Consider the following 70,761-nt stretch of genomic DNA (forward strand, 5'->3'; position numbering starts at 1 on the left):
GTGGCAGACGAGCATCTTACCACTGCGCCACTCGGGCACAATTCAAAGCTTAAGTGCTCTGGAACTGTGCCGTGGTGATCTGTGGACATCCTGTGGGTCACTTAAGTGCTCTGGAACTATGCCGGGGAGGTCACATATGTAAGCTGAAAATGTGCGGCGGGCCACTCAAGTGATTTGGATGTTCCGTGGGTCATTTGAATGACCTGAAAATCTGCAGCGGGCCATCTGAGTGGTCTGGAGTTGTGCCGAGACCCAATTCAGTGATTTGAAACTGTGCCGTGGATCACTTAAATGACATGAAAATGCTCAGTGAGCCACTGGAGTGAGCTTGAAATGAGCCCCGGGCCATCTAAATGTTCCGAAAGTGTGCCGTGAGTCGCTTGAGTGCGCTTTAAGTGTACCGCAACTCACTCAAGGGATCTTTTTCAAGGGATCAACTTTACCGCACACCAACTCTAGTCATATATCGCCACTTAAATGATCTGTAAATGTGCTGTGAGTCGCTGACGTGCTCTGGAACTGTGCCGCAGGTCACTTAAGTGATCTGGGAATGCACCGCGGTCATTTAAGTGATATGGAACTGTGCTGCTAGCCACTGAAATGATCTGAAACTGTGTCGCGTCACTTACATCATTTAAAATGTGCTCAAGTGATCTGAGAACGAACCGCGGAGACTTGAGTAATATAGAATCGTAGCGCGAGCCACTTGAGTGATCTGGAACTGTGCCGTGGGCCACTTAAATGGTCTGAAAATGTGTCGCGGGAAGCCTGAGTTACCTGGAACTGTGCCGAGGGTTACTTAAATGATATAAAAATGTGCCGCGGGCCACGAGTGAAATGTAAACGGTCAGCGAGCCACTTGAGTGATCTGTAGCTATGCTGCGGAACCACTTAAATGATATGAAAATATACCGCGGGAAACCTGAGTGACCTGGAAAACTGTGCCGCGGGTGACTTAAATGATACGAAAATGTACCGCGGGCCACGAGTGAAATGCGAATGGGCAGCGAGCAACTTGAATGATATCGAATTTACTACAGATCGGAATACGTACCGTTTCCTATCACTGCCCCGAGTAAAATGTGATCGATTGCAGCCACCGGAATCACCTCGGAGTCCACGATGATCAACGCGATCAATGGCGATGACCCCAGGTGTTTTGTAGGATCACTTATGGCCGGCCTTATTGGTTTATCGGAGGAACCCTTTGAGAGATTCTTGACTCTTTCTTCTTATTGTTATTACTAGTACTTTCAACCCCTCTCCCTCCCCCCCCCCCCGACCCAAGCGTGAGTACGATCACGTGACTTTGAAAACTTCAGCACGTACTTTTCCCAGGCTCCGTCGAAATCCCCTGGAAATCCTAACCTTTCGATCAAATCCGATTGGAAGAAACAAGTAGAGGGGGAAAAAAATCGATCATTTTTTTTCGGATCAAGTTTTATCATCGATTTCCTTATATTTTCCGGAATATCCTTTTTTTTTTTTAATTGCTTTTCTGTGTTACGTTTTTGTGATTATCCGTGATTTCTGATAAATACGCCGCATCCGGGAAAAAAAGTTTCTGCAGCTCCGTGTGTGTGTGTTAAGCGTCGTTACGTAATTTTGATTTACGGAAAATTTACCGACGGGGAAAATCACCGCTGCGAAATTCACCAACGACAGTTCGTCACCAGTCAGTGAGTGACCGATTGATTGAGATTGTGAGTGGTTGTGTGAGCGAGTGATTGAGATAGTGAATGGATGTATGAGAGTAATTGCGAGATAGTGAGTGAATGTGAAAGAGTGAATGTGAAAGAGTGATTGTGAGACAGTGAGTGGATGTGCGTGAGATAGTGATTGTGAGACAGTGAGTGGATGTGCGTGAGATAGTGATTGAAATAGTGAGTGGATGTGTGTGAGGTAGTTATTGAAATAGTGAGTGGATGTGTGTGAGATAGTGATTGAAATAGTGAGTGGATGTGCGTGAGATAGTGATTGAAATAGTGAGTGGATGTGTGAGCGAGTGATTGAGCCAGTAAGAGTGAATATGCGAGTGAACGAGTGACCGAAAGAGTTGGTGAATGAGCTAGTGAATAAGAAAGGGTGGACGGGTAAGTGGCTGGGTGATTGATTGAGCAAGTGAATGAATGTGTGAGTGAGCGAGCGATTGAGCTAAAAAGTGACCGTGGGAGTAACCGACTGAGGGCCGTATTCACCGACATGGTTTAAACCTGTAGTTACAATTTTTGGATGAGAGATCAACATAGATTGGTTAAAACCCTGAATTTAACCAATCCATGTTTGATCTCTTATCCAAAAATTGTGACTATAGTTCAAACCATGTCGGTGAATACGGCCCTGAGCGAACGACTGAACGAGTCAGTAACCATATGAGTAACGAAGTGAGTGGGAGAGTGACAGTGTATGAGTGAATAACCGTGTAATAGTGACCGAGTAAGCAACAGAATGAGTGAGTATCAGAATTAGTGACAGTTATTGGGTGAGTGACAGAGTATGAATGACCGAGTGAGTGGGTGAGTGACAGAGTGTGAATGACCGAGTGAGTGGATGAGTCACAGACTATGAATGACCGAGTGAGTGGGTGAGTGACAGAGGGTGAATGACTGAGTGGGTGAATGACTGAGTAGGTGAGTGACAGAGTATGAATGAACGAGTGAGTGTGTGTGTGTGTGGGTGGGTGGGTTACCGAGTGGCCGCATGAATGACTCACTTTTTCTCTGGCTCGTTCTCCTGCAGAGGTTCCAAATTGAAAAAAAAATACTAAGCGGGCTGAGTAGTTGGGGGGGGGGGGAGTTGCTGGTCGTACCTTATATACGGGACTCAAGTGCGTACGCAGGAGAGAGAAGGTGGATTGCATTGTTTTTTCAGAAATTATTGGGGGGGGGGGGCTCAGCCCTCTAACAAAATATATTGGGGAGGCTCAAGGGCCTCAGCCCTTAGATTTCGGTGTCTTTTGCTCATTCACTCACTCAATATGTCGATGAACTTTTTGTCGGCGAATTGTCATGTCGGTGAGAGTCGCCCCCGTGGCAATGGATTTTCTTTTCGGTGAATTGGGTGACGGTGGAATTTTGTTGGTGATGAATTTTCCGCACACTCATAATTTTCGTTCAAGAACTAAAATAAGCACCAAATCTGTGTGTGTGTGTTCTCAATAAAAATCTACAATTGTAGCCCGATCGTCGCAAAATTTTGCATATATACCAAACAGGACCCGACTTGAACGATAGGCTCCTTCGTGTGAGTTAGGCAAATGCCCAAAATGGACAAATTTTGGCGTTGGCCCAAAAAAAATGCCCGGCCCCTTGCCGGGCAACAATGGTTCCTGGTCTCAACAATCACTTTCGGAATGTTTACTCTGGTTACTGTGGTTCCCTAGCAATGCGTTTCAGACATGCATATGCCTTTACAATGGCTTGCCACTTCTTTAATCCTGTCAGTATTATGTATAATAATTTATTCCTTTACAATGGTTTGTCACTTTTAAAATCCTCTCACAGCAATTGAAGAAATCCCGGGCATCGCCGGGAATATTGTAACTAGTTTTAAATAAAACTCAATTTTGCGCACGTTTTATTATCTTTAGTTTCCTAGGAAAATTTTATGATATTACTGAATTTCTGCTCCCGGCATTTCGCAAATTCATGCCACTCTTCTTGGTATTTCTTAAAATTTTTCCCCCCCTTTTGCCACCTGTCCCAAATTTCTCTTCCCCTCATTGTGCCTTTTTTTTTTTTTTTTTAGAAATTTCTGCTCCCTGCCATTTGTGCTCCTGTCTCCTTGCCCTCCCCTAAATTTCTGCCTCCGATATCTATTTTTTTACCTGGCCTGCCATTTTTGAAATTTCTGTCTTCCTAACCCTTTTTTTCCTGAATTTCTATCCCGTATTCCATGCCCTTTTTTTGAATTTCTGCCCTCTGTCCTTTTTCGAATCCTTTCTTGCTCCTTTTTGTGAATATCTCTTCTAGAAAATGTTTGAAACATTATATACATATACATAGTACGGTATTATATTACGTGAGAAACATCACTGAACCTTCCGCCACCTATCAAATAAAATATAATAATTCTTCGATTGAAATTGATAACTAAATTTTTAACTAATGCTTTAAATGAAAAAAAATATATAAAATATAATATTATGCGATATTTTATAAGCACTAATATTAGTTTAGTTATTATGTATGCTTCAAAATTTTAGCAGTTGTTATTTGTATACGGTAAAACACTCAATGCAGTATCATCCTTTCTATTTTTTTTTCCCATTTTTCCATTTTATTTGCTTACATGCAATTTATCAATAGTAAATCCTCATTAATTTCTGATATGTATTATGCATTTTATACTATTTTTATGTATTTTATTATTGTATTTTAATACATAAATTCTCTCATTCAATTGTATATTCTCACTTTACTTTCATACTCTGTATCTTCTCATTATTGAATTTTGTATATACACATATATTTAACAATTGAACTTGACCTGCATATGATGTACATTTGAAAAAGGTGTAAAAAAAAAAAGAGCGAGAAGACTCTTTTTGAACTTTGGATTGTTTTGCTTACATAAAATTTGTCAATAGTAAATCCCCATTAATTTCTGATGCACTGAGTTGAAACAGAACTTTGTTACCTGTATTGCATTTTTGATGTTATTGCTGGGGCTTTTTGCTTCACGACTCCCATGTGATGTTTTTTCCCCCATTCCACTTGGAATAGATGTTGCTAGCTGCAGATTGTGTGACCTGCTTCTGTGGTGGCATTTGCCTGCTTATAGCCAGATCATGACTTTTAACCGATTTGACCAGTTCTTTTTACATACACTACACATTCATGCAAACACATATCTATCTACAAACATGGACACATTTTCTTCTTCACAGGCCTTCTTGGCCAGTTTTTATGCCGGCAGTTGGCCCTCGCGGGCTGGGAATCGGCTCAAAGTTCAATTCTGGTCTGGTCTGGTATCATCCTTTTCAAGGAAATCACTTTACTTTTAAAACAAGTACCTCGTATTGGTTCTTTGTGAGTACTGATGTTAATTTATCGCAAACAAACAACAATTGTTAAAGTTTTGAAACACAAACTCGATGATTTTACTAATATTATTGCTTATAAAATACTAAATAATGCCACTCATTTAATGCGCCAATCAAAAATCAACCATTCATTTCAATCGCACAATTTTAAGTTTTATTTTGGCAGCAAAAATTGCAGTTCCAAGATGCTTCTCTCTCATATGTAATACTATACTGTACTGCAGTGGTTCTAACCTTTCTTAGCCCATGCCCCCCAGACGATATTTTTTTTCTCGTGGTCCCCCGTCTTACCCAGGGCCCTAATCATTCTGGATACAAATATTATTGTTCATAAAATATTAACTAATATCACATCATCAGGACCCGATTTACCCATATGAAGACCCTAAGCACTCAAGTGATTTCTGTGCCACCCCCCCCCCCCGCCTTTATTTTTAATCTTAACGCATGGCCCCGGGGCCTCATGACAATTAGATCTGCGTGTGTTTAAAATTTTCGACAATAAGTACGTAAATTGGTAAGCTGGTTTTTTTGTGTGTGTGGGGGGGGGGGATTGAGAAAAATCATCTCACTTAAGGCCTGTGATGCCACGGCTCGGGAGCCGAGTGCCGAGGAGGCCTCATGAAAATTTGATCTGTTAAAATTTTGGTATGCAGGTATTTATTGCCAAGTATGGGGAGGGCTTCAGAAAGATCTGTTTTACCCGAGGGTCTATGATGCTGTTGAAACGGCTCCGGTCTCACTTTGTGGAAATAGAGCGAATTCTCAATCCAAAAACTGAGCATTATAAACGCGGATTCTTGTTCGCAATTAACTTAGTTTCTCTGCTTTTGTGTCGCCATCAGGGGAGCAACTAGAAACGAATATTTATTCCCTGTTACTTGTGGGGGGGGGAAGGGAAATCACTACCCTCAAAATGATTTTTAACAAAAAAAAGAGTAAACTAAGCACCTTTCTTGGTCCAGTACCCGGGACACTAGACAACCCCCCCCCCCCATGAACTGCCTTAGTTGCAGCCCTGGTCAATCGATAAAAATCTTCAACTGCACAATCAATTGCACTGAAAACTTTAGGATTTTCTACCGGATAGTCGATGCTGGGGAAAAATTAGATTAACCCTTACAGCGGCAATCCCGAGATATCTCGTCTAACTTGATCCATTTTATTTAGGCAATCCCGAAATATCTCGGGTTTTCGAAACACTACCATTTTGGCATCGACGAGCCCAGATACCTTTGTAAAGTTTTTTTTTTCTGATAACATGTGTGGTGTAGTTGTAGTAGGTAGGGCCTCCAAAAAATGGCTCGGGGATCCATGATGTTCTTAAGTCAGCCACCTCGTTGGGCAATTTGCCTGTTGTGGCGTTGTATTTGTAATTGAAGGAGACTTTTATATAAATCACTAGCTATAATACCCGGCGCTGCCCGGGATTTCTTCAATGAGGCTTTTTGGATCACGTTGAGGGACATGCAAACCGTGTCTAAGTTAATCAATATGGCGACTTCATGAAATAAAGAACTCTAGATTTAAAGAAACATAGTTACAAATATTTTTTTTCTTCCTTTTTTAAGGAGCGGTAGGTATTTCGATCCCCCTCCCGAACTTCAAGTTATCTATTTCTGCCTATTTCGGGCTTCCAAAAATGCTTAATTAAAGCTGTGGAATTTCTTCGATGTACTTTACGGACCCATAATTGATTTTTAAACAATCTAAACTATATCCATTTATGCAGTTAGTTGAATATCAAAAGACAATACAGAGAACTTAATTTCCATGCTTGAGAAGATATAAAGAAAATTATTGATGTGACAGAAAACACCACAAAATTTTCGCATTTCTACAGTAAAATCGGCAATTTTAACACTGATTTCTATGAGGATCACCCTTTTCCTGACCCTCAAAGAGATGCTGATGATGATTATGACGTCATTCAAAAAACTTCATTACTGGGAGTATTGAAAATGTGGCAAACCATTATAAAAAGGCATAAATATTATGCATATACTGACAGCCTTGAAGAAATGACAAACCATTGTAAAGACATATACACGTCTTAAACGCATTGCTAGGGAACCACGGTAACCAAAGTAAACGTTCCGAAAGTGATTGTTGAGGCCCGAAAACCATTGTTACCCGACAGTGTTTTGCCCATTTGGGGCATTTGCCCTGCTCTGACGAAATTTTAAAGTGGCCTATCGTTCAAGTCGGATCCCATTTGGTATATATGCAAAATTTGGCGACGATCGATCTAAAATTGTAGATTTGTATAGAGAACATACACACACTCACAGCCAGACAGACGGAAAATCAATTTTATATATACTGGTATAGATTGATTTTCTGTCTGTCTGTGTGTCTATGTGTGTGTATGTTCTCTATACAAATCTACAATTTTAGATCGATCGTCGCCAAATTTTGCATATATACCAAATGGGATCCAACTTGAACGATAGGCTACTTTAAAATTTCGTCAGAGCAGGGCAAATGCCCCAAATGGGCAAAAACTGTCGCGCAACAATGGTTTTTGGGCCTCAACAATCACTTTCGGAACGTTTACTTTGGTTACCGTGGTTCCCTAGCAATGCGTTTAAGACGTGTATATGTCTTTACAATGGTTTGTCATTTCTTCAAGGCTGTCAGTATATGCATAATATTTATGCCTTTTTATAATGGTTTGCCACATTTTCAATACTCCCAGTAATGAAGTTTTTTGAATGACGTCATAATCATCATCAGCATCGTTTGAGGGTCAGGAAAAGGGTGATCCTCATAGAAATCAGTGCTAAAATTGACGATTTTAATGTAGAAATGCGGAAATTTGGTGGGGTTTTCTGTCACATCAATAATTTTAAAAATTGTATTGAATTCTCGATTTTTGAAATATTGAGTTCGCTTAGACGAATCCCAGGAGACTAAATATGAAGTAATTAGCCGGACCTACTTTTGAGTTGGATATCCATGTAATAACATTGGTTTCAGCCGGGTATTTATATCTTCTCAAGCATGAAAATTAATGTCTCCGTATTGTCTTTTAATATTGAACTGCATAAATTCATATAGTTTAGGTTGCATTAAAATTAATTATGGGCCCGTAAAAAGTACATCGAAAAAATTCCACAGCTTTAATTAAGCATTTTTTAAAGCAGAAACAGGCAGAGATGGATAACTTGAAGTTCAAAGGGGGGAATCGAAATACTTAGCACCCTTTAAAAAAATATATATATATATATTTCTTTTTACGTTTCTTTAAATCTAGATTTGTTTCTTTCATGAGTCGCGCAGGAAGTCGCCATATTGGTTAACTTAGACACGGTTTGTATGTCCCTCAAAGAAAGGGAGATATCACGTGATCCAAAAAAGCCTCATTGAAGAAAACCCGGGCAGCGCCGGGTATTATAGCTAGTTATATATATAGATTTACTCAACACAACATGGTGCCATAGGAGTTGCTGAAGCTAGGTTTCATGGAAAGTCTCCGATGTGCATTTTCTGCAACAAAGATAGAGGCACCACCAACATCTTATATATCAATGCGAATATTGAGAAAGCCAGAGAAGAAACTTCACAAACACTCACATTCCAATTACGACCCTGATTAAAAACCAAAAAACAAGAACCCTTTTCTTTTTCTGGTATAATGGACTTGGCAGTGCAAAGGTACTTAGGAACAGAGTGAAATGTTCCCGAGAGAAACAAATATATTGAAAAGTAGTAATTAATAAATATTTATGAAAGTATATATATATACACCCAAATGAAGATATATGTAAATATTATCAGTATACATGCATATAGCAATATGAATATAACAATGTGCATATTGCAAGTGTTGTGTGAATAGTGACAAGTAACAATGCTAAAGTTTTGTACATTTTTATTTTAATATTTGAATATATTCATGTTATTACAGGAATTTTATTTATTCATGACATATTTGAAGAAATTTATATTATTTCGAACTGGTTTGCGTCAGTATGTTCCAGTAGATAATATGTGAATGGATCATATATTCAACATTTGGGAGACTGATAAAACGCATGTATATATTAATGTATATTTATTAAAGCAGTAATGACATCTTAGTGTAATAATCTCCGGAGCATCAAATTCCTGCTCGCGTGATGTTAATGGTGCTGCCCGAGGTATAATGTAAGCTGTAGTAGTAATCTTTTGTTCTGTTATTTTAATTGTAATGCGATGTAAATTGTTTTGTGAGGGTGAATTGCTAACCTCGGGGGACCAATGGTGCTCCCGGGGATAGAATGTATATATATATATATACATATTTTAAAATATGTAATTTTTGTTTTAAATTGAGAAAATAAATGCTCCCTCCGGGGAACCCCCGTATGGCGAATCACATTCGCCGGGTCGGGTAAGTAACTCATATATTCTTGAAAATAGGTGTTAGCTTCTAAAAGGTTTAGTGATTTCCACTGTGTGACAGTTGTAATGCGGATGAGGAAAATTTTAAAAACCACTCAAAGGGGCCGTTCAAGTATTACGTCATCATCGGGTTGGGGGGGGGGTTTCCGATTAGCTGACTTTTGATGACAAGGGGGGAGGGGGGTTTGGATAATGCTTACGTCATCAACCACCCTTTATGAAGAAAAATATAAAATATAAGTTAGGATTCAGAAGGGCAGAGCTGATGACGAAATTTTGCTGATAAGGGAGGGGGGTCTAAAATGGCTAAAAATTTGCTTACGTAATACTTGAACGGCCCCAAAGGGTTAAAAATGTGCTATTTGATCGTTTTTTGTGGTGCCCCCTTTTCTCCTTATGCCCTAAGCACATGTTTATTTTGCTTAATTGTTAAACGCGGCCCTGCACATCATATTCTTTTTTTTTCCTGCGGCTCATTAATCAAGAACCGGTTGCTAATTTCAATCGCAGAATTATAACAGCTCTATTTGAAAGGTGGCGCGGAAAGTGCTCCAGTTCATTGATGTTTCTCGCATGGGGCCGTTCAATTATTACGTAAGCAAATTTTTTGCCATTTTTGACCCGCCCCCCCCCCCTTGTCAGCAAATTTTCGTCGTCAGCTCTACCCCCTCTGAATCCTAACTCATATGTTCATAAAGGGTGGCTGGAGACTGGAGTCTGCAGAAACCGCGAGACACCCAGGCTCTGTCGCAAGAAGCAACGTAAGCACTTCGCCTCCCCCCCGGGGGGGGGGGAACAGGGCATCTCCGGTAAAACCAAAATTTATTGATACGTCAAAGATTACATATAGTGCAAAGAAATAAAAAATTATGTAAATCAAAGAATCAAATTAATCAAGTTAAAGTAAAGTGCAACGGGCACGGATAATAAATAATCATGGAAAGTTGTATAAAAATCGTATCGCAAAAGGCGCAATCAGAAATTTGATTGATCAAGGATTGTATCAAATGACAAGAAGGGCAGAGCACCTCATTGCACTCCGGCAGTTCAATACAGTCAGTCTAATTTCTCCGAGACGTCATTAATTAGGTTTGGGATTCATCCTGCTGCATAAAGGGTGGCTGATGACGTAGGTATTATCCAAACCCCCCTCCCCCCTTTTCATCAAAAGTCAGCAAATCGGAACCCCCCCCCCATATCGACGATGACGTAATACTTGAACGGCCCCCATGCAATATAGGGTGATTCTAAATTCATGGGATAAACTTCAAGAGGTGATATAATGTAATCCAAACAAGCATATTTAATCATAGAATGTGCGTCGAATCATAACAGCAAAGACGGTAGAGGGCGTTTTTAGAGAACGCACAGCAGCACTTCTCCAAAAAAACAAATACGTACTATCATATTTTCCCGACGGATTTGCTGAGATATGGGCATTATCAACCCCCACATTGGATTGGAGTTTGTTGTTTTTTATTGGTGCAAGGACCATCAAGGTTATGCTGCGCAAAACAATGATCAATAGAATTAATAATAATAATATCAATAGAATAATATAGAATTAGCGTTACCCAAATTACACCATAAGAGGGCTTACCACATTTCAATACCCTGCACCCTGCTCACGAGCATTGGCGTACGCGAGATCGAATATCGGGTTTGAGGAAGCACAAGGTCCCAGAGAAATTTTGAGCTCCTAACTTCAAAAAGCGTTTCAAATTAACAGTAATCAGAAATCGATGAAGGTAAACAGTATTAAAGGTATTTTTTTTCGATATGAAAACATATTTTTTAATTTTTGATCGACTTGGGGAGAGAGGGCGCTTTCCCCCCCCCCCCCCCAAGTTGTCGCCTGCGCACTACGCCTCTGTTCCCACAAACGTATAAACTTAATTTTCTGCCAAAAATTTCGTAGCAACGTATAAATAAAAAGGTAAGAGAAACTAATCTTGATGTCTGCTACGCGTCTACAGGCAACAAACATAACGCGGAGAATCAAGATTTTAAAAACTAGGAAATGAGGGAAACGATTCTTGGATTATTATTTTTTTTTTTTTCAAAATAAATAAATTTTGTCTTTGGATTCAGAACAAACATCAGTTTACTAATTTTCGTGTTTTCTCATAAAAGCACATTTATACAAATACGGGGTGATTATAAAAAAACTACCCCGACATATGGGCCCCTAACTATCATTCCATTCACAGAAACTGAATGAAATTTTGGCATAAGGTAGTTTGAGGTATGCGCTCAAGAATGATATGCAAAACAACAGTGTCACTCTAACAGTTACGGTTACAGTGAGAAAATTTCGAAAATATCAAATGACAACACCAAGTTTTTTGTATTGGAATGCGATCTCCATACTGAAAAACACTAAATAGCGTTGGAATGGCACCTGTGGCACGAAAATGTCCGGCGCTAGGCAAGGAAAAAGTAAAAAGGACTTTGCCGTGCACCAGAGCATTAATGTTCGTTTCATTCGTCACACCGTTTCTTCGGCTGAGATCCGATTAGTCCTCCACAAGGTCATGTGGAAAATTTGTGAAACACAATAAAATGCTTTATTTTATGCTGCTTCTCTGTCCTTATTGGTTGTCCTCACTTTCAGCCTATCTATCGCCGGTGATTTTCATGCTACAGTTGCCGTTCGAACGCTATTTAGGGTTTTTCACAATGGAGATCACATTCCAATACAAAAAACTTGGTGTCGCCATTTGATATTTTCGAAATTTTCTCACTGTAACCGTAACTGTTAGAGTGACAATGTTGTTTTCCATATCATTCTTGAGCGCATACTTCAAAATACCTTATGCCAAAATTTCATTCAGTTTCTGTGAATGGTACGATAGTTAGGGGCCCATATGACGGGATAGTTTTTTTATAATCACCCTGTACAACGCCACAACAGGCAAAATGCCCAACGAGGTAGCTGATAAAAAGATGCCCATAAAAATATGGATGTCATATGTTTCAAAAATATAGCAACCCAATTAAATATGCAATTAACAAAAATTATAAACAATATATACACGTGATAAAATATTATACAACGCCCATAAAGAATACTTATGGTTGTCTTATTCTAAGTCTATTCGATTTACCCCAACATGTTTATCGTATTTCTTCTTAAACGTGTCAATTGTGTTACAATTTACTACCTCCGGGGTAAGCTATTCCATTTATTGACAACCCTATTAGAGAAAAATTCCCCGCGACACCATAACCTTGCATTGTCCCTCACCAATCGATACTGGTGTCCCCTTGTAAAAGCAGTCGATTGGAGGTGTACTAAAAGTTCATGGTCCATCCTATCCATCCCATTGAAAATTTTGAACACTTCGATCTTATCTCCTCGACACCTGCGTTCCTCCAATGTAAACATATTCAAAAAAACTGTGACCACTTGGTTGAGTAAGATTTTTGCTTCAAACCATTTTTAGTAAATTTTATGTAAAATTTTAATGCCTTATATGATATTTGTATACATGCTAAATAGCTCAGTCAACCTTTTAAAGGGCAGACGTTTTTCCACAACCCGGTAGGAAAAAAAAATGTAAACAGGTGGCGGCCAACTGTAACACTATGGGCCCACCCCATCTCCTTATTACAGTTATTATATTGATTTGATGTATTTACTCTCATCAGGGCGTTTTTATTTTCTTCAGGGAAATTAACATCTTAATCATCAACGCTACTCACCCGCAACCCTTAACGGGGGGGGGGGGATAGTCGTGACCAACACGTTGGGAACCACTGTATCAAGGTAATAGAGGTGAAGAAAGGAAATTCCTCTTCATATAGCCGTATCTTAAAGGGCCCAAAATATTATCCGCCTCAGGCAGCAGAATTTCTAGGACTGGCCCTGGTTAAAGGGTTAATCAATTATAGCTAATTACAGTTTTTCGCGACAAACAAATACTTTAAAGCGCTTATTTACTCTGATGATACTAACAATGCAGATTTAGAAAAGACGCCAAAAAGGAAAAAAAAAATAGCGTAAATTTGGTGGCACGTGATGACAATGTTGCCTCTCGATACAATGATAATCCCGCTACAACGATATTTTTTCGTGGCCCGCATACTATCGTTGCATCGAGGTTTCAAATTTGTCTTCGGTATAACGCTTATGTATTTCTTCTTTATTATATGAAAAGAAAAAAGAAAATGAAGTAGCGTTAGTTATTATTTTCTTGATTTCATCAAGACTTCCAGACAATGATGTGCAGGGCTACAACTGGGTGGGGGGGGGGGGGAAGCAGATGGGTCTTGTGCCCCGGGCGCTGGAATTTCATTCTCAAACCTTACCTTCAACATTACAAGGGGGTGGCGCAAAAATGCGCACTTGCTCCGGGTGACCAAGCATCTGGTTTGCGGCCCTGATGATGTGTGAATTCTGATTCCTATTTCCGCCTAAAATGCGAGGATTCGTAGTCAAAATATAAGAGGTTAATCCACTCATCAACTTCATTGGGCAACGCGCTCATGAGTCATCATCATCATGATGACAGATGAAAAGGAAGTAAATAAAATATTGTATATTCACGTTTCATGATAAAGGGGAAGAAGGTGTTATAAAACAAAAAATTGAATAAAAAATCATGGGGAGAAAAAGGTGGGGGAAGTTGTTGAGCGCCGATAACAACGACGTCTATGAGGCAAAGACACAGCATAGAAAAGAAAAAAAAAAAGAGGCATGCCAACAAGGCACACACACACACACACACAGCTCAGATTCCTTTTTATCGATCGGACGCCGTCGCTCTCTCTCTCACATTGAACATGATGACGTCATGCGCCATGTGGCCATATTTACAATCATGGCAGCCGTGCGATGAGCACAATGGTCATTAGGTAAGAGAAGCAAATTTTTCTTCTTCTTTCTACATCCAATCTAACTTCGTTCTTTTGTGTGTGTTTGTTTATAACATTTGTGTTTCTTTTCTTTTACTGAAATTGACACGGCTTGATCATTTCCAACAACCCCCGATCCGGAAATCGGTAGATTCTCCGATGACCAAGCCAGAGTGTGGAGTCCTAAAGAAAAGGCGCATTCACTCACTCACTCACCACTGTGTGAATATACCGAGATAAAGAGTATTGCTTGCTTCGCGTCCGGTCCAAATGCGATAATACACATTCCGCTCAACAGTAGACGGGCTGTCTGTCCCGTTGTGTGAGCTGGCGCTGCCCGCTTTCCTCCTGTTTTTTTCCTATTCCTCCCCGCCCCCCCCCCTCCTCCTTCCATCGCTGATTTCGTGCGAGTGTGTTGTGCGAGGTGGTTGGTGCTGCTGCTGCTGCTGGCTTTGGCTTCTTTCTTGTGTTGTTCAGAGCGTGTTGCTACCCTGCTAGTTCCTCCGGTCGAGTTTTATGGTAATATGAAAAATGCCTCTGAGGCGTGCCACGCTGTCTTTTATTATTTTTTTTGTTTTTCTCTCTCTTGTGATAGAAGTTAAAAGAAAAAAAACTTGCTACGCCACTTTTTATTATTATTATTTACTGTATATTTGTAATCCATCTCGATTCTCGTCTGCTTCTCGCACCGTAAAAAAAAAAAAAACCTGCTGGGAATCAACGTAAACAGGAAGTTTTTTCGCCCCCCCCCCTTCCCGCAGTAAGAATCTGAACGTTACAAAAATTGTAAACATTCCGTGCGGAGACGTTCACGCGTAACTTATTAATGTTTTTCTTTAGATTTAATATGGTATAGCGTGACGATGTTATAATTGAATTACCTCTGTAAGGATTATCGGTGTTATAATTATTGTTATATAATCCGTGTTTACTCTTTGAGGGGAAATCGCATCTTTTTTTTTCTCTCTCTCTCTCGGGGGAAATAGCAGTGTGTTTCCGCCGCCCCGTTGCTATGCAAGTTCGTGGTCCCTTGTAGAAGGGACGCTACCGATCTCTGTTTGATAATGAGGTAACAATGCTGAGTGTTGTGTAATTGTATACACACCCCGATGTGTGTGTGTGTGTGTGTGTATGCCATTTTCGTCTTATTAATTATTAACCGTTATGTTTTCCTTTTATTACTGAGAGCGCGCTGCTTTCGAAAGGTTATTCAACGCGTGGGTGATACTGCTATCGTTTATGATGATGGAATATTATACTTTGACCATAATACTTGAATTTTATATTTTGAATTACGGGATGATCTAACTGATTTGCATAATTATTAAAAAAAAATATTTACCGAATAATTTTGATGCTTTAAAAAAAAAAAAGAAATTATGTTTGTTTTTTACATTTTATGTGTGAAAGACCTGTGTTTACTGTTTCAAAATGCATTCAAGATCTTTCTTTTCAAAATGCATTCAAGCTCTTTCTTTTCAAAATGCATTCAAGATCTTTCTATTTTTTTTTTCAAAATGTATTATCTTTTTTCCTCAAGATCTTTCTTTTCAAAATGTATTCAAGATAATTTTTTTTTCCAAATAGATTCAACATATTTCTTTCTTTTTATATAAGAAGACATTCAAAATCTATTCAAGGTGTTTCTTTCTTTTGTTCTAAAATGCATTCAAGATTTTGCTGTTTTAGGTATTTTTTTATTTTGTTTCAAAAAATTTATTGAAGATTTTCCTTTGTTTCCAAAATGCATTCAAGATTTTGCTGTTTTAGGTATTTTTTTATTTTGTTTCAAAAAATTTATTGAAGATTTTCCTTTGTTTCCAAAATGTATTCAAGATCTTTTTCAAAATTTATTGAGAGCCTTTCTTTTTCAAAATGTATTCAAGATCGTTCTTTTTTTCCAAATGTATTCAACATATTTCTTCTTTTTTTAAGATGCATTCAAGTTCAACATATTTATTTCTTTATTTAAAAAGAAATATGTTGTCAAGATCTTTCTTTCCAAAATGTATTTAATGTAATTCTTTCTTTTGTTTCAAAATGTATTCAATGTAATTCTTTCTTTGTTTCAAAATGTATTCAATGTAATTCTTTCTTTTGTTTCAAAATGTATTCAAGATCTTGCCATTTTCTCTTCCAAATTCGTTCAAGATTTTTCTAATTTGTTTCAGAAATTTTTTGAAGATCTTTGACTGGGCATGTATTTTTTTTTTTAACCAACATGCCTGACACTGGCATACAAAATATTTATTGGAGCATGCATTATTGTGACTTACATGCCTTTGATATGCCTATAGATCACTATGAATGTGAATCATAATTACAGCAATCCAAAATGAAACAATAATGAAGGAAGAAAAGAAACTTTCTAAACGGGAACCAGAAAGGACTAAAAAAAATTAGAAGCATGCTGAATATAAGAAGAACACACGCTGCCCGTGAAAAATGTAATTGTCATTAATAAAGAGTTTCGTGATTTGTCCCAATATGATTATCAGTGATAGCTTGTGCTGAAAAATTATGGGGGCTCCATAACGAATATTCATTCTGAGATATTGGTAGTGAATTTTCAAAAATAGGATTATTTTTGTAATTATTTAATCAATTTCTTTATTTTTATTTATTAATCAGATAATTTGTACTTAAATTATATTGACATTGCATATGCATCCAAAGAAAAATTCTCGCTCCACAAAACTGAACGCATGAAACAAACCTTTTCAAACGCAGAGGAAGAATGGTACTGCAAAACATGATGTTATTATACAATGTGACCACATGTTTCTTCAATCTCAGAACATGCAAAACACAGTATTTGTAGTACATATTAAGCTAGCGATAATTAGGTTAAAATGGTAATGAAATGTCCCACTTGCATCAGTATCATTATTAAATTCATAGACAAAACCTGTTTGCTACAGCAAAAACTACAATACTGCTTTATTCCAATTTACATACAGTCAATTTGCGATAAGTCTAACTTTTCACTCGGCTGCAGAACTTTTTCCGTATTTTAGTGTTAAAATTTTCCCTTGAAGTTCTCCTTTAAGTAAAAGTTTTTGGAAATGTGTGAGAGAAATTAAAAAAATAGCATCTAGTGGTAGAATTCAGCATTTCCCAATAGAATTTAGCATTTTGCATTATAAATTAGCATTTGGCATTAGAGTTTTACGGATTAACTTGTTTACTGGCAAAACATTAATGGCTTTCTCATGAAAGGAAGAACAAAATACAAATACAAAAGTCACAACAGACAAAATAGAGAAGAACAGTCACAAATCAATGTATTTTTTGACCGTTTATGATTTTGTATATATGTTACTGCCTAAACTTGAAATTGACCAGTTTACGAATTGATGAATTTTGTTGTAAATTGAACCGCCCAGAGTCTGAATTACGGGCTACAGAAAACCAGTTTGCAAAGTAGCCAGAGATACCTGGCCAAAGTCTGGAAACAAAAGACATGATTCAGGGTCATTGCCAGGTTGGCATATTTTTTTGTGATAATTATGTCCATGTTAGTTATGGCAACCCATAAAACCGCAGTAACGATGCTGTACAATATATATATTTTTTTATCTGTATTTTTATTACTTTCATAGTTTTTTCTCTCAAATTTCTTTTTTTTCCCACTCATCATGCGGAGCTAATCCAATGCAGCAGTATATATAGCCATGTATCACACGTTGGCTATGGAAAAAAATCATATTTGGCACCTATTAGACTGTCTTACTAAAAGACTGATATCTTCTAAAGCAGACATGCACCTTGTACATATTCCTCTGCAGAACTTCTAACGAATTGGTACATGTTGGAATGTGTGTATTATAGTGAATCTTCCATGAAGTTTGTTTCTGTATAATGTTTGTTATGTGTACTGCCATCAAATTTTCTAACTATACATGAAGTATACCGTTGTAGGCCTGTTGCTCTCTGCATTTCATTTCATTCCGTGCACCGCCCAGGCTCTATCGACCATTGTAAATTTTAGCCATTGCCTGGATGAGGGGGCTGGGCGATGTCGGGTGCAGTTGTTGCTCTCTGCAGTAAGACTTCTTTAACGGGGAGTCTTACGTCTATCTGTGCATCGAACTATGGACAGTGATCTCTGGCCACTTCGCAAATTGACCGGCCAAAGCCCAAATCATTTTTTAAAATCTGACTTTGGAATTGGCCATACTTCAGGCGTGGCACTAATATATACTGCGTATACACTTTATTTCTATTTCATTTCATTTATACGGGTATCGTGTACGCATCTGTTTCCATAATACAACATGTTTGTCTAGTTTATTTCTAAATATTCTCAATCAATAATTAAATATGATTGAATTAAAATATTTAATTTTTTCGAATTTCCTCATCTCCAGTAGTTTGACATATTTTACTCATACGATATTCATAAATAGCACTGTTATTTAAATAAAACTTTTTTTTTCCCCATTCTGGAATCAGAATTTCGGATATGTTGAACGAACGATAACTCAAACGTTTTTTGCTGTCTGCTGCACATTCGACTTATCGAGATTTGACAGTATTTATTCAATATCTAATATAGATCAATATAAGTCTTCTGTCCAAACAAATAGATTTGAACAGGTGGTTGAGGAAGACCAGGGCCATGCTGGGAAATATGCTTGCATGTATTGGGAACCTAAAGTAGGTTCTGTTTCTGTGTAATGCTTGTTATAGTGCTGCCATCAATTTTTCTAACTATGAGTGAAGTGTAACGATTGGGTAATTGCTCAAAATCGACGGAAATTCAGAAGTAAAGATATGTTATGGGCGACAGTAATACAGTAACTCAGTTGAAAATGACATCTATAGCTATAACGTCAATAATTGGCAATCCGGGTTGATTCCCACAGAGGATAATGTTAATGAACTTAGTTTATAATGTTGATGATAACGTAACGACCCCTGATGTAGCAACACATTTTCCGATTTATGGTTACAGTTTTTTTTTTCTATTAATTTTTTTAAACTCATTTTTAATTTTAAAAAAAACTCCGGCGATAATTTCCAACTTTTATATACATTAATTTGATGAATACTGCAGAACCTCCCATAACGGACACTTCTTGTTAGCAGACACCTCCCATTAGCAGCCACTTTTCTGAACTGTGTTAACAGGCTTCAATGTATTTTCCTACCTATTAACGGGCACTTTCCCTTAACAGACAAAACTTTTGGTACCAAGGGTGTCCATTATCGAGAGGTTCTACTATGCGTGTATTGAAGACAGTTATATTTCTCAAATATAATGCATGTTTGTTTCAATTTTCTAGGGTAAAGTCTACTTACCATTCAATTGGATGCTTGCCCAACCTGTTCAATTTACACAACAAAAATGTGAACAGTATGACAGAAGAAAAAGTGCTGCCCGGGACCCTTGTGCCGCCTATCCCGGTAGAATCCATGTTGTACTATTATGGCAACATCTCCCGGGAGACAGCTGAGTGGATATTATGGGATCGTGGATGCCAGGATGGCATGTATCTGCTGCGCGAGAGCAACGCAGATTTCGTCCTTTCGCTTTGCTTTCAAAAGAGGTGAGTACGAAATCTCTCTTGTTATTGTTAATTAATACTCATCAAAAATTTGTTAATCATTAAGGGAAATGACCATGTGGAAGTATTGTCGGTCGAATCCAATTGCTGTATTAATGTTGAATGTTGTCTTGATGTTTGGTATCCATTATCAAAATCATATTAGACCTATGAGTTTCTACTACTACTAAACCACACATGCGCCTCGTCCACATTCCTCTGCGGAACTTCTAACGAATTGGTACATACTGGAAAGAGCGTGTATGCATTGTGAATCTAACGTGAAGTTTATTTTTGTGTAATGCTTGATATATGCAGTGCTACCATCAATTTTTTTAAATATGAGTGAAGTGATTGAATAATTATATCGTTGTAGGCCCGTTACTCTCTGGGGTGACACTTTTTAAGGAGTGATCAGCTCGCATTTGCTGCAAAAATTATGCTTGAATTGCTGCAAAATTAATGTTAACCCAATCTACTCAATGTCACAGGTTTTCACAGTACAGTAGAACCTACCATAACGAACACTCCTCGTGATTGGACACCTCCTTTAACCCTTAACTGCTGTAGTGGTGTCATTTCGTACCCTACACACATTGCTCATCTCGCCGCCCCTTGATAAAGAACTGCATCTTGTCCATCCTGTCATCCGTACCTTTCAAGCTGGTTGTTTACATGTTTGACAAATTTATGATGTTCTGTTTTTTCCTTTCTTTGTATCTTTTGCAACCTTCCGTTTACATACCCAGATTACTTTTAGTGTTTCCCAACATTGATTCAAATGGAAACAAGTTTTCCTTCCACTTAAATCATTTATTAACAATACGTTAAAATGTTTTTAGAATTAACAAAACAACAAATAAATCTTTCTTTAAAGTGTTAACATTAGAAAATATCACAGAATGTTATTGAAACGTTTTCACCGAGTCGGTCCGACAGGGTACCCTTCAAACCGTCTCGATCAGAGTACTCAAATTCTACAATAGAAGAACAGTCCAAGAATTTTGGTCACCTCCCAATGGCACAAGTTCAGCAAGAATCTGCGCTAGCAAGTCCAGAAAAGATGCAAGGACGCAAACAATGTTCTTAAGTCCATCAGCAATGCTCCATCCTTGATGAGAAGGCATCCCCTTGTATTTTCACATGTGGAACGATTGAAGAGACAACGAACAGGAGGAGAAGCTGTGCTACTCCGATAGCGTTGCAGCAAGAAACTGGATCATCAACTCGTGACAACAGAAGGAGAGCAACCCGTTGCATGGAGCGAAGCCAGACGATATGCCTCAGCAATCAACTAAGAAGATGCATTCGAATGCGGGAACCAAATGGTGTCGATACTCATCAATCTGCAGGTATATATATGGAGAAACTCTTCGTCACCCACAACGAATCAGAACTAAGAATTAATGGTACTGAAATTAACATAAACCTTTTAACAAACAATATCTCATTTGCATATTTATATACTGTTATGTAACTTTGACATCTAGAAATTGGCAACAGTCAGAATGTAAACATGACGGCCGATCGACGACATACGATTTTGTGGATAGATCCCCGGAAATAAAATAAAGGTAAGACAAAATCTACAAAAATAGGAGAATAAGGACTATTTCCGTGGGGACCTAATGGTAATGTTACACTTTCTTTCTTTCAAACCGAGCACAAATCAGGTCTGTCACCATGGGAAATTTCTTCCTTGTGAGTTTTGCCGATAGTGTAAGTGTGTGTACCTAACAGTCTGAGTGAATCCAGTATTGTGTCTGATTTATCAGTGCTGCCATCTATATTTCAGAAGTGAAATGAGTGAAGAGTAATGATTAAATATTTACACCATTTATAGATCTGTTGCTCTCTGTGGCAAAACTTTTTAACAGGGGGATCAGTTCGTATTCGTGCCTGGATAACCACTGTGGCGCCAGTGGGATTTGAGAACCTGCATACTTGCGATACGAGTCTGTCACTTTGATCACCACCACATCAGCCCTTTCTTCATATCGGGGTGCACAACCTTTCCAGTCTGCAGACCAGATATGCAGATTTTCTGCCGTTTGAGGGCCAGAAACTAAAGAGTGACCATATGGCCCGTATTTTACGTCATGAGTTTTGTCGTCGTAACTTTGACTTCCAAACTTTTCTTATAAAAAAAAAATCATAATTTTTTTTCTCCTTATTTTCAACAAAGTTTTCTTGAATTTCTGAAATCGGGAGTTGAGATTATTCTCGTTACTTATAAATTAGTGTTTTTGACAATATTTTTGGTTGTAATTGGCAACTTTTGTTTCAAGTTTGTTGAAAAGTTTGTTTCTGCTGACATCTGCAATCAATTTTTTGAGCTATGGGTTTTCTTGTGAGTTGAGAAAAAACTCAGTTTAAAAACATTGATTGCAGATGGCAGCACTACACATTGCAAGCATTACACAGAAACAAACTTCATGAAAGGTTCACTATACATACACACATTCCAACATGTATCAATTCATTAGAAGTTCCGCAGAGGAATATGGGCAAGGTGCATGTCTGGCTTAGTAGTTGTAGTATTTTCATGAAAGAAATGTGGTCAGTCTAGTCTTTTATCATGTTAGATCAGGGGTTCTCAAACTAAATGGCACCCTAGTGCATTGCAAACGTTTGCCAGGGGCTGCGACCCTACAAAGATTTTTTGAATAGACTCTCTGTTAAACTGCTTGCTCTAGGGAGCCGCAGATAAGCATTGATTGGGAGAAGTGGCGCTGCAGTTGGGGAAAGTTTGAGAACCCCTGGTATAGATACTTTTCCCCTGGAACACTTTTCGTAGGTGGGATGGAACCTCTTGATGGGCTGCATTTGGCCCTTTGGGCCGGAGGTTGTTCATTGTATTTGTATCACTGCTTTGTATCATGGTCAAATTTTCCGTTCGCAACACCAGTTATTATGCCAATGAGCTTCAATGCATTTTACTATTAGTTAATAGGCATTCCCCCATTAACGGACAAAATTTTCTGTCCCAAGAGTATTCCCCTGTTTTGTGTTTTGGGAATATTTAATAGAAGTTTGTTTATGTTTCTCCCACTGGATTGAATTCTTGTATTAAAATATTCATACCTGAACATATTCAGGTTTCAATGTAATTCAATCGACCAAATCAGTACTTGAGGTTTCTGGTGTGACATTTAAAGCCATTTAAAATCTACCGTCCCATGTTTCTATATGGTACTTTGGTTTTTGAGGTTTTTGGCCTCTTTTAGACAGTTCTGGACTGCAAAGAGTCATGTATCCAGACGAAAACCCACAGCCGTGGTCAAATTATATTGCAAGCAATTAATTAAAAAATGCACCGAAATTGAGGAAAAAGTAATGCTACATATGAAAAAGTTCTGTGTGTTAGGGTTCCACAGCCTTTTCAGTCTGTAGAACAGACACAGGATATTGATGCCACTCACAGGCCAGAAATTAGCGACCATATGACCAGTATTTAGGGCATTCCGGTAATTTTGGCCATTTCAAGATTTTTATACATCCCGTTTTTGTGCCATTTTCAACAAAGCTTATTTGAATTTTTTATTATTTACTGAAATGAAGGATTAAGATTATTTTCAAAAACTTATAAATTATAATTAATGTATTATATTAAATTTAATATTCATCTCACGTAATTGCGATGTTAAACAGTTTTTTTTTTGTGAACAACATCTCATTCCACTTTGATTCGCAGTACCACTTCATTTCCCAACATTGACGGTTTTTCAGTGATAAATGACAATTATGCCTTCCTTTTATAACTTTCTGGTGATAGTTTCCTGTAGAGATCCTGATTCCCCGTATTCTTACCGAGGAAATTTGATAGAATGATTTGAAATTTGAAAGATGAATATATATAGGCTGATCAAATTTCCTCGGTTATATATCATGTTGTGTGTATCTGATACTTTTTTTTAATTTTAATGGGCTACCTTTCTCTGGCTAGAGGCTCTGCACCCTATACTGCAGAACCTCAATCAAGTGGGATAATGGGCTTGGAGTCCCCTTGGTCAATAGTTGATCTCGGATAATGTAAAAAATAAAAGTCTGTGAATGGAAGGTAAATTTATATTTACAGATAAATGAAATCAAAATTCAATGCATAATGACAAATGTAAGAATTATGCGAAAAATATTTGCAAATTATCAGTTTGACTGGTTACCTTTAACCTTTATAAGGTGAGCTGATCCAGTGGGAGGTACATGTTACTGGTGGAACTCGGTTTAGCCACTTGCCTCGGTTAGTTGAGATTCTAATGTATTTGTCAGGAAAATATAGGATGCAAAATTGGAAAAAAAAATTAAATTTAAATGTTTCATAATATGTGATATTATTTTAAAGATTTCAAAGATGTGTATTTACTTCATTGTGCTGTATTTTCTTCATTGTGCTCTTTCAGTGTCCTTCATTATCGCATAAAGAAGCTTCAAAGTGGAGAGGTAGGATTATGTGGAGTTCCAAGACAAAAGTTCTCTGGACCTGTGGAGTTAGTAGATGGAGTAGAGGGTCTAGCGTGTAAACCTACAGTTCCTTGCAACAAATCTGTGGACTCTGTTCTTCCTCTAACCTATTGGGGTGTAACTGAGGAAGAGATCAGGAAAGCCATTCTGAGGAAAGCTAAAGAGTGGGGTATCGATGTAAGTGCCTGGCATTTTATTTGATTTACAGTTTTTTCTCCCTTAGGAGAAAATTTGAACCATAATTAGTGTGTCTAAGTGTTGAGAATGCATTTTTATATATGTTTTATACAAATTATGTTAACCAAACCAAAACACCGAACCCAATCCTGGCAGTTATGTTAACCACATACTGTACTGTTATGTTCTAAACTGTAAGACTGCAAAAGGTGTAGCGCTTTTCCTCAGCTTTCAAAATATACACGTGTTTTCCTATGCTCTATTTATGTAGATGTAGGGCTTTAAGAAAGGTACCTTCCTTACTAGTAATTTTTGAAATTTTAAGGCTTCCGGTGCCTCCAGTCAGAGCCACATAACTACTACTACTAAACCATATCTGTACCTTGTACACTTTCCACGATGGAATATCTAACAAATTGGTACATACAGGAATATGTTGTGTGTGTGTGTGCCTGCTTGGCCCTAATATATTTGTATTGTCAAGCTTATGTTTGTTTCACCTTATACTGGTGCTGCTGTAACGAAAAGGTCGTCGTTACATCCCGGATTCTATTTTTGTCTTTCCCAAATATAATTTCGCTAGACAGATGACAACTATTTCATTTACTTAAGACTTTTATTACAGCATTAATCTTTAGATTTTACAACAAAACATTTTAAGCCTGCGCAACATGCATCGGTAAATTTTCTTTAGAGTTTCAGCATTAATATATCACAGATTCAAAATGTTCTTACCCAATCAGTCCATCGATTACACCCTTCAGGATGTCACTGTCACAAGAATGAGCAAGTCACTTCTTGACTGACTTCTGTCTGATCTCCAGTTGAAAGGAAAGCTCCATAGGAACAGCATCACGCATCCGAAGAAACAGCGAACCTGACGAATATCCCATCATAGACGAGAGCCAACATCTTAGAGACTTCAACAAACAGAGCGATTTTTGACTAGAAGATGAAGAGCACGATCAACGAATCGAACATCACAGAGGCACCCAACTAAATTAACTCATGGCTTCCGGAACGAAGTGAGACGTAAACATCACAGATGAAATGAAATGCAGCAATCAATGGATCAAATGGCGTGAGGCACCCAGCTAAATCATCAACTCATGGCTTCCAGAATGAAGCGAGGTGAAATGAAATGTAGCGATCAACGTCCAAGGAACAACGTGTCTGTTCGCTGCACACTACCGGCATATAAGGAAAAATTCCTCATCTCCCATTATTACCGGAACCAATCCGTATTGAGATTTGGCAGCGCTAGAACACTTTGACAAATAAATTTGCATATTCACATGAACTTGGAATATTCGTAGAACTATGATATTCAGCATCTGGCAGCACAAAAGATCGTAAACATGGTGGTCGATCGACAGCACATGATCTCGCTGATTGATCCCAGAATAAATGTAAAGGTAATAAAAATATAAAAATGACTAGAAAAAGACTATTTCCGTCGGGGCTTAAATGGCAATGTTACACTGCCATCTGTCTTATGTATTTAGAAGTGAAAATGGCAAGTGTCTGAATTTTCATGTTATGTAAGTATTGTGTTGGAGCTTGCACTCTGCTGGGAGACTTATTTAAATGGGGGACCAGCTCACACACACACACACACACTTTCTCACCTTGAAGTTGGAAAACCAACTTCAGCAGATCACCACTGTGCCTCCATAAGGGTTCAAACCTGGATCCTCAGGGCTGAGAGGCCAACATGATTCCCACAAGACCGCACAGTGCCCAGAGCCATAACTAGAGGGAGAGAATTGCCAAATTCACCTTTCAATCACTTATTCAGCACAACACAGAGTTTGGTTTGGAACCATGGAAACGATTACCACTTTGAAAACCTGCTGAAATAAAATCTGGGTCTTTATAATAGGAGCCCATCATGATGCCCATAAAACTGCACAGTGGTGGAAACTATATGGTGCAGAATCAAGACGTTTAGGGCTGTTGGCATATATTATATTTGAAAATACAGTTAAATTCTTATATAACAATGTCCAAGTGACCTGAAGAATGTATGATTGTATAGGATTTATATCATTTTGGATAAAATATGTTAACAGTATCCCAAGTGTGCCAGGACCAAAAAGTAATACCATTTGAGCATATTGTTTGTTATGCTGGATATCATTGCAAGATTATCGTTATATACCATATAATACATTTTACTCTTTATTATTTCAAATTGCAAATCTAAAAATGTTTCCTTGGGGTTTTCTTTTAGGAAGATAAACTAGACACAAGTCTGACAGAAAACAGTAGCGATATTAAACTTCTGATTTCGAAGACTCTCCATGAAGTTCAGCCATGGTTTCATGGTCCATTGTCACGAATAGAAGCTGAGAAGCATATTGAAGACAGTGGGCATAAAGACGGGAAATTTTTGTAAGTTTTAGTATACTAAAATAAATTTGAGAATTTTTTTGAATCTCTGTGCAATTTAAAACTACAGATAAATGGTTCATACATACATTGCATTACTAATTTGGATTTCTCACAGGGTCCGTGAAAGGGATGGCAGTAGCTATGCTTTGTGCTTGAGTCATTCAGGTCGTATCAAACATTACAAGATAGATGTTCTGCCATCAGGAGAATTCGCTATTCAGGATGGTCAGCGCTTTCCTAGTATAATGGCAGTAAGTTTTATTACAATACATACCAAATTCAGTTTATTGTATTCTTCTAGTCCCATAATTAACGCAATTGTATCTCAAGAGTTGGTTGGTCTAGTTGTCACAAACATAAACTCACAGTTCTGGTATCAAGAAGAAAAGGGAAAAATGTGCTACTTGATATTCAATTATACCCAATATAATTGAATATAAAGTAGCACTTTTTTCTTTTTTTCTTCTTCATACCAGAACAGTGAGTTTACGTCTGTGACAACTAAACCAAACAACTCTTGAGATACTAGATACCCAATATAATTATATACTCATATATAAGTCTAGTAATTTTCTTCAAAAATGCATTTCTATCAGGGTTGGGGTTTTGGACGTCCAAAACTACTACAGTGGGAAAAACTGTCTAAAACTGTCCAAAAGTATCTGAAACTGTCCAAAACCTCCAAGTTTCAAAATGTCAAGTGGAAACCTTTGGTTTTTTTCCCATAATACTGACATATTAAAAAAAAATACTAGCAGAAAGTAAAACTAATTAAATCAAAAATATTTCAAAATGGTGTCATTTTGTTTTTTTCCCTAAGTTAATTGTTTCACCAAATTTATAGTTTTAAGCTGGAAATCTGATAGTAAATTAATATCACTCATATAACTGTTTAAATAAACACTTTTTCAATTTTTTTAGTTTGTTGTAAATGTTATTTCTACTTCACATCTTATTTTCCATGTATGATTATGAAGCAGGTACTGTATTTAGGACAGTGCTTGTCCAAAACCCTGCCAAATCTGTCCAAACATTTATCTTTGAAAAATACATTATATTGAAGGTACCAAATATGCATAGTCAGTTATAATCATTGCATTATTGTGAAACTAAACATAAATATTATTTTTTATTAGATACTAATATAATCATGTGAATAAATATCAATGGTGTAGTGTTTATTTAATAAAAATTGTTCTATTTTGACTTTTCAAACTTTTTCCTTTAAATTTTCAAGAGAGAGAGTGAACTTTCTGTTTTACATTCTCAATTTTCAAAAACTAATTATAAATAAAGGAAAATATCCGAAGAAAATGAGGCCACTATGTAGTACCTACACATGACCAACAGAACACAATTTCACAAACACTGATTACACCTACATGATAAAAGACTTCAAGATCCAAAATTGTTAAATTTAAATTGTTGCTCTTATGAGGCTAGAAGCTAATACTTCGCCGAATAAATTCAAGCTATATTTACAATTCTATCACATGGGGGACAGCAATAAGAAAAACACTGGAAGAAGGCGTATCAAAAGACTGTCTTTAACACATTGTTTTTTTATTTTCGTGTCCCCACAAGTTATGCATCAGTTGAAAGAATATTTTCAAATTTTGTTGTCTTAGAAATCATCTTGGCACAGATAAGGCAGCTAAATTAGTTGTGTTATCAAATGTTAAAAGGCGCAGCTGTGCTTGATTATTAGTGTTCAATTATTACTTAAGTTTAATTTCATTCTGTAGTCATATCTATTGCTTTTTTCTAATTTTCATGAAACATATTTCTATCCCATTCTTGTATCTTTCATGTTTCCATAAATCTAATATTTAATCTCAAGGCAGTTCAGTTTTCAATTTTTTGATAACCTGATATCAGTCATATAACCCCTTTACACATACTGTTTTGAATTTCAAAATTTTATTATATTTAATGTCATTTTAATTATATAATATAATTTATACAATATAAAGTTTATTATTTGATTATAGAAGTTACCTCTTCATCAAATTGCAAAATTTTTCACTTATAGTCATAAATAGGAGGTTTTGGACAGTTTAGGACTGGAGGGTTTTGGACAGTACGGTAAAAACCTTGCCAACCCTGATTTCTATATGATGGGGTCAGTTTATGAAGACATTATCCAACCTGGGTTTTACCAACACTTCTTGTAACAGGAGTGTATATATATATTTTTTTTTTCAATTATTCTTATTTTGAGTAAAGCCTAAAGGCTTTTAACATCATGTTATAGTGAGAGTTGCTAAAAATAAAACAAATAGATAAGAAAGAATAAACAAAATCTGCAAATTTGCCTCCTGTCTCTTGAGCAGGGAGGGCATCACCATTGGAAAAGTTCACCTTGACTTACATCGTCTGTCATGGAATGAATAAGTGGCATAAGTTGTGACATCACTGTGTACCAGTTTGTGGCTCATGAACTGTGGCCAACCTACGTATCTGGCTCATACTTTGAAAAAATTGTTCACCCTCTGGTTTTTTGACCCACAGAACAGCTGCATTAATTCATTTATTCAGTGATGGTGTGTGGTGCTCTTTGCAAGATCCTTGTCCAATCCCTCTACACTTATCCAAAACCGTAACCATGAGTCAATGAATCTAAAGATAGACATCATTATCACTCGGGAAGCTCTGAAGAGAAACAGGCCTTTTCCTCTTCAGTAGGAAGGCAAAAGAGTCCAAATTCCTCTTTGAATGTAAGCTACCCTTACTAGAGCAGGGGTCCTCAACCAAATATAGCCAGCAAGCAACCGATAGCTTTTTTTGCTCACCAAAGACCAACTGTAGTATATGATATGATGTGATGATAGGAGCTATCTCATGGACAAGCTTTGTGTAAAAAATAACCCATATCGCTGCAAAGCATCATATTTCAAATCTTATTCTAAATATTGTCACAATTTATGCTGCCATAAATTTTTCCAATGATTTTCAAAGAAAAATCATCATAATAAAATGGGATCGATTGATGCCGATTGTTAGCTAGAAAAAAATTGTTACCCAAAAAATAGGGAAGGAAGAAAAAGATTTCAAAGGCTTTGATTTTTTTTCTATTGTGACTTTTATATCTTAGACATATGCATTCTGTCATACAGATATGTACTTTTTAGGTCAGCTTTACAGTTATGTATGTATGGTAAACATAATTTTTTTATGAGCAATTCACTGTATTTTTGCCCTTTTATCTTTAATCAGTTTCTTTTGTGATTTATCCCCTCCCCCATATTTTCAGTTGGTTAGCCACTATACTTTATTCAGCGATGGCTTGTGGTGCTCTTTACAAGATCCTTGTCCAATCCCTCCACGTCGAAGCTCCGAAAATTCCTCGTCGCTTAGCAGAAATCGTAACCATGAGTCAACAACCAGCGAGTCTAGAAATAGGCACCATCATCATCACCATCATTCGGGAAGCAGCTCCACTCTGGAGAGGAACAAGTCTTCCTCTTCAGTCGGGAGGCAGAGTCCAAGTTCCTCTTTGAATGAAAAGAGCAGTAGCAGCAATGTGCAATCAAGAACTAGTCGTTTTTTCAGCAGTTTGAATCAGAAAGGACTGCTTTCAAAGATTGTGGCAACTGTGGCACCTCAGCTTGTATCGCAGACTCTTCCGCATAATGCAAGTCGGAACCATTCAAGGGCGTCGAGCTCTCGTAACCGTTCACACTTATACCCATCTTTGAGTGATGATAATATTGAAGGTGGGGATTCATCTCGTTCTGTGCGGGCACGGACGTCGCCGATATTGGTGAACACGAACCCTTCAACTCCTTCCACATCCAGAAAAAGTTCACTGTGTGTTACTTTGCCAAGGGAAGAATCCTCATCGGAGGTAAAGAAGGGAAAACTTCATAAGGCCTCCAGTTTTGATCTTTTGCCTGCATTTATCTCTATGATACTATATGGTGATGGTGTTGGTGAGAACGAAAGGAAGCCCAAGAAAACTCTTGTTGAAAACTGCCATAAAAACACTCAAACAGAAAATGATTTTTCGGGTCACACTTGCCACTTGCATTGCAACGGGTCTCTGACGAGTAACTCTTCCAGTAGTCCCACTGAGGTTACTAGTAAAGTTCACAAACTCACGCCAATACCTGCCCCTCGCCTTCCATTAGCAAAAAAATTGAGTGAAGGTGGACCATTCTATGCAAATCGGGAGGCCTTAGCAAATTCTGGTCGGTCGATTAGTTTAGGAGAATCAAGCTCTGACTGCATACCAGAAGAGAATGAGATTCTGAAACTCGCGTATAACGGTCTTCATGTACCACAACCATTCATACGAAGTGCCTCTTCACCATCTGTGGTGTCTCATTCAAGAACAAAGCCACTCTTGCCGCCGCGCATGCCACATTCTTCTACCTCAGAAATGAAAGGCAGTGAATCTCTCCCATCCTCTCCTCTCACGCCCATCATCACGAGAGAAAATCAGAGAGTGCTTTCATTGAATGAGCAGCTGAATGTGGAAAGCGAAGAGCCTCCAGCCATTCATCCCAGGAAGAATGCTCCTCTTTTATGCCACAGGCGTACAGAGACCAGTTGCAATTCCTGTGCCTCTACTGAAAACAGCAGTAATTCTCCAACACTGACAGAAATGTCAGAGGTAATTAATTAATTGAACTCACTTTTACTAATTTGCCAATAAATCTCATAGCTTTCAAATCTACTGAGTTTACAGGGACACTTCAGGATTTCTACTCTGTCTCTGCCAGACTTGAAAAATTCTTAAATCTCCAGAATTTTGACCATGATTGCGAACAAAATTCCTGCTCTTGGGTGGGGGTATTTTCAAAGAATTTATTTGGGAAAACAAGGCTCTTGTTTTTTGTTCCCCCCCAAAACGTCACAAGTGTAATGTAAGTTGTCACATTACATTAAATCATTAAAAAAAATTATATTTTTTACAAAGGTAAAATTCACCAAACTGCCAGCTTCAGTTCGACTTGTTGACATTCAAATCGGCATGATAACTTGAATCTTTTATGACCATGTGTATACACATTACACACATCACAAGTGTAATGTAAGTTGTCACATTACATTAAATCATTAAAAAAATTATATTTTTTACAAAGGTAAAATTCACCAAACTGCCAGCTTCAGTTCGACTTGTTGACATTCAAATCGGCATGATAACTTGAATCTTTTATGACCATACTTCCTGCCTGGCTGTCTTGTTTTTACGCCTGTTGGAATTTTTTTTCCTTAGAATCATTTGATTTGCCGATAGTAATGACCAAGGCTTAATAAATCATAACAAAAATCTAGGCGCCAGCCAAATTTCTCAAGAGCCAAGCATGGGGTTTTTTTTGCAGGAAAAACAGTTTTAAATAATGTTCCCTTTTTTTTAAAGTTCCTAGGACTTAAGTGGAAGGCACTTTATTATAAAATAATAAAATCTTGTTTCATCCTTAGACTCTGATTTAGCACTCACATATAGAGAATTTTATAGGCGCTGATAAGAATTTTCTATTCGCCACGAGGACCTGGCACTTGGGATTTGTCAAGCCCTAGTAATAGTAGCAGGGTTGGGTTTTTGACGTCATGACAAGTGTCAAAAACTGGTTTAAACCGTCAAAAACCTAAATGAATGTCTTTTGATAATGTTTTGAACACAACAGGTGTACAACATGATGAAAAACTTACTTTTTGGCATATTACGTTTTATTTTTAAACATTAATTTATTACAATAATTAAAACAAAATATTAATTATAATTTGTAATTTTGAATTTTTCAACATAAGAGTCTAGAACATATAAAATATAATTTTATGGTTTATTTATCTAAGCTACTGATTACCTGTGTTGCTAAGTGGAATAGAGCCGCTTATTCAAAATATGTACAATAGGGCATCAGGGTTAGGTTTTTGACCCCAGAAATTAACTTTTTGGCATATTATAATGTTTTATTTTTAAACATTAATTCATTATAATAATTAAAACAAAATATTAATTATAATTTACAATTTTGAATTTTTCAACATAAGAGCCTAAGAACATTTATTTATCTAAGCTGCTCATTGCCTGTGTTCAATTTGCTAAGTGGAATAGAGCTGCTTATTCAAAATATGTATAATAGGGCATCAGGGTTAGGTTTTTGACCCCAGAAACTAACTCGGTATTAAAACTATCAAAATCTTACTGTCAATGATGTCAAATAGTTTTTGTTAACTTGATAGATATGTTAAATAACAAAACACTTACTTTTATTTAGATTAAAGGGTTTTATATTCAGAATTATAATTACTGAGGAAAAATACCAATTTTGATATTTTAAAATTTGTGATCTGCCCAAAATTTTATTCTATATAAAAATTCTCATGCAGCATCTGTTAATGCACTAATTAAACTCATTTATTTTCACCTAAAAATTTCTTAGATCAGGGTATATAAATTCACAGAGCTTTAAAGAGTATTTTCAACCAAAGCAGAGCTGACAAGACTTGATACCCAAAGCATTTGTTTTGCACGTTTGAATACAGCTTCAATTGGAAAACCATTGCATTATAAATGCTAGTAAATGTACCATATCATAGTGCAAAAGTAAGAATAAACCAAGTTTGACATATACAAGCTGGCATTGCCAAATTAAATGACATTTCAGTCCTTCAATTTAGTATTTTGATCGCTAGGTATATTTCAATGTTATGCACAACAAGAGTATTGTTTTAAGTATCAGTGGTTATCTAGATAATTTAATAACAGAAATCACCATACATATATGATGTAATAAACCTTTTTTGAAACTCTTATCTGCTTTAAAACGAGTACAGCAGATGGTTTATATCAATGCACACATATATAAGCAGTTGAAGAAATTTTGGAAAGTCAAGAATCATCTTGAATCAGAGAATGTCAAATCATTCCATAGTTTTCCCTTTCGTGTTTATGCTATGCTTTATTCAAATTGTATATTTTATAAGGGAAAAAAATATATATATATATATATATTGTGCAAAATAATTTCGTAGAGAGTAGACAATTATTTTAGAATCATATTAAATATTTATTCTTTGTATAACATAGTCACTTTAAACATTACATGCAATTAACGTGTGCATTTCCAATGGAAATTTTTATATCAAAAAGCAATATTTGAGGTTTTTGATGAGGGGTTTTTGACGTGACAGTTTAAACCGTCAAAAACTGCCATGTGTCAAAAACCTGCCAACCCTGAATGGTAGGTAATTTGACTTTTTGCTGTGATTGGCAATTTGACTTGAATTGATGATGGCTTGCACAATGTCTCATTTTTCCAGGGAGAGGGGATCCCCTTTTTTGTTTTTCAAAAAACTCTTTACTTATTTTTGTATGGAATTTGGATCGGTGCGGTAATCTCCCTTAATTCCAATTCTCCTAAGTGGCAGCTATGAAAAGCATTCCTCAAACCACCACCTTAGTGAACATTGTTTACAAAACTTTCAATCAGTTCATTCATTTTATATGTAAATGCTCCATGTTTTTAATTTTTGTTCGTGATAATATCTTTAGCATGAGTAGTGCTCAACGTTTTCATGAGCGTGGGCACTTTATCGGTTTGTAACTGGTTGAAGACAACTTAAGAGAATTTTTTTAACTGTTTATGGGCCACAATGAAATGATGTGAAATTTCCAATTTAATACCACAATGAAAATGTCAAATAATAAACTTAACCCTTGAAGCGGAAATTAGAAATCTTTCCCCAAAATGCTAAATTTCAGCAGGTGCAAACTAATGTGTATAAGGAAAAGTTTTTCTTTGAGAAATCGACTTTAAAAAATATCAAGGCTTGTCAGTGATAAAATAAAAAGCTTTTATGAAGACGAGATATCTCATCAATGCCGCTTAAAGGGTTAATAGAGATCAGTGGCATCTTAACATCTTATTTCAGAAACCCCATAAGTTTTCTGAAATAAACCCTTCAAGTGTAGAATTTCCGTTTTTTTTTAGATATTTAAGAAAAACTTCTAGCTTAACTAAAAGCACATATTTTTCTTCATGAAAAAATTCCTGAATGTTAAGGTCCATTCTATACATAAAAATGGAAATGGAATATATTCATTAAGATTCGGGGGAAGGGGTAAAAAATTTTCAACCCTCTGCAGTTTTGGGGTTTCTGCAATAAAATAAATTTAAAACACTGTTTTATATCATTTTTATGATATTAATGAGTTCAGTTAAGGCAGTGGTTCCCGACCAGGAGTGCAGGGTGGAAAAAAAATTATAACATGTTGACTGATTTGATGATTCAGGAAAATTAAAATGATGATAAAAAATTTTCAATTAGCAAACGCATTTGTTTTCTATCTCGGGTGAGAAAAAATGTCATTATTTACCTAAACTATTTCATGGTTTGTTTACATTGGTACCTTGTGTTATTAGCATGTTATGCTTAGATTTGATACTGTTGTGAACACGTGCGACTTAAGAAAAATGTCAAAAAATTCAGTCAAGTGTCAAAGAAACGTATTAATTTATAGCTGTTGCGGCTGAAATCAATAAGTGAAGAACTATATTCAATGAATCTTTTTTTTCAAATCTCAAAAAATTTTATTAGTAAGTTTTATTTAGTTTAATTTTTGAATTAATTTTCAAAAAATGAAGCCGAAATTAAATATTAGCTATAGCCAAAAAGACATTAAACAATAAGTAAAAGGATTCATATAAAGTAATTATTTGGTAATTAATATAATACAGAAAAAAAAACCTGAATTTTCTAACAGATAAAAAAAGTATTATTCAATCTTGGAGTGCGGGAATGAAAAAAAGTTTGGGAACCCCCCCCCCCCCCTCAGTTAGGGGGTAAAATCAACAAAGCTAACTTTTTAATAAGTTAAACTTTATTTTGGTCAATTACAGTATATGAATATGATGAATTCACTATTCTACATAGTCAAGAGTCTTCTCTTCCTTCAACTTCAGATGTGGGCTAACTCAAATCATAAGCCCGGCCCTGAGCTTGAAACAAAATTTCTTGAAAGTAAACATGTCTTATACCTGGGTGGTGGCCTCAGAAAAATCACTTTTCTGGTGGCCCCAGGATACGCTTAATACTGCTGTCAGGAAGAACACACCACATTAGGTGAGAACTGAGGAGCAAGACTGTCTTAAGAGCATCGTGGGCCATCACCGTCTTAATGCATCAGCCCGCCTGGGGTCTCAAGAGAAGAGGGGGGCCCTCACAAAAATTAAATCTGGTAGACATTTTCTGTGTGTGAAATTTACCAGGTGGGGCCTCATAGAAAGCACTTGGTCCAGGGACCCATGATGCTCTTTTCTGAGCCCCTGCCTGGCAAAAATTATTGAAATATTTAACTACTTTTAATTTTTCTGAGGTTCCCCTTCCCTTGAGGCCCTTTGACTGTGCCCGGGTGGACCCATAAATTAAGATGGCACTGGACTGAATTGAATGAGAAGAAAAATTTCTTTGCTCTTGAAGCAGGGAAAAAAGCAATAGAAAAATTCGCCACCTGCCAAAGCCAGAAATTTTTCATCAAACTTTTTCAAACCAGTCCGATTTGGCGGGAAAACAGCCAATCTGGCAACTCTGCTTGTGGGGTTCTGCTCTAAACAAATATTTCGGGGACACAAAATGAAGGTATTCACAAAAACATTACACAAAACATTTTTTCATTGGTTTCTGCACCAAATGAAGCATCAATCAATAAACTACAAGAAACCAGTATTAACTCAATTTCAAATTTTTTTGTCAGTTATAGGATTTCTGAAATAAGCTCTTCTCTCAATTGTAAGAAATGCTCCTTATGTCCAGTACAAGCATAATGAAGAACGAAGTAAAGTGTCAGCCACCAATAAATGAATTATTGTGCCATAATACTTTTGTTTCTAAGTATGTGTGTTGTGTTTTTGTGTATATTAATGTTATGCCTCTATATATTGGTGGGGTTTATATATTTGTGTCTTGTTATTATTATTATTTTTTGCATAAATAAGTGATTATAATATGGTGGGCCGAGAGAGACACCTGCTTACTCTAAGTAAATGTGTATGAACAGCTGATTATCTGCTCGGTGAAAAAAAAATCTAAGTAGCGGTAAATCCTTGTTCATAGATGAATAATTGTTTGTTCTGAAGCTTATATGGTGAGAGAACAAATATTAATGCTAATATCTACTGTACTGAAGTGTCTTTTGTTTTACCCCGAATCTTGTGTAGGTCGGGCATGAATCACCGAGTGAGGAAATGATGTGTGGTGAACTTGAATTAGATCCTCCGCAGGATGTTGCAGTTGCAGAGGTGAATGGCACTGGTGAGAACGTGAAAAAAGAAGAAAACCAACCGGTTGTGGTTGACCATGTCAATAATGATGATGACGATCGAGTTTCTGAACTGAAACCTAACAATTTTATAGACTGTGCTTTGGGTTCAGAGCATTACATCAGTGCCTCAAGACCAGAGTTTACAAAAACAGATGTAAATAATGTACAGAGCAGCTACGATTCCGACCAATTAGACAATTCAACTTACGCTACTCTCAGTGGAAGCAGTGACGTCATATGTTCACTAAGTGGAGATGTGTCCTTGTCTTTGTCTTCCATGTCAACTTCTTTGATCAGCCAAATGCATGAGGAGATCATACCAAGCAAAGGTTAGTTGTTTGAAATTAAAACATGATAACTTTTGCTGTTTGTGTTCCTTAGATATTTATGAATGCTATTTAGTGAATCTTTTGTTAAAATTAAGGTACTCGAAAATCTACAGATTGTCCTACACAAAATGGCTTGATTTATTCCAATGGGAAATTTTACATCTTATTCCAGTTAGATTGATTGGAATTGTCAGTGAATTTCAATTATAGGGGATTTGTCAGTGAATTTTTATGAACTTAGTTTATGTTGTATTTGTCAATGAATTTATGAATTCATGTTTTATTTGTCAATGAATTTATGAATTCATGTTTTATTTGTCAATGAATTTATGAATTCATGTTTTATTTGTCAATGAATTTATGAATTCATGTTTTATTTGTCAATGAATTAATGAATTCAATTCATGTTGTATTTGTCAGAAAAAATCAAGCAATGAATTCCAATTATGGTGGAGTTTTATTAATGAATTCCAATTGTGAATTTTTCAATGAATTCCAATTACATTAGAACCATCAATGAATTCCCATTGCGTTAGAATCATCAATAAATTCCAATTGCGTTGGAATCGTCAATGAATTCCAATTACGTTGGATTTGTCAATGAATTCTAATTACATTGGTATAATCAATAAATTGATTACAGATTAATATAAAAAAATCAAGCAGATCATCAAACAAAAATCAATCAAATACATGCTTTCATAAATTAATTGGTAATTAAGCTTATATATATGAGTATAATAATACTCATATTCCAATGTTATACATGTTATTCATGTTATACAATATGAGTATAATAATACTCATATTGTATAACAATACAAAGAATTTGTTAATGATTGTTTTCAGGTGTCAGTAGCATTTACAGCATTTCTCGAGAGGAGTCTGATTTCGCATATCTCACTTTGAGAAGATTCCGCCGTGGTCCCATTTATTTAGATCACAAGTCGATAGTGTTGAAAGAAAAAATAGGTTAGTAGTACATGACAAAATACGGCATATACTTTAGAATATAAATTTTTTTATTAATTGTATGATGATTATTTAAAAAAACTAAATAATCTTTTGTTTTTTGCCTGAATCTTTATTTTAGGGTCAGGAAACTTCGGAGAAGTTCATAAAGGTGTATGTTCTTCTGGGCCTGTGGAAGTGCAATTTGCAGTGAAAACTCTGAAAAGCAATAGTGTGCCTAATCCTAAAGTAAGTGCTTGTAAAGATAAAATATGCAAACACTGAAAATAAAAATATGCTACAGGATGTCCAGGCTAAACGTATCCAACAGTAATGACTCATATATTGAGAGAACCGTGCATGTATATAAATGAAAGTGCTGCACCACATCAATGGGGTGATTTCTCCAAGTTTTTATTCAAGTTTTCTACTAAGGTCGCATATTCAGGACTGTGAACAGCTGCTTCAAGGCTCTTTTTGCAGCAGTTTTTTTTTCTCATCCTTCTTTGTGGCAATGGCTGAAATTGCTGATCGGATGTAGAGCTTCTGAACACAGGTGGGAGCATTTCTGAACTCATGACTGACCTTAGAAACAAACTTGAGGATACTAACTGCACAATACATACATTCTGACATGCACATATCTGTTAGAAGTTTCTCAGAAGACTGTTTACGAAGTGCATGCATGGTTTAGTACTAGTAGTAGCATGTGGATGCCACAACATGAGATGATTCAATGCATGCTTAGGCTAGCTGAATTTTGAATGAGTGATGCTCATTAACCACCAGGTGCAAATTGAGTGAAATGTATAGCCTCTCTCATGATTTTAATCCACAGTCTTCATCAGTTCATTTCATAACACCTCAAATGCTACCTAACACTTACCAAGAGACCACATGTCCCTTGCATTCTTTAAGATTTCATTATTCATGAATGAAATTTTCACATGCAGACTATATAATAATATTTTTTCTCAAAATAGTGAAATTCGCATCTGTGGAATAGACCCAGACAATTGATCACATCCGAGATGTTCAACCCACTGACTGTAAGCTGTCTTGGCAACTATGAATCCTGTCTAACAATATGTTTCCACATTCCATAGCTATGAATCCTGTCCAACATATGTTTCTGGGGGTCACAACAAACATATCGACAGGCTGGTTCAAGATGCCAACAACTCAAAATTCCCTATTTTGCTATATCAGTGTTTTAAATATTCACTTTGTATGGAGAACTCAACAGGAATCGGCTCACATTAAATCGCAGTGGCGAGCGTATAAGCAGAGTTTGAAGTTGGAGTGTCTGGGATATTTAGAGATATTTTTCACCATTCTCATGGTGTGCAAAACTCAAAAATGCAATTTTTTAAGTTGTTGCCACCTTAAACCAGCCTATGGATATGAGACACACTCAGTTTTACAACCTATTTTAGCTGGCGGGGGGGGGGGGGGGGGTGTTTCGAAATGTGTCTTAAAATAGTCATTTACAAGAATGTTTTCTGTAAATACAAGAACTATGATGTAGAGGTAGAATAATGGCTCTTACCGATGATAATTAAATAATTTCTGTATTACAGAGTGAAATCCTTAAAGAAGCTCAAACAATGGCAGCTCTTGATCATCCTCACATAGTCCGGCTCATTGGTATGTATGTATGCATCAGTATATTTTCCCAGGATTTAATTTTTTTTAATAATCAGGATTTTGAGAAATACTTCATGATAATATAAAGTTAATTCAATCCTTTTTTTTAATTAATTGTTAAAATTGAAGTTTTCATGCTTCTGTTTTGCTCATACATTTTAAAATGGATTTCATTTGCTTGCATAGTGAGAGCCCTGCATATAATAGTTGTCTCATTATCTTCTTAAATTGAATTACACATTAATTTCTTGTCTTAAAGTTATATGATATACCGTAATTTCACGCAACTATGGTTCAACACAACACCATTTTCTAGATTTATCATCATAACTTCTGTATTCAAGTTATTCAAAAAAATGTTTTTTTGCTGATATTGCCTGTAGAAAGATCAAGCAATGAGTACAGCAATCAATGAATACAGAAGTTATGATTTATCATCATAACTTCTGTATTCAAGTTATTCAAATTTTTTTTTTTTTTTTTGCTGATATTGCCTGTAGAAAGATCAAGCATCAATATTAAACACTTTTTTTTTATTCTTAATGTAGTTAAATATGGATTTTTAAAAAATTAAATTTTGGACCATAGTTGTGTTATGAAGTCCCAACTATAGTCCATCAAATATTTTGTGTTATAAATCTCTTACAAACCATAGTTGAGAGAATGTACAACTATATCATGATCCATTTTTATCTTCTTTGCTAGAAGAAGATGAAGACGGGTTTTTTTCTTAATTCGACCCCTAAGGGGGGGGGGGAGGGTTCAAAGCAGGGTTTAAGCTGGATAAAAAATTCCTTTCGCAAAAAAGTGAAAATGGGCAAAATGCTACGATGCTAAGGGGCCATTCAAGTATTGCGTCAGCAGATTTTTAGCCATTTTTGACCCCTCCCCCCTTGTCAGCAAAACACTGACCCCCCTCCACCCCTTGTCAGCAAAATTTATATAGTTAGCAGTTTAGAATATTTCATATCTTCAAAAAGGGTGGTTGATGACGTAAGCAACCTTCAGGGACCCCCCCCCCCCCCGATGCTGATGTAGTAATACTTGAGTGACCCCTAATGTAATGATTGATGGTTGGATGTCTACTCGTTGCCTACCTCCTGTACGCATTTTTGCGAAAGTGGCTACTACTTTTTTTGCATTCTACAATTTTCTTTTGCATTTTGCAAAAAATGCGACCGTAGCCTAAACCCTGGTTCAAAGGTAACATAGAAAAAACATGCTGAGCCAAAACCACTGAAATTTGGTCAGAAGTTTCATTTCATGACATAAAGACAAACTATAAAGGGTTTTTTCGAAATTTGACTGCTAAGGGGTTCAATGGGGGGGGGGGGGTCGTATGGAGGAAGATGTTGTATGTTTCGCCGAGCCGAAACTGCTGAAGCTGTAAATATGAAATTTGGTCAGCATTTTTGTATTTTAGTGTAGAGATTCACTGAGAAGATTTTTCAAAATTCAATCCTCTAAGGGGGGTTCATAGGTTATATGGAGTAATCAGCACTGAGCCGAAATCATTGAAGTCATAAATATGAAATTTAGTCAATATTATATTTTATAATATAGATACCCACCAAGATGGAATTTCTGAAAATTCATTCCCCAAGGGGGTCAAGAGGGGTTCAAATGCTACATGGGGGAATTACCTACGAGTCATTTTCAGATTACCAAATTCATGTGAGCGAAGCTGCTGGTAACAGCTAGTGGTCCATAAAAATGGTTGGACCATGGTTGAGAGCAAAGTACAATTTTCTGTTATTTTTCCTATAAATATTTTTACACACATGAAACTGCAAGAATGTTTATTTAACATTTGTAAATACTAAATTACCTGTAACACAGAACATAAATAGTGCAGAACAGCTTGTTTTAACTTGTAGCCCTGAAAGTTTGCAGCTGACAAGATAACGTGAAAAACATAACTCCCCATCTAACAGCTAATTTGCGGGAAAATATCGGACAGAGAGCATTCTAATCATATCTACATGTTACACTGTCTATCTTTTTTTTTGTTTTAGTATTTAAATAGGCCACCAGATGTTGTTAGCATTTCGATTATCAATATTTTGTTGAGCAAGGGTGTTTGGACCAGAGTTGTGGCTTAGGACCATGGTTGTGTGAAATTGCGGTAGTGAAAATCTTTTATCTAGAAGAAAATTTCCCTGTACAAAATAATGTACTATGCATACACATGTATAAACTTGTTTGTATATAAGTTGAACTCTCAATTTTAGTTCTACCAAAACTGCAGAAAATTGAAAACCAGTGTCTATGATGACCTCCAAAAATTAAATGCATTTTAGAGAAAAAATGAATATTTGTAAGATATAAAAATTATAATGAAAGATAATCAGCCTCCATAAGAGAATAATTAGAATCATCACAAATAATTTTACTACACCACCAATTCAACTTCATCTACATCTTGGAATACTTACATTACGCCAATTATATTTCTATATAAATCTATTCTGCTCCTATTCAAAAGTCAATTCTCCTTACCTTTAAATACATACCAATCTTCAAATAGACTAAATATTAGTATTCACTTCCGTTACCTCAGAAAACACTGTTGAGGAAACATTTAGTCATCTCATCCCAAAATTCTATAATACACTACCACTAGAAATCACTCACAATACTAATTTATCCTCCTTTAAAAAATGTGTCAAGCAATACATGTTCTCACTTGATTGTATAGAGAATTTGTTTTAATGTTTTTCTGCTGCTCGTGTAATTCTTAAATAACGTAACAGTTTAATTACATGCTGCATCTAGTTGTTTTTGCTTTGATTCCAACATCCAGAAAATATGTATTTTTAGATGCAGAATGTGTAGAACTGTTTTTAAATTGCACTCCTCTGTTGCCATGAATTTTTATTTTAGTTTGAATAATTTGAATTTTTTAGTTGAATATTTTGTTTTTCATACTAATATTTTTGCAAGCATTTACCAGAATACGTCATTTTTTTGATTGATTGACTTCTTGGTAAATTTTTCTCTTTTTTTTTTTTTGTACTTTTATGATAACAATAAATTTGATTAAAAAAAAAAATCTAAACATTCAAAATATTTTTCCCCCTCTCAGTTTTTCTGACAAACACCTTATGAGACAGCAATAATACTTTTTTTCTATCTCACCAAGGGTACCATGGGGGGTGGGGGGAGTAAGAAGGCATGTATGTGTACAATATTTCAGTCTGCTGGCTAGATATGTGAGATCACTGTCATTTCGCAGGGACAGAAACTGATGTACCTATTGTATTGTGATGACTGATACACTTTCTTTCAAATGCCTTTCACTCAAAGCTGTCTAAATGCATGGGGGTGGCTTAGATGACTGTGGATAGCAATTACCATCAAATGTGTCCAACTTGTAGGGAGTCTCAGTGCATTGCTAGTCCCTGCCTCCCCCCCCCCCCCGATGCTGAAAAGAGGGCTCTATTTTCGTGGGCAGAATGTAACCCAAATTGCGGGTAGAAATTAGCATACTGCTGCTGTAAGAAAATTGTGTTGGTTAAACGCTGGTTGAATTTTTTCTCCTTAAAAACTTACCTATATGAATGAATTTTCTGACAAAAAAACTCGGCTTATACTCAAGTGTATATAGATCTCTAATTTGTTCCACAAAATATTAATACTTGTGTAAAATCTATTAGCACAGTAAAGTACAGTATATTCTATATGCTTTAAAGGTAGATTTGCTTATTTGAGAAGAACAGTGTATGATATCGAAGCTCTCAGATTGTGTTCAAAGCATCTGAGCTTTCACATGGGTTTTTTTCCCTTAAGTTGGATGGATTCTGTCACGTTACTTGAATTATTATCCGAAATATATGTTTGTAGTTTCGGGTATCACAGTATTTAAAAAATATGTCATTAAAAACTGACTCCTTTTTCTTTCAGGTGTTTGTGAGGGAGATTATTCATTCATGCTAGTGATGGAGCTTGCTCCACTTGGACCCTTGAATAAGTACCTCAGAGAGCACAGGTATGATTTTGTGTTTTGACTTCATTATGGGTTATTAAATGTTTATATATACACTTTTCTCTGATCACATCAACTCCAGAAATTAATTCCATTTATATTGTACTTTGATATACCTATTTATCCAAAGTACAATAGACTAAATACAAAATGGAGATAAAGATGAGTTTCAGAAAGAAAAGTCACATGTCTCTATGAGGAATTAAACTGTTTCTCTCCCTCCCTCTCCATACACAGGCTGTTAAGCTATTGAGGGCTACCATTTTCTTTTCTTGGAACATATATGTACGCTGAATACTGCAAGTATACATGTAGTCCTTGTATGCATGGACTGCAAGGGAAACTGAGGTTTGATTCCTTACAGAGTCGTGTATAATTTATCTCTGAAACTAATCTTCATCTCCACTTGGAGATGAAGACATCATTCTTTGAATGAACAGCAGACAGTGACATAGTTTTGCTCTGCATGTCATCACCTGGAGGCTATTCTTAAGAGCTATTAGCTGAGTTAGGAGGCGACTGCTCATGCACAGTCTCATTTAGTATACATATATGCTCTAAAGGAAGAAAATGTCATTCCTCTGTATCTAATAGTAGAGCACTTGCTTGGACTATAAGGAAATTGAGATTTGATTCCCTGTGCACTTACTTTGAATGAACAGCAGATAGTATCATTGTTTATTTCCATACATCAGCCACATATTTCAAACTGAGTATAGCATTGATAAAATAGATTTTTTACCACCTTTTCTTGAGACAACACATCGTAAATGGGTTTAACTTCACAGGTATACAGTAGACTCACTGTATTTACAGATAATTGGTAGTGGGCCATTTTAATTACACATGCAGCCCTACTATAGACCATGGAAAGCAGTGTTAAACTCCCAAAATCCTAAATTTTACATGTGGTGAAATCTAGAAACAATGATTTTCTGGAGACCAAGAAAAATATTGTTGTGTAGAGGAATTATCATTATATTGAGAGGCACAATCATCATGCGTCAAAAATTTTGTAAGACAAACACTGCTCATCAGAAATTATTGATACTCACATTGAAACCTAGCTACCATGTGAGTTTAGTCAGTGTCGCCGAGAAAATAATTTTAGTGTACAATCAAATTGACTTCCAAGAGCAGTGATTCCCAACCTTTTTTAGACAATGCCCCACCAAAGCATCTCTGGAATCCTGATGCCCCACCCCCCATCAGGGCCATGACTAGAACTTTTGCCCGGAGGGGGATACTCTCACTTCTCCCAGTAATACTTTGTGAACCCATAATGAAGCTTTTTTTTTTTGTCACCCAAAAATCATTGTTTTTTGCCCTGCATCCTCAAATTTCACTATGCAGGGACTTTAGCCCCCCCCCCCACCGGCTTTAAAAATTACAATAAAAATGGTGTGTGTGTGTGTGTGTGTGTGTGTGTGTGTGTGTGTGTGTGTGTGTGTGTGTGTGTGTGTGTGTGTGTATATATATATGCATACATTGAGTACATGTTCTTCACTCCCCCTCCTGAAAAAAAATTGAAATGATGGCCCTGGACTTCGCCCCACCCACTCTTTGTCTTTTTACCCTGTTATTTTACATTGTTGTTATTTAAAAAGTAAATTCCTATTCACGTTGAGAAAGGCAAAAAAAGTCATTTACTTAATCAAAAGCAGTGGTTTTTAACCAGGGTCCTTTTTGAGACTTTGGGGGGGGGGGGTGGTACAGGAGTTGGATGGAAAAAAAAAAAAATCTTTTTGTTTTTACATAGGTATATACAGAATAATTTTTTGTAAAGAGGTCCATGGCCTGGGGCCACTCTTGGGCAGTGTGACCCATGTGGCCAAGATGAGCGCCAAATCTGAGTTGAAATAGCGAAAAAAAAGTTTTTTTGGCCAAAAAATGTGTGCTGTAGGTGCCTAAAATTGTAAAATTGATTCCATGCAGTTAGAGATTTTTTTTCCGAGCCACCCCTGTCCACGACTTTCATTTTCATTTTTCTTCATTTTATTGGCATAAGGTGTCTATGGACTTCATCTCATTTGCAAAAATTGTCCATGAAGCACAAAATGTTAAGAACCCCTAATCAAAAAAACCTCCCAAAGATGACACTAAAAAATAAGTATTAAAAAAAAATTTATCAAGAAATTGTATGAAAAGTATAAATTAGAACTGATAAAAGTTGTGGGTGTCTGTGAAAATTTCCCGTGCCTCAATAGGAAAGCTCATTCTCAAATTGTCCCCTTTGAAAATCAGATTTGTAGCGATTCCCAATGTAGGGCGAATCACCGCTTTAGAGACTGTTACTAACTATTTTTTTTTTGTTAAAACTTTTTATTCAATAAATTTGACAGAGAGTAAACAAAAAATAATCACAGAATATTTTCTTTGTCTATTTTCTATCTCGGTCTTTGGTATTGCTAAAAACTTTGTTTAAACTAAAAAATTTGTTTTATTTCACTACACTTTCGTGTCTTACGTGGCAAGTATCCTCACATGAGTATCTTCATCAGCACTTTTGAAAAGGGATGAAGTGTAAAAGAAATATCAATGTTACTAGACTCCCTTAAAAACTACCAAGCTGTTTAAAATGCATCAAAGGCATTTTCAAACAAAATATAGAAAAATATTATTGTGATGGTTTTAGTCTTTTAAAAAAACTCATCATTATAGCAGGATTATCGTAGCATAGGTTTCCAACTGGTGTTCCAAAACAGCTTTTTTTTTTGGGGGGGGGTGGGGGGGGGGGTTCTGCATGACCAAACACCACAGAATCCTTAAAAATCCTAAACACCTGAGAGTTTTCAAAGAAAACTTCCTTGTTATTAATTACACAAAGCTTTTCATTATTTCAAATTTTAACAAGGTAGTGTCGTTCAAAATCAGACTACTTGGATTAGTAGTCAACTCAAAAACAGTAAAATTAAATTTTTTTCACGTAAAATTTTCAAAACAGACGCTCCAGAAGTTCATGAACATCATTTTCTGTTTCATAAATTAAAAGTTGTAAAAGCAATTTCTTTTTGTAACTTGTTTATCCATTAAAGTGAGAATTCTTGAATTGCAGAATTTGCATGTACTTTATGGATGCCGAGGGCCATTTTTACACGGGAGTCCCACCCAGTGTAACGGTGTGGGTACCTCATTTGTATGGGGTTTTCACAATAAGATCTGGCATGATGATTCATGACAATAAATATGTATATTAAGAGGTGGGTGACAATTTTGATTTTGCCCTGGAGCTATGATGCTGTTGAGACAGCAGTAAGAACACACTTTTCTTGGATGAATGTTACAAAATTTATTTGAGTTCTATGGAACAAACTCATTATCATCAAGGGTTCCGCAAGAAATTTTACACTAGAAACTTCTGTAGTAGTAGATACTGTTGAATCAAAAGGAGTTGTATTAAATTTAATTTTAAATAAAGTACGAAAAAAAAAATTGTTGTAGAAGGATTTATCGTAATATTGAGTATCATTGTAGTGAGGTTTTGCCGTACTTACCTGAGTAACTAATGTTTATATGTAAGGCTATGCAATTAATATTAAAAGCACTCTTGATGTATAACACTTCTTGCTACTTACACCTTCTTCACTAAGATTTTCTTAAAACAAAGATTTTAATAGAAACTATCATCGTACAAAAACAAATTTTTTGAAATTACATCTTTTATGAACAGCTTTTTTGGGGTTCTGCATGATCATACGTCACAGAACTCTTGAAAGTCTTGGGAACCCAAGAGTTTTCAAAGAAGGACACTTTCATGTTATTAATTACACAATGGCCGTATTCACCAGCAGAGTTTAAACTACAATCGCAGGTTAAAGCATTAAAAAATCTCCACGGATTGGTTAAAATCCTGAATTTAACCAATCTGTTTCGATCTCCAATCCTTTCACCTGCGATTACAGTTTAAATTCTGTCGGTAAATACGGCCGAAGGCTGTTCATTATTTCAAATTTTAACTGTCTCTTCTTTGTATTTCAGGGAAACAAGTGTGTCTAGTATCATGTCTCTGATGCTGCAAGTGGCGTCGGCGATGGAGTATTTAGAAAGTAAAATGTTTGTTCACAGAGATCTGGCTGCTAGGAATTTACTGTTGGTGAATGAAAATTTCGTGAAGATCAGCGACTTTGGTATGTCTCGTGCTCTTGGCCTAGGCAAGGAATACTATAAGGCATGTTACTCTCATTTTTTTATTAAACATTTCATATTTGCATGTTTTGACTTAATGAGACATTTTTTTCTGCATTTTAATCCTGGAATATTGACTAAAATGAAAACTGCATGTTACCTATATGACCGACCAAGTTTCTGAGAAGTAGAGTTAATATTCTAGGGTTAAGTATCATATCAACATTTTAATCATGGCATGTTTGTGTGTCTGTCACATTATTTATTGTTCTAACTCATACGTGTTATGTACAACAGGCGGAAGTTGCTGGCAAATGGCCCTTGAAGTGGTATGCGCCCGAATGTATTTATTATTTCAAATTCAGCAGCAAGTCTGATGTATGGAGCTTTGGCGTCACGCTGTGGGAAACGTTTTCATATGGAGATAAGCCTTATCAGGTGAACTATAATATTTTCATTACATTGATACTTTTGAACAGTGATCAACTGGTCAATCATGGAGCCTATCTGTTATTTTTTTGTTGTTGTTTTTTCGCACATATTTTCTCTTTTTGAGGAAACCCAGGGTTTAGCTTCCGTCCAATAAATAGTGCCCCCCAAAAATGTATACATGTTAAATATCCCTTTGTTTTTGTTCAAAAACAATTGTTTTTTTGTCAGTACGAAGGCACAGCTGTTTTGAAAATATGTAAATAACACTCACGGGCAAAAGTACGCATGCACCTTTCTTAATTTTTAAGTTTCCGAATTTGGCGACCTCAGGGTCAAAGGACAAAAAAATAGTCTTATTGGTTCTGTTTTGATTGGAAAACTATTTATGTTTTTTCCAGTATAGTGGCACCATCTGTGGTGAACAGAGATAAATGAGTTGTTACTAAGTTAACTCCCACAAGTGCTTAAGGCGTCACAAGTGTGTGTCCTCATTTTGGAGTTTCCAAATTTGGTGACCCTATCTAACATATTTATGTTGTCAGAGTTGTGCTTGTTTCATGTTCTGCTGGTTCTGCCATCTTTCATATCTTGAAATGAAAGATTGTATATGCTTGCCCCGTTTCATTAGTTATGTCACACTATCAGAATCACCCATGCTATTCTCAGCAATGCTCCCAAATCGGTTTTTGTTTGGTTTGGCACAGCACCATGCAGCCGGTCTGGATTCCGCTTTACATTAGCGATTGCTATTGCCATAGGTTACGACAGCTGCAGTCAGGGCCATCTTACAGCATCATGAGCTCCTCGGACAAAGTACCTGCTTATGCTTTCTTTATGCTTTTATACTGCTCCTATGCTTTTCCCCTCAAAAATCATAGCATCAAATCTCATTATCACAAGACCCCTTATGTATTTGAGACACCAGGGTTGTGCTTGGGTCAGCCCAAGTGTTAAGACAACACTGGCTGTGTAAATATGTGTTGAACTCTGCACAGTCGCTGTCGTGTGCCGACCACGTGGAAAAAGCATGAGCAATATGGGGTTGTATTGAAAATAAAACTGGGGACATTCCAGCTAGCATAAAAATTGAGGGCGAATGTGCGTTTCTCATAACAATATATTCTGCTTAGGGGAGTATGAAATACCCCCAAACCTTGGGAAAGGGGCACTTTTCTTTAACCAGTCAACTGTCCAGTTACTTTCTCTGAGCCTTACCTGCAGTGCCCACTGTTTTTTGAAGATGCTCACGCTTTTCCCCTTTTTTTCCTTTTCTTGGAAATTTGAAATATTAAAATATTTTTGTATAGCATTTTCTCATAGCTGGAATGTGTCGAGACGTAATATGACACCCCAAAAGTGTGGGGTCATAATGTACTGTGACTAAAAGAAATGCTTTTGATGGATTTATGTGGAACCATAGTAGTTGAACCTTTGCTAAAAGATATATGAGTAATAAAACAGATGCATGCAAGGGAATCGGAAATTTAAAAAAAAAAAAGCGATGGGGATGCAGAGATTTTGCAAAACATGACAAAGATAACAGTAATAAGAATCTCAGACCTTGAAATATAATTGTTCAACTCCATCTAGTGATGAGATAATAAAGTAGAAGGATGGCTCCCTTGTACAGATAGCAGCACATGTATAACAAATTATTTCTTCATACCTATGTGAAAAAAACCAAAAAGTCTGTACGTCGGCAAATGCAGTCGTAGGCCCCACCATTATGTATGGCAGCGACGGCAAATGCAGACGTAACCACTTGACTGGTTAATCAATTGATCTTTTAATTTTTTTCACGAAAGTAAATTTAAAGAATTTTTTGATCAGGGTTATGGTGGCCGGGAGAATTTCCGATTTCCAAAAGTTAGCACGTCTGAACAATGATCAGAGACTGGAAATCACTCAATGCAGAAATGAAAGAATTTTGTGCTATGATCTGCTTAAAAGAAAGCTAAAAAGCTATACTATAAAAAAAAAATGCCAGAATTGACTAGCTTTATGAATTTTTGTGTTTGGTTGGTTTGGATGACAACATGCTTAAGGAATTTTTATCTCTATCTCCATTCCTTCTGGTGCCATGAATTCTAAGCACATTGTTCTCAAAATTATTATATATTTTCCCTTTCCCCTATCCCCCAACCATTAAGGAGAAATAAATTTGGAAAAATAAAAACTTTTGTATCATGTTCTGGTTATAATCCTGTGGTATATTCAATCTTATTTATTCCACTGTAAATTAGAATTAAAAATGGTTCTTCGATGTAAATTTTTGATAGGGCATGGCTGGACAAGACATTTTGAGAATGTTCGAACGCAATGAACGCTTGGCAAGACCTGAACATTGTCCTTCTGCTGTATATAATGTGATGTGGAAATGCTGGAAGTACAAGTAAGAAACAGATTTTTTTTTGTTTTTACCGGCTCTTGATGTAATCTTTGTGTTCTCGAAAAAGAAAATCTGCTGTTAGCTACGAGCTGTATTAGTCTGACATTATTTGAGTGTGTCATTTACAGTTCCAGTGACACTTTCTTGTAGATAAATATTTATGTTTCAATGCACCACAAATAAGAATACGACTCAATACGATGATGTGTCACAATAAACAGTTTAATGCAGCATGATGAATGTATTCACATGCTTCGATCTCTTTCTATCATGCACATATTTTCTGAAGGATGAATACGGTGACCTTATGTATGGTTAGATACTAAAAAAGCATTTTATGATAATTATTCAAGGCAAAGAACCGAAAACAATTTTTCACCAGGGGGGGGGGGGAGGGGGAGCCTGAGATATTTTATTACATAAAAAATAAGAAATGATATTATTCATTCTAAGCTACTTCAGTCCCAGATTGTGTGAGAATCATCGTTCCCATAGTAAACACTCAAACAATCATTGCTATGAGAAAAGAATTTTTGTGGCATTTCTTAGAGTAACGATACTTTTGAAGTCAGATCCTGTCTGGCACATACACAAAACTGTATGTTGTGTCCTGTTATGTTGAGCAGTTCCTGACACATTTAAGGGTTTAAAAATAAAAAAGTGACCCAAAATCATTGTAAAATGTGACCAATCCCTTCCACCAAATCATTACAAATTTGTTACATAAGAATGACATAAAGACATTGCAGTTTTCAAGTTTGTGATTATTCATCTACCATGTGTCCAAAATTGTATAGGAACCATGGTATCCATTGTAAATATTTAAATGATCATTTTTGAATCTATAAAAATATATTGTTTTCGGGCATTTTTTTACAGCAACAATACTATTGAATCTGGACTGTGTTTGGTACATATGCAAAACTTGGTCCTGATAGGTTGAACGGTTCCTGCCAACATATTCGAGACTTGAATAAAAAGTGATCCAAAATCATTGCATAATGTTGTGATAAATTTCTATCCTTCCCAAAATAGTACCGATTTCTATTTGTGTATAAATGTCATAAAGCCATTTGCAGTTTTCAAGTTTGTGATTTTATATCATAGAATAGATTTTATTGTATATAGCAGGGGTGGCCAACACCTGGCCTGCAGGTTGCATGCAGAACCCGCGAGTTGATTTTGTGCAACCCCAGACTGGGTAAAAAATACTGTACAGTATTAATCATTATTTCAGCTATTGATTTCAGCAGCTGACTTCTTGATTATCAGACTATACACATTAATTATTTCTAGTGCTGATAGTAATTTTATATGTTTTCACCATACTACCTTTTCGAACACACAAATCGCTCTTAAACTTTTTAATGGGCATTTTTCCCCATTTCTTTTAATCACCTCTTTGGGCAAGTTTCCTGTTGTATTTTTAGCTGAATGAATATTTGGTGTTCTGCTCACTGCAACGAAACTTTTTCTGAAGTGGGTGACAACTCACAATGACACCTCGAAACTTGGACCAAATAGACTATGCATACCCTAATGATTCCAATGTGTCAGTTTGATGGTTGGAATCATAGTGTGCGAAGTTCATAATGTTGAAGATGGAAGATTTGAAGATATTTACTTCAGATGAATGCAGGTGTTGGATATGATCGAAGTGTTCAAAATTTTCAATGGGATGGATCATAAATTATTAATACTCAGTAAATAGATTGGTTTGACAAAGGGACACCAGTATTGATTGGTAAAGGACAATTCTAGGTTATGGTGTCGCAAGGAATTTTTCTCTAATGCAGTTGTTAATAAATGGAATAGCTTACTCCCCGGGGGTGTAAATTCTAACACAATTGAAACATTTAAAAAGATATTGGGGTAAATCTAGGAGCTAATCGATACAACCATAAATATTTTTTATGTGTGGGCATTGTATTATATTTCATGTTTTTATGATTGCATTTTTAATTGGGTTGCTGTATTTTTGAAATATGGCATCCATATTTCTTATGAGCATCTTTTTCTCAGCCACCTCATTGGGCATTTTACTTGTTGTGGCCTTGTATTTGTATTAAAGAAGGTAACCCACATAATAAGAATACATGCATTGAGCAAATCTGGCCCCATGTAATTCCGTGGACCAGGCCTGTAGGCAGAAATTTCATTCTGGGGAGACCAAAGTGATAGAACAATTGATTTGGCCATTTTTCTCCCTTTTTTGGTCATTTTCTCACATTTCGTGGATGGACTAGACCCCCCAATTCCCCCGCTCCGGCCTTGCTATTGATATACAAGAACACCAGGTAATGGCACATGTGCTCTTCCTTTCACATTTACAGGTAACATGCGAAGCTAGTCCATGTTATCTCAGTCCCATTATAGTTCATTCCCAGTTTAATTTTTGGTTTTCCCATGAATAGTTATTTTGCAGACACAGGTTTACCCATTCCGGATAGTCAATACTATCCAAGTAAATAGCTTTTTGCATGCTTTCCATCCCAATAATAAAACTCTTCTCAAAAGTCTACAGATTCGTGAATCAATTCCTTGTGCATCTGTTCGACCTGTGCAACCCCAAGGGTTTGCAAAAATAACAGTTGCAGAAAAATTTTGGGGGAAAACAATGTTTTGTCTTAAAAATTTAAACCATGTAGGTGATTGGATGGAATTATTTTTAGAAGGAAAAGTCATTGTTGATGCATTGCATCTAGCTGAGAACACAACTCAAAAAACAAAGATGATGTATCACTGTATGAAGAAATATAGTCCAGGGTGAAATTTTAATTATAAATTGCCTGTATTTCATCATATTACTTAAGGCGAAGACAGATCTGCAAGTTTTCTGAGTCGTTTTGCTGGTGCGGCTTATACACAAGAGTATTTTGTCAGGGTGCTGCCTGTGATGCCGCATTTGATTATGTCAGCCACCCCATTTTATAGGATTTAAGAACCTAAATTTACTGTTATTACAAATTAACTAATAAAAAAAATGTAAAAAAAAAAATATGTCTTCCTTATCTTTTAAACACACGTGCTGATTGTCTCTTTTTTTCGTCTTCTCTCCTACAGAGCAGAGGAGAGGCCTCCATTCTCAGAGATTTACCACATGCTGAAGAACTGCTTAAGCCTCGTGAACTGAAGTCTTCATTGGCCTATCGAGAAAGGATCTAGCAACTATTTGAGGGGAGAATCAATGTTTTTGGTGGAGGTGTGATTGACTTTGGTCGGTGATGGTGATGATGAGCATCATCAAATTTTTTTCGGTGATGATGATGATGGGAAAAAGTGTTGTTTCGTCTAACACTCAGGAACATCATGATTCAGTGTATAATAACCATACAACCATGTTCTGTAGTTTAGAGTGACACATTGGAGTGCAATAAGAACTTGATCCATTTTTCCTTTTTTTTTCCTCGAAAAATGATCAAGGTGACTCTTGATGAAGAAGCATTCCATCTTTCATACTATGCAGTCGCGCATGCAGGAAATCTTAAATCATAACGTGCAGCGAGTCTATTTTTGTTTTCTAGCGAGTTTTTTGGGGAAGGGGAGGAACAATGAACCGTGAAACGAACTCTGCACGCTCTTTTTCTAAACTTATTATTTCACTCTTTATCAAAATGCCATCTGTTTGGCAAAAAAATCCATCTTTTGTGCTCGCCTACGAGTTTGTTCGTAAATTTGAAATGAACCTTGATAATGTGAAATATTTTTTCTAATTTTTTAACGCTATATTCATCGGTCAATTATTTCAGCCGGTTGATTCTTAAAATTGGAAGAAAAATATGCCTACGTAGTGTGCTGTAGTATGATTTTGGGATACTCTAAATGAAAACGGCAGCTTATCGCCATATATTTCGGGAAATAACCCATCAATATATTATACATTTATTTGTATATGTGAATGAAAAAATGTTAATTTATTAAATACATATTACTTTTTTTTGTTTTAATGGAGAGTAATATAACGTGTATGTGCGTGTGTTTATGTATAATTTAGTGAAGTGTTTGTTGGTTATCAATAGTTTTATTCCGTTGACCCGATTCCCCACTTATCTCATGCTCTGCAAGAAATTATAGATATTTCTCACAGAATCAATGTATTTACTATTATGTTTGGAGAATACCATTTCTCTTGTGACAATGTTATTAACATATATGTGAAGGAAATGCACAGTATAGTTTCTGAATGATTCTATCTATAGTTTGATGCAATAATTTTCAAGGTTATGGTAACATTGCTCAGTGTTGATTTTATTGTGAAAGATATTCCTGTGACTTTAAGATGATTTTGTGGGGCGTTGATTCCAATCCAGCATTGGAATTGTCATATTGGCTTCCAGTTTTTGAGGTGAAGTAAAATATTTAAATTTCAACAGTAATGCATATTCTCAAGGTCAATACATACAGACCACAGATATGTCTGAGATATAAATGTAATAATATATAGTGAATAAAATTGGAAAATAAATGAAAAATTAAAAGTTTGCAGCAAAAAAAATTAGTGGCTGCAGACTACACTGAAATGCTAAGAATATGTATTATCTCAAAAATTAGAGCCAATTTGGCAAAACTAACTCCAGTTTTGGAATCAGCAGCCCCAAAACTGTTAAAACTTCCTTTGCAGATGTTTCTGTTTTGTTGAGCAGTGTAATGCTCAATTATGTGCAATGACAAGTGCGAAAAGTTTCTTTTCTTTTGGAAAAAAATTAACAAAATTTCAATACCAAACAAAATTGTATTCGAAACGGTGCAAAAAAATATTCTATCTGTTGTTTTTGCTGCTGAATGGTGCTGAAGATTGTGTTTTTAACCCGAATATGCTAAAAATATAATTTGTTGATGATTGCGTGACAAGTATATTGTTCTGAAATGTTATATATATATATTTGATTTGTATTATAATTTTTTATACATGTTTTACATTTTAGATTTATTTATTTAAATGAACTTAGAATTCCCTTTTCGTTAAATTTTTTGTAAATTACACCATAAAATCATACAAGCATTGAAATGAGATAGCGTTCAACAAGTCTCAGAAGCATCGTTTTCCCCTTGATTTGACCCTTATTAGTGTAATGTTATGATGTTCATGTTAAAGTTCTCGAGTTGGTTTTAAGCAATGTTTCCCAAACTTATGCCGTCCTTGCCCAGAAACCATTCATCTCATGGCTATCTTACCCATGCTTTCCTCACTATTGTTTCTTCCCCCCCCCCCCCACCCATGGCTCACTCATTGTAGAAGCCCCATTTATGAGGTTTGTTCAAAAAGTATCCGAACATAATTTTTCGGGCATGAACCAATGAAGCTAGGGGCCGTGGTTTGGTGCAACGTATGTGGGCAATCCTTATGCACATGCTTGGATTTTTTTCCTGCCTGCAGAAGCTGCCAATCACTGGCAGACCACTGATGAGTAAGGAAGTGCAAGTGAGCATTGCCACATTTTTTTTTTTGACAAAACAGCGGGAAAAACTTACACCACGTTACTGTATGAATTGTGATGGAGCTGATAATTGTGACACAGAACCTCTTGGTAGTACTCCTTGGTGATGGTTGGGCCGTGCAATGGGTATTCGTGATGAACCATGCCACTGGAGTCAAAAGAGATGGTTAGCATAACTCTGACATTGCATCTCCTGAAGACCAAATCGTCAGTCAAAATGGAACAAACAAATTCAATGTTAATAATCACCTTGTCTGATTGTGATTTGATGATCCTGCATTACCAGAGTCATCACTCGATCAATAACGATCTCATTTGTACCACTCCTTTATCAGTGGTGCTCATGTCTTTATCTCGGTCTGTTGAATCTTGCAGAGTGTTTCCATTCTGGAATCGCCAAGCTTCACACAAAATTCAATGCAGTAGTGTTCAAGTTTTTCCTACCATTTTGTCAAAAACAAAAATCTGATGATGCTCACTTGCACTTCTGCAGGCAGGAAAAAATTCAAGCATGCACACTAATAGGTTGCTATATATGTACACCAAACCACGCCTCCCTTGCTTTATTGGTTCACACACGAAAAATTATAATCTGATATACCCTCCTCACTTAATGTGTGGTTCCCTTGAACTAATGATCCTATATTTTTTGGCTTGTCACCCGATTCTGTATTTACTTGTAGGTTTCTTGTCTCTTATGACCATATTCCTCAGCATCTCGTCTTAATGGTCATCAATTTGCTGCTGCCTCTTACTGTATCATCATCAATCTGTTGGATCATCTTGCCTGAATCTGATGTATTCATGACTGGCATTAACCAATGGGTTACTTTTCCTAATAGTCCATGGCATCCCTCGCCCTGTGTCATGTATTTTTTATTTTTTTTTTTTCAATTTTAAATAATAACGTGACCCACACGTATTCCCAAGGATCAGCATGATCCGTCCAGGGAATTTGTTAGTGTTAGTAAACATCCATGCCCGAACCGGGATTCGAACCCAGACCTGCACAGTGAGAAGCTAGCTCCCTAACCACTCGACTGCCAGGCGGCAAGTGGATTTGGTCTCTTACTTTATTCTGTATTTACACACACATACGTTCCTTGCCCTTTTTGAGCATATACCTAGGCATCCTCTGCCCTAATGGTCACATACCTACAGCTTTTATTTACCTACCCTTTGCCATATTGCTCATATGCCCATGGGATCCCATGTGTTAATGGTCATATAGATTGACTTTCATTCACCATATTACTCATATGACCATGACCAGTGGTTATACTTATCTGCGGCTCTGTAGCCCTAGCCTTCAGTAATCTGTGGCACTTGGCCTAGTGGTCATATCTTAAGCTACTTCACCAACTCCAGCCATATCACTATACTGTAATTTACTGCCATCAACGAGTTGAATTGGAAATGAAGGCAATATCATTGGTGGTTGCCTCAAGCTCGCGCGTTAGGGAAAATATCTTATCTATATTCTTCCCTGATTCAAACCTGGGACCTGACAGAAACTTTAATGGTGGTAGATGGGCACCTTATCTTAAGCTGTCTTATCCTAGCCTCATTAACCAGCAAGTCCCCCCCCCCCCCAACAGTCATATCCACAGATCTCTTTTACCCTTAGCATTCATTAATCCTTGGTCATGACTAACCGTTGACCTGGTTACCTTCACCCCTACCAAGGTGTGTCATGCCACCATTGGCTTACGCAAGGGAAGGGGGGGGGGTTTCGGGTTCTAAACCCCCCCCCCCTCAATCTTAGATTATAGTGTTATTTGGCAGGAAAAAATGTAAACACCCCGCCTGAGAAAATTCTGCGTACACCTATGCATGCCACACACTTGAGAACCATTGAACTAAATTACCAGCCTATGGCTTATAGTCGATCAGAACATATGCAACAGTCCAAATACTGTATTTACAGATTCCAATCCATGTGTATTCCGCTCGACAGAAGAAAAACTAATGGGATTTGTTTTGAGCTTGGCAGTTTTATGTATTGTTCAGTGCCATATAAATTGTAAGAAAACCCATTAATGCTAATAATTCGACTGATTATCACCATACAGGATGCTTTTACACATACTCTATATCTCTTTATTTTTGTTTTATGTTTTGGATATTTTCAATGAAATAGGCATACATAAAACAATAAATTTTCTATATTGCAGAATTATGATGGTACGAAACATGTTCTGTGTCTTTGTTTTGATTTTATATACAGTCAGAACTCTGTACATAATGTCATCCCCTAAGGAGCAAATAAAAATGGACTTCATGCGACTTAATAATGATTAGGTCCCAGTTTGGCTAATTATGCTACTTACAGGAACCTTTTTTTTTAAAGCTGACGTTATAAGCAGCAGTGATGACATTATATTAACAGGCTGACTATATTAATGTAACTGTCTCGATTGTTATAATGAATTTGATATAGTGGTTATCATTGCCACAAAGATATGAATTTATGGGGGGGGGGGGAAATGTGTCTATATCGAGATGACACATGCAACATGGCTGTTGACTGAAATCAAACGCCGATTATCAAAACTAAATATTTGCTATCTTCTCCACTGGGGTAGTCATGTCCCCTTTCGAATGAGCCCTTCACAGTGGGACTTTTTGCAGACCCCTTTACATTGATTTTTTTTTGTGACTTTGTAGTGACAAAAACTTTTTAACATAGCATTTGTCTCCAGGGCCCCCCAGGCCAAAACTCCCATCAGCTTCACACCTGTGAGAACCTGTCAGATAATGGATCAAATGAAAACAGAATAGTTGTTATAATTTGGTTTATTTTTGCATGAGTGTGGTGAAACTGTATAGAGATAGAGCAGGAGGGGTAAGGAAGGCAACTCCTTCTGTGGAATGGATTTGCCTTAGGTAGTCGCGTGGAATCCCGTTATATGTGCTAGCAGTTGGCCAACAGTATCATCCAACAGGCAATCTGTTGATTTTCATCTGCATCAGCAGAATTAGCGAGTTTCCGAGTAAAGAAGAGCAACGGGTGTTATTAGTTTTGTAGTGACAGGAGAATAGTTTGCAAAATGCATTGGCGAAGGCAGTGTGCAGAGAACATACACACACACGCATTGTCATCACACACACACACTGCTTTCATTCACTGATCCATTTTGCGAACTCAAACTCCTTCAGCCACTAAAAAACGAATTACACCACACATTGCTCTTCTTTACTCATAAACATTCTGGTGAAGAAGATGAAAAAAAAAAAAAATGATTGCATGCCGGACGATGCGGTCGGCCGACAACCAGCGCATATCATGTGATCCCGCTACCTAAGGGGCAGGGGTTCTTAACCTTTTTCATCTGTGAAAAATTGGTGTGATCCCAAAATCAACACCAAGATCTACTCCACTACCCATGGGAATGTTTGTTTTTCAAAATTTGTGAAATCAGTGATGCAATAAGTAGATTTGTAACAGGACTATGTAAGTGGATATGTACAAATCATCTAAGAAGCTCCTAGGGGAATCAAGTTTGGGTCATGAGCCCTAGCCCGAAAACTCTTGGCTGTAAGTGGATTCGTACAAACCTTCTCGGAACCCTCTGCAAATCTAGTTTCATTTGGGACCCATAGCTCAAGAGCCTCTGGCTGTTAGTGGATATTTACGACCCTTTTGGAAATCCTGCAACCCAAGTTTGGGTTGTGACCCATAGGTTAAGAACCCCTGACCCTAGGCAAGCCCATTCTGTAGTAGAGATTGCATAGAGCGGGAGGGGGCAAGGAAGGCAAAGTTTCACCTCTCGTACAAAAATAAAAAAAATTATAACAACTGTTCCGTTTTCAATTTGATCCACCTTCATACATTCCAAGTTTGATACTTTAATGATTAGGGAAAAAACACAAACAGCTACGTTTGCATTTGATGCCCGAGAAAGCTTTGAATATTTGTTACACTCATATTTATTATTTTGTAAAGAGAAAATTTTAATTTATAAACTTTTTTCATGTGGATGTATAAGAAATAGAGATGAATTTATTTTATTTTTTCTTTTCGGTCGTTTGTAACGCAAAAATTGCTGGTCAGTTTTTGTTTATCATTTTTCTGTGATAAAACTATTGTCTGGCATATTTTTTATTTCTGTTGCGGATCTTGTCAGTTTCTAACCCTGGATTTTTTGAACGAATAAAGCTGTATAAGAAAAGCTCTGTGTTAATTCTCTTCCGCACTTCGTCAACACAAACATAACATGAGAATTCAGGCATCCGCTATTTCCCACTTCAAAATGTGACATGGGCAGTGACATGGCTTAATTTTGACACCATAAGTAGGTTAGGGTGATGTTATGTCCCGTATTTCCCGGCACATTTCTGTATATATTTTCATGCAATTTTACCCATCTCAACTTTTTTGCAAAAATGTCCTGTTTCATTCAACGCATTTTCAACCGACCTCACTTGAATTTTTATTTCTCTCTCTTTAGGGGCCGTTCAAGTATTACGTAAGCAGGTTTTTAGCCATTTTTGACCCCTCCCCCTCCTTGTCAGCAAAATTTCGTCAGCAGCTTAGAATATTTCATATCTTCAAAAAGGGTGGTTGATGACGTTAGCAACCTTCAAACCCCCCCCCCCCTGTCATCAAAAGTCAGCAAATCCGAACCCCCTCCCCCTGATGCTGGCGTAATACTTGGATGACCCCTTATTGAAATCAACAATTGAAATTGTTTTTCCAATCTTACACATACGTGAACTTTTGCTCATCGCTCTCCCTCAACTGAAGGGTACCCATAGGATCCTATGTTGTACCCATACCTTCTATCGCCCGTGGACAATCCCATTACCCACCAGGGGACGATATTGACCAGTTTTGGTGAACTATATCATGATAATTTCAACTGAACAAAAATTCATCTCACATATTTGTCATGTTGAACGTTGCATTTCATGGAATTTGTTTTCACCCACTGCGGTTTTGCAGTAGTGCTTCACTTGAAACCTTTGGTATTGTTTTTGACTGTAATTGGAGATGTCCCGTATTTGGAATCTCAATTTCCCATATTTTGCTTGAGGAAATATGGTCAGCCTAATCACACATGTACATGTGCAACTCGTTCTGGCATGCACCAATTCATTAAAAATTTCTAAAAATAAACTAGAGGAATATCAAATTTGGATTTAAAAGGGAAAAAACTAACGGAGACGACAAAAAAATCATAAAAAAGGAGGTGAAAATTTAATAAAGGATGGAGGGGCCGAAAATCTTAAGAAAGAGGGAAGGACAGAGCAGTGGTTTTGAGGAAATTCAGATTTGGGGGGGGGGACTAAAATTTGTGAAGGGGAATCCACGTAGAAATACTGCAGCTCTTGCTGCCATTGCTGTGGGGGGGGGCATTGTGCTGGACTCTCATCCAGAGGATCCAGGTTCGAACCCTATTGACGACACAATGGTGGTCGGTTGAAGTTGGTTCTCTATGGTTCCAATTCCAAGCAGCGAATGTGTTCTCCAGTTTCAAAGAAGTCCCTCCGTAGAGAACAGCAGACAGACCTACAATACAATGCTTACATGACAGTGAAAAATTGAAAAGTGTTTACTATATATACTTCAAAATATGGAAAACAGATGGCAGCATCAGTCAACCATGAAACAAGAACAATTCTGACATAAGGGCCATGCATACACACGGCATGTACTAGTTTATTAGAAATTGTGCAGAGGAATGTGTATGAGGTGCATGTATGCAGTGCGGTCTTAACACATAGCCCGAGGCCTCTCGAGAAAAGAAGGGGGCGGCGGCGGCACAAAAATGAGAACAGGTTGGGCCTTAGAAAAATCACTTGGCCCAGAGATTTCAAAGTCAAAAAGGGCCTCATCAAAATGAGATTGGGTCAAATTTTTGACAGCGAGAATGAAAACTGGGCATGAGGTCTGTGATTCTGTTAAAACGGCCTTTCCAGGAGGAAGACCTCATAAAAATGAGAACCGGTTAAAATTTTTAAAGGTAAAAATCCTTGGCACGACAGCTCATGATGCTCTTAACACAGCTCTGCGTGTATGGTCAAGTAGTAGGAATAGCTCCTGCTGCCATCTATCCAGAAATTTTAAAACGATTAATGATTCACAAATGGAAAAATAGGATCTATGCTGCTGTCTATTATTTTAAATGCAAACGGGAAACTACAATTATTTTCAAACTACACACAGGTGGCAGCAAATTCAGATATATTTTTTTTACTGCTGGTCACAGCCATCCAAAGTTTCGTCAACAAATATGACGAACCCGCATGTTGAATTTGCATGTTCCTGACTACATTGCCAATACAGGCTACCATTGATGCAGTTGCCGTAAACTCTCCCTAAAAAGCACCAGTTGGGGGAAAAAAAGCGCAAATAGTTGTACAGATAACCGACAAGTTCAAAATTATCTATAAACATCCAATTCAAAAACGTTGCTGATGTAATGGTCGGTCTGATGTAATGGTCGATGTATGGTCGGTCTTGTGTGACTTATTGTAGTTTCTCCCGAAAGCCTGTACAGCTTCATATTGTGAAAAATATTATAATTGTGTTAATATTGACCTTTCATATTGTGAAAAATATTTCTTTGATGGAGGGCTTACTGCATGTGCCATCTAGTTTTCAAGGATGATACCAGATCTGATTATAAATATCAGATGCAGTACCTATTCCATAATCGGTTTCACATTTTTCAGATGTTTCCGGTCTGTCGATAGATGGCACCAAAGGGCCAAATGTTTAGACGTTAATTTACTATTCAAGAGAACTGAACATAAATAAGTTTGTACAGGGCCCCATAATTAAATGACCTCAAATTTATAACAGCATATATTCAAGAGTGACTAACCAAACATGTTCAACCAATGGCCTGCAGGCCAAATGTGGCAGTACAAATATTCAGTCACTACACATCACTTACTTCACTTCTGAGATATAGATGGCAGCGCTGAAAAATCATACACAACACTAGATACGCACTCAAACTGTTAGGTACACGCACTTACACTTCCGGCACAACTCACTAGGTAGTAAATTGCCTATGGCAATAGACCGGAGTTGTGCTCGGTTTGAAGAAAAAAGGCCAAATGTGGCCCTCGAACTCAAGCCTAATTTTGTGAAAATGAACTAAGTGGCACATTTCCAGATAACTTGAGTGACCCACAGTGCCATCAATGCATGAACCGCCCGAGTGCCTCATGTGAAAGTAAGATCTGGTTCGAATTTTCGAAAGTAAGCATGTTAATTGGTAAGCAGTAATCTCTAGCCAGGAAGTGGAGGGCCCTCCCATTGTGCTCTTAAGATGGCTCTGGTGTGATTCATGGCATATTTATATGTCACTTGAATTACCGTTCTCTTCCAGACGACGCAATGTTAGCATTTTAAATGAATAGAAATTGATAAAAAGAACAAATAAAGGTATATTTTCTTAGACAATACTTTTTCTACAGAAATGTTTTAATTTCTCATGTTTTTCGGGGGAGGCAAAGGTTCCCCCCTCCCACACGCGCAGGAACTAATACCAGTCTAGGAGGCTTTGGCCCAGCTTACTTAATTTTGCTGATTGGCGGTGGGGGGGGGGGGGGAGTTAATACTTTGGTCACTTTTGCTAACAAGACGAGAGAATAGAATACCTCCTTTCTATAGACTAGTGCACATAACTAAGCGTGGATTTTATGACCATGTTACTCTGTCCCAGTATTTCATTTTCCTCTTTTATTTGTTTCACAACTCCGTTATTCAAATACCTGGTACTGAACTACCATGTAAATTGAAATGACTGAACTTTCCACTTTTTCTAATTGTAAATTGTAGGTATGTTTCTATATACAAACGCTGCATAAGTTATTTGATCGGAAGCAGACTCGAGTTTTCACCTTGTATAGAGAGAATATCTTATCAAAGATGAGCATGTCTAAGTTGAAATCAAATTATACAGGGTGTATGGTATTTCACTGGCAAACCTTTGATCCCAGACCTCCAATTATAAAAACTATTAAAATAACGTGGAGTTCTCGGATATGTCATTCATGCTGTGTAGTTATTAAAATAAAAAAAATTAACTTTTACACCATCCCAGTGCGCCCAGAAACCCAATTAGAAAGTTGTTGTTCTGTGTCTCTCCTGATGCGAACTAAAAACTTTCTACTTTCTAAGGGCAATATCCGCTAAGATATTCAAATTTGAAAAAACGGAGGAAAAATGGGGAAAACAGCATTAAATGTGGATAACATAGTTTACCGAAATTTTTAATGTTGTTTTTTCCCCAACTTTCCTCCGATTTTTTAAAATTCAAATACCTCAGTGAATATTGTCCTTAGAAACGTGGACTTTTTTTTCTTGTTGGCATCAGGAGAGACAGGGCAACCATTTTCCAATTGGGCTTTTGATCACAGGGTGTCCCGATAGAAAACTTAGCATTTTTATTTTAATAACTACACAACCCTTTGCGGCATCAATGACATATGAGTATACACGTTATTTGGATACTTTTTCTAATTAGAAATATGCTTTTAGGATCAACGGTGCCCCAGCAAAATACCATACGCCCTGTTACCTATGCACTCTGTGTAGCATGTGCTACCTATAATACCCAATGCTGCATGGGTTTTCTCCATATAACTGGAAGCATTGAAGAAGTGATAAACCATTGTAAAGGATTGAACATGTCTTAAACACATTGTTTGGGAACCATGGTAACCAAACTAAACATTCCAAATCAGGAATCATTGTTGCCTGACAGTTTTTTGTCCATTTTCGGCATTCGCCCAGCTCTGACAAGGTTTTCCCTATCGTTCAAGTCAGGCCTTGTATTTGGTACATAAGCTAAATTTGGTGGGGATCGGTTCAAAATTGTAGATTTGCATAGAGAATATTCACACAGACACTGATATCTATATAAAATTGATTTTCTAACTCCAGGGTTACTAATGAAGTCTCGGAAAAAGCTTGAATGTATTTCTTCCATCTAAAATGGGCCAAGATATTTTGTACCCCCCCCCCCCCATAGGTAACAAGGTTAAATCAGGTGATTGCCATACATGTAATAACTGAATTTTTTTTTCCCAGTGAAAAAACACACCCAAAATGAAATCTATCGAGAGGCTTTATTTTCTTGAGCTGATTGTTATTGTAAACATACAACTCATAATAATAATAATAAACATATTATATGTATGGGTTCTCATATAATTTCTTGGTTCACAACAGTCTGCAACTGCAAGTATGTCTCAAAAGAAATAAAAAGAATCGTCCATAATAACAATGTTAAGAAAGTTCTTAATAAATGGTGGAAATCGAAAAAATTCATTTATTTTTCAACGTTATATTTGCATGATTAAAAAAAAAACCAAATCTCAAACAGTAATTGTTATTACAGCATTTTTGAAAGATAAAAAAAAAAATTTTAGTGAACGAGAGGAACTTTTGGTCGAATTTTTAATGCATAATTTGCATATAACTGCACAAAGCGAATGGTGTGTAGATTGTTACTTTTCGTTCAGTTCTCAAAGTCAAAAAGGCATTTCGAGTTGCGAGACACAAATTTGTACTTTGTTTGAAAAATACATCAACATAAGTGGCAAATCAACTAGTAAAAGTCCTTTCATTTTCCCACAAAGGACGAAATCTTTACAAGGATTTCGTTTACCCGTAATATTAACAGTTTTCTTTCTGCACATAACATAAGATACAAGAACACAAACAATGCGAAGAGTCTGAAAACTATGAAAGATGACACATGAGGTACTGGTAATATCTTTAAATTAGCAATCAAGGTCAATAAAAAAAAAGAAAAATGAATTTTAACGAGAGAATATTATGGTAGAAAGAAACTATAGAGTAGATGCCATCTTGGAAAATCAAAATGACAATTATAAGGCAAAACAAAGTTTGAAAATATTGGAACAATGCACAGGTCATTCTCAAATGAGGAACCACTTAACATTGTTCCAAAGGCAAAATGTTTCTGATGATACTAAGACAAAAATGGCGTAATTTGTCATCCGTTCCTTTGACTTTTTGTATGACAAGCTTTGGAAGTCAAAAATAAAAAAATGCAGCAAAAACCAAGAAAAACACAAAATTTAAAATAGAAAAATTTACTAGATTGCAAACTTTACTTAAAATAATAAATATGTAAGATGTTGCCATATAAATTAAGAGAAAATGAACATGTAAAACATTATCACATACAGTCCATGGCGCATTATGTGATCACATCGAAACTAAAAGTTTCCAATAACAATAAATGAATGATACGTATATCTGTTAAATCCTGTTCGGTCGAACAGGACGTATGGTAAATGGGTATGTGTAAAACAGGACAATCATTCCATTTTTAAAAAAATTCTAAAACAGGACTTTAAGTTTGAGAACACTGAATTTTTTTTCCATTCAACCATTATGAGGCTTTAGAATGGAACTTTCCAATGTATATCATGAATTACGATACTTTTTCAAATGTACATACAATACGTTTCATAGATCCCTTGAGAAAGTCTCCCAGAAAAAAATTGAATCTGGCCAACTGTGAAAGAAACTGATCAAGAACTAAAGGAAAGGGATTTTTTTTTTTTTTTTTTGTCATACATTTGCCCTCACACTATAGGCCATTGCAAAAGCAGCTCCCCACCTACATGGATCACAGCAAATACTACGGACTGATCAAGACATTAAGTACAAAAATCTTTGTCAACAAGGGAGGAAGGTGGGAAGAACACCTTCAAGTGTCCTTCATAGTCTTGCAGGCTGATAACGGTAATTTACAGAGAGAAAAAAATTAGTATAGTTAAACCTCACTTTCAAAATGCGCAAAAGGAAAATGGGGGGGGGGGGGAATCGATAACATTATCCAAATTCCTGATAATTTTTTTATAAAGTTTTCCCTATGTAATGATGCTAGCCCATTCCGTTCTTTACAAAAGTGATAACAATATCTGAATGATAGCATTATTCGTGATTCTAATAAGTGGCAACACAACTGTATTTGAAAAAATATGTTTCAATTTAAAGTCTTTTTTTACTTGGCGTTTAAAACGCTCCAGTGAAGTTGGAGATGATTCTACATTTGGAAATTTAAAAACCTGATTAAAAAAAACATATAACAATGCAAATGTAATGTTCATAATGCAAATGTTCATAAAGCTTTTTCCAATTTTACTAATGTCTTGAGCGCTAACAGTTTTTCATCATCTTACATGGGATTCAACATCTCCCTCCTCTTAAGCTTGAAGTCACAACTCTCTCGATTAGTTGTACAAGCAATGCTCGTAATCACCACCTCATATTATAGCATTTTCATATAATGAATATCCTATAAGCTTTCCTATCGATATAACAACCACCTGATATAACATCCATTTTCGATGGAACAAAGGGGGTTAATTATATATAACACGCATGTCGACTGCATTAAGATCACATTTTTAAATTTCTAACTTCACTGGAGCTTTTCAAATTCTAGGTAAGACTTCAAATTGAAACAAGTGTTTTATAAATACGTGATAATGTGTTTTAAATCTTCATTTACTCTGAATGTATGGCAACATTTTACATGTTCATATTTTTTAAGAAGCGTGTACAGTATATTTTTCTATGCTGTATTTTTTTGTTTTTTGTTTTTCCTTGGTTTTTGCTGAATTTTTATGCTTTTTTCTACTTTCAAAGTTTATCATGAAAACGCTAGGGGAACAGATGACAAATGTTGATTTTCTTGTATTCTTCCTGTTATTTGTATATAGCTGTGGCAGGCGCTATACTCTAACAATTTGAGTATGTTATGTATTATTTTTCCTTCAATTTTTTCCACTTGTCTGCTTAACTGGTTTACAACCACTAGTTTAGAATTTTTATAGGTACCATCTGTATTGACATAGAGGTTTGCATTTTGTGTCCCGCAACTGAAGACACCATATTATTAATGATAATAGTACAAGGCATATAAAGAAGGACATATAATTTCTACACTCTATTAAACTTGTACTCATTTGAATAAGTAAAGATAAATCAGACAATCATAAAGCACTTGATTGGCACCGAATCACCAAAGGCAAAAACAGGGTATCATACGAGAAAAAGTATTTATCGAGAGGAAGCTTTTCGACTCCTGCTCTTGGTTTTTTTGTTTTTGTTTTGAGCACATTTTATACGATCCCCATTTGTTAGAAAATATATGACAGCACCGATATAAACACATAATTATGACTGTACATAGTGAAATTTAAGGCAATTTCTATAGTGGCTACGATAGGAGAGTCCATAATATAGTGCACGGATTCCTTTTTTTATACGATTCTATACAACACTTGCAATAATAAAATAATTCCCCGGCTTTTTTTTATTGCTAGCCTGTTCAAAGGCAAAATCGTTTTTTCTTCCCCCACGAGATATACGTGAGGAAAAAAAGTAAAACAGTGGCAGAGCTCTGTGTAAAGAAAATCATGATAAAAACCTGTTTAGTTCGAACATCCAAACGTCAAAAAATATACATTCCGAGAAGAAATACACGATTTCCATCCTATTTTAGCCGCTACACAAACAACAAACAGAACTCAAATTAGAACCGCACACTCGAAAGAAATCTAATGCACATAAATTAATAATATCAACACTCAATGAAAAAAAAAATGGCCTAACTATCGTTATCATCGTGATAATGCGTAACTGGCAACAGGTGCTTTTTCTTCAATATATAATAAGAAATATACAATATGAAAAATGGGAGGGAGGAGTGAAGCAATGTCCAGTTATTATCACAATTAAAATTTCATTTTTTTTTTTCATAATGCCCCACTCCACTCACCGGGAAACTACTTCGTTCCACACAAAAAATCGCAGTTTTTTTGTTGACTCTTGTACTCTTAGCTTTACATAGAAAATAAATCACTTTATTTTTTTTCCTTATTTCATCAAAAAGAAGAAAAAAAACGAAACACATTTTTCAACAGCGACAATTACATGAACCTATTGCACAACAACATGAAAAATGAACATTCCTGGGACAGCAACATTGTTTGCATTTTTAAGCCAGTCCATGTGATAAAATTTTAATGAGGAAGGGGAAAAAATGGTTGAGGAACGTTAAAGTGTTTTACATAAAACTCGAAGAGAAACAAAAAAAAAAAAGAAATATATTTTTCAAATGAAAAGTAGAAGACTCATAATTTTCAACGGCACATACACAAATTTTGGACTCAACTAATGCTCATGCTGGATACACTATTTTTTAATGGAACGGGGGTGGAAAAGAAAGATATTGAAAACACTATTCGTAACTTTTTCAAAGTTGCAGCTGAAGTATGATTGTCTATGTGAACCTTTTAATGCTCACTGTGTTAAGGTCTGCAGAAAAAGACCCTTAGAAAGATAGCGAAAAATTCAATTGATGGGAAGAGTCGAGTTTTTTGTTGTTGCAGGGATGAAAAAAAAAGAAAGGAAACAAGGAAAAAGAAATCGGAACAAATGAAAGAAAGGGAGAAGAAAGGATAATGAAACCAACGGGTAACCACTCACAATTTGTATGTTGGTGAAGTTCAAATATGCTCGTGCTTGCTGAGGTTGCAAGAAAGACAATGAAATGTTCAGAAATGCCTTACAATTTAAATGGAAGTCTCATACAGAAACTAAACAAGTAAAGAATATACAGTTCCAATGGAACTTATGCTATTAAAGCATAAACAAAATTACAAATGTTCCAACAATCAAAACACATGCCATATTAGAGAGAGATAGACAGTTTTTTTTTCAACCTAAGATATCAAGGAAACATATTTTCTGGATATTATGTTGAGGTGAAATCGAAGTCATCTTGTCTCTGCGGAACATCATCTCGTCCCTGCGGAACATCATATCCAGAAAATATCTATTTTCTTGACATGCCATATTTTTCCCCCACAGTATTATCTGACAAGTAATAAAACTTGAGACACCAGTTTTTTAATCAGAAAATAGTACGCTATATTGAAATTTCTCATAAATGAAATTTCGCAATTCATACTTTATACATGTAGGTGATCCAGAAAGTAATGACTGATTGTGTATTCCTGCCATGCAGGCCACATGATCTTCATTCAAATCAAGGTTGTTGTCTAATATCCCCAACTATTCGATTTAATTTCCTGTGGGTATTGGTTGCAAAAGTTTATTTTCGCAAATTTTGTGCTAATTTAAAATGAACTGAGATTAAAAATCCGGCCGATTTTGAAGTGTGGGGAGTTATTCGATTGTCATTGACTTTACACAGCAAAGCATCTGTAACGAGTGATGGGCGTCTGATGAGAGTATTGCCATGCACATTAGTTTGTTCTTCATTAAACATCATACACCACCTTCTCACTTCTTTCAT

The 70,761-nt window shown here is 36.3% G+C and overlaps 1 protein-coding gene across 2 annotated transcripts; it reads left to right on the plus strand.

The window, feature by feature from the left end:
• The first annotated feature begins 14,240 nt into the window (after positions 1 to 14,240).
• On the plus strand, positions 14,241 to 54,261 carry LOC149080947 (uncharacterized). Of its 2 annotated transcripts, none has more exons than XM_089237639.1 (15): positions 14,241 to 14,287; positions 19,576 to 19,839; positions 24,237 to 24,474; positions 26,708 to 26,868; positions 26,984 to 27,119; positions 30,122 to 31,483; positions 37,038 to 37,470; positions 38,320 to 38,442; positions 38,564 to 38,670; positions 40,002 to 40,068; positions 43,972 to 44,056; positions 48,032 to 48,221; positions 48,476 to 48,616; positions 50,890 to 51,002; positions 54,063 to 54,261. In XM_089237639.1, the coding sequence occupies exons 1-15, from the start codon at positions 14,268 to 14,270 to the stop codon at positions 54,130 to 54,132; spliced, it is 3,510 nt and encodes a 1,169-aa protein (XP_089093765.1). In that variant the 5' UTR covers positions 14,241 to 14,267; the 3' UTR covers positions 54,133 to 54,261. The 2 variants fall into 2 exon arrangements, with proteins under 2 accessions (XP_089093765.1, XP_089093766.1); XM_089237640.1 differs by lacking the exon at positions 14,241 to 14,287 and adding an exon at positions 15,262 to 15,356.
• Positions 54,262 to 70,761: the final 16,500 nt, after the last annotated feature.

Source organism: Pholcus phalangioides, unplaced genomic scaffold (genome assembly GCF_987345545.1).
Source record: "Pholcus phalangioides strain wild (caught in Gottingen) unplaced genomic scaffold, Ppha-v1.0 ptg000010l_1, whole genome shotgun sequence".
NCBI lineage: Eukaryota > Metazoa > Arthropoda > Arachnida > Araneae > Pholcidae > Pholcus > Pholcus phalangioides.

Bases quoted from the DNA above. Each gene is read 5' to 3' on its own strand.
- LOC149080947 (XM_089237639.1), top strand. From the start codon at position 14,268: ATGAGCACAATGGTCATTAG. The intron at 27,120-30,121 runs GTAAGTTTTATT...CCATATTTTCAG, and splicing joins GCTTTCCTAGTATAATGGCA to TTGGTTAGCCACTATACTTT. The intron at 31,484-37,037 runs GTAATTAATTAA...AATCTTGTGTAG, and splicing joins CACTGACAGAAATGTCAGAG to GTCGGGCATGAATCACCGAG.